Source organism: Dryas octopetala, chromosome 5, assembly GCF_963921425.1.
Source record: "Dryas octopetala chromosome 5, drDryOcto1.1, whole genome shotgun sequence".
Lineage (NCBI taxonomy): Eukaryota > Viridiplantae > Streptophyta > Magnoliopsida > Rosales > Rosaceae > Dryas > Dryas octopetala.
This window is the reverse complement of record NC_141370.1, coordinates 9304390-9365103: the sequence shown is the minus strand read 5'-3', so window position 1 is coordinate 9365103 and position 60714 is coordinate 9304390. Positions and strand designations below refer to the sequence as shown.

The 60714-nt window shown below is 35.2% G+C and overlaps 5 protein-coding genes and 1 pseudogene across 11 annotated transcripts; 3 read left to right on the top strand and 3 right to left on the bottom strand.

Annotated features, from left to right (window-relative positions):
* The first annotated feature begins 1688 nt into the window (after positions 1 to 1688).
* On the top strand, positions 1689 to 9793 carry LOC147284077 (ATP synthase subunit B). Of its 3 annotated transcripts, XM_086243643.1 has the most exons (14): positions 1689 to 1831; positions 2083 to 2148; positions 2236 to 2284; positions 3073 to 3218; positions 4174 to 4275; positions 4720 to 4794; positions 4879 to 4979; positions 5078 to 5159; positions 6862 to 6954; positions 7904 to 7968; positions 8312 to 8324; positions 8420 to 8497; positions 9295 to 9403; positions 9502 to 9793. In XM_086243643.1, exons 1-14 carry the CDS (start codon positions 1706 to 1708, stop codon positions 9597 to 9599), a joined length of 1203 nt encoding a protein of 400 aa, XP_086099769.1. In that variant the 5' UTR covers positions 1689 to 1705; the 3' UTR covers positions 9600 to 9793. The 3 variants fall into 3 exon arrangements, with proteins under 3 accessions (XP_086099769.1, XP_086099772.1, XP_086099770.1); XM_086243646.1 differs by lacking the exon at positions 4174 to 4275; XM_086243644.1 differs by lacking the exon at positions 8312 to 8324 and having other exon boundaries at positions 8467 to 8497.
* Positions 9794 to 11266: 1473 nt separating this feature from the next.
* On the bottom strand, positions 11267 to 14047 carry LOC147284076 (F-box protein FBW2-like). 4 transcript variants are annotated; one of them, XM_086243957.1, is made up of 4 exons: positions 14002 to 14047; positions 13820 to 13919; positions 13132 to 13448; positions 11267 to 12107 (listed from the first exon to the last, which is right to left on the bottom strand). In XM_086243957.1, exons 3-4 carry the CDS (start codon positions 13437 to 13439, stop codon positions 11471 to 11473), a joined length of 945 nt encoding a protein of 314 aa, XP_086100083.1. In that variant the 5' UTR covers positions 13440 to 13448; positions 13820 to 13919; positions 14002 to 14047; the 3' UTR covers positions 11267 to 11470. The 4 variants fall into 4 exon arrangements, with proteins under 4 accessions (XP_086100083.1, XP_086100084.1, XP_086100082.1 ...); XM_086243958.1 differs by having other exon boundaries at positions 13132 to 13451; positions 14002 to 14044; XM_086243956.1 differs by having other exon boundaries at positions 13132 to 13451; positions 13820 to 14044.
* An 11725-nt stretch (positions 14048 to 25772) lies between these two features.
* Positions 25773 to 26508, top strand: LOC147284075 (EPIDERMAL PATTERNING FACTOR-like protein). The gene is made up of 2 exons (XM_086245911.1): positions 25773 to 26011; positions 26115 to 26508. The coding sequence occupies exons 1-2, from the start codon at positions 25844 to 25846 to the stop codon at positions 26376 to 26378; spliced, it is 432 nt and encodes a 143-aa protein (XP_086102037.1). The 5' UTR covers positions 25773 to 25843; the 3' UTR covers positions 26379 to 26508.
* An 8457-nt stretch (positions 26509 to 34965) lies between these two features.
* Positions 34966 to 38096, top strand: LOC147284074 (Haloacid dehalogenase-like hydrolase (HAD) superfamily protein). The gene is made up of 11 exons (XM_086245910.1): positions 34966 to 35422; positions 35545 to 35638; positions 35945 to 35989; positions 36124 to 36174; positions 36452 to 36526; positions 36632 to 36665; positions 37085 to 37140; positions 37251 to 37310; positions 37577 to 37636; positions 37759 to 37805; positions 37894 to 38096. Exons 1-11 carry the CDS (start codon positions 35076 to 35078, stop codon positions 37940 to 37942), a joined length of 918 nt encoding a protein of 305 aa, XP_086102036.1. The 5' UTR covers positions 34966 to 35075; the 3' UTR covers positions 37943 to 38096.
* Positions 38097 to 38176: 80 nt separating this feature from the next.
* Positions 38177 to 40345, bottom strand: LOC147284073 (linamarin synthase 2-like). The gene is made up of 2 exons (XM_086245908.1): positions 39590 to 40345; positions 38177 to 39352 (listed from the first exon to the last, which is right to left on the bottom strand). The coding sequence occupies exons 1-2, from the start codon at positions 40101 to 40103 to the stop codon at positions 38415 to 38417; spliced, it is 1452 nt and encodes a 483-aa protein (XP_086102034.1). The 5' UTR covers positions 40104 to 40345; the 3' UTR covers positions 38177 to 38414.
* Positions 40346 to 40952: 607 nt separating this feature from the next.
* LOC147284072 (linamarin synthase 2-like) lies at positions 40953 to 52853 on the bottom strand (annotated as a pseudogene). Its single transcript, XR_015122278.1, has 2 exons — positions 52224 to 52853; positions 40953 to 42060 (listed from the first exon to the last, which is right to left on the bottom strand). The product of XR_015122278.1 is annotated as a linamarin synthase 2-like (transcript).
* Positions 52854 to 60714: the final 7861 nt, after the last annotated feature.

Sequence of the window (60714 nt, the reverse complement as noted above, 5' to 3'; positions counted from 1 at the left end):
TTTCCTCATGCTCTATTTTGTAATTCTCTGTTGTATGGTCATCCTATTTCTTGTCACGATTTATGTATTGCTGATTTCCAGTAGCACCTTCGTCTCATGTAATCATATGTTATCAAACTTCTCACTGACTCTTCAAAACTAGCCTAGTCTGTTTGGTTTTACCTTTCTTTTTAATAACAAAAACAGATTAATACTTTTTTGTTATCATAATAAATTAATTAATTCAAGACCAGAGAAGTGATCAAAATGGTTTTTAATGGCTTTTAATGGCAAAATAAATCACCCTACATGAATTAACACGCGTCTTGGTCCATACTGCAAAATTGTAATATAGGCTCCAGCCAATTAAATCAATGTAGAATAGTTCATTTAAGCTATAGTGCATTCGGCCTTAACCTAGAGGAGGGATGAGGTGGCATTATTGGGGGCAGCTCAGCTCGGCCGAAATGAATAAGCAGAACTCTAGAACAAAGAAAACGGTAGCGGCAGCGCTGCATGGGGGCAGAATGTACACAACCTAATTATATAGTACAAGAAGTTTGTATATATATTTTTTTCGGTTGAAAAAGTTTGTATATTTTAAAAGTGTGTCTGAGCTTTTGATGAAAACAAAGTGTCTTAGCAAAAAAAAATTATGCGATATCTTTTGTGGGGTTCACTTTATATTGTATTTCGACATTTGATCGAGGTTTATATTATTTAAGTCTCTATTCAAAGATTATTTATGCAAAAAATTAAACAAAACAGAAATCATTAAAATATCTAATTGTGATCAAATAAATAGACGAACAAAATGTTTTCGATAAACACTTAAAATGACTATTTAATCAAATATTTAAATAATTTTTTATTTATCTAATTTTGCGCAAAAATAATCCTTTAATGAAGACCTAAAAAATGGATGATTTTGATCATCAAATACAATATGCTTAATAGGGGATCCCTTAGTGAATCCTCCATGTATATATATATCTGTGTGCAGATAATGTGAGTGAATTAAAATCCATATAACATATTGTGGAATCACCCTTGAATTATTATTTAGGGAAAAAACAATTTTGGTCCCTGTGTTTTACAATTCTGCATTTAGCTTTTGTGCTTTATATTGTTTACAATCTTAGGACATTTTACACCCAACATGAAATTTTTCTTAAGAATGATCAAACATCATGTATGTAACATTGCATTTGATTTTCAAACAAAAATTTAAAGAAATCTCAAACTTAAAGTTCAAATCTTAAATATTTTGTGAACCTCAATCTCTTTAGCAAATAAATATGAAAATTGAAATTAATTTTTGAAAACCCATAAGATGGTTTTTGGATCCCCCAACAAAATTTGTATTGAAAACAAATGGATAATTTTTTCCCAAATTAATTTGATATTTGTTTAAATTGTTCTAAAATTACAAACAACATAAAAACCGAATGCGGAGTTTTAAAGGGTAGAATACAGGACAGTGGCCAAAAAAAAGGGTAGAATACAGGACCAAAACCAATTTTTTTCCCTATTATTTATTAAGAAAATAAAAGATATAAGTAAGGAATATTGGGCTAAGCATCGTTTGGGAGATTCAATACGATGACGTATTGACGCATGTAAAGCGTCCTTCTAATGTAATTACCTTAATATAATTCATGGAGCTTTGCAAATAACAGGGAATGCTAGTCCGCCACTTGGATGTTGAGTGAGAGAGACATCAGACATGGAAGAGTTAAGGAAACTAGAAGAGGTACAGAGAATGCTGACGTTTGTACAATCGCGAGGCATCACAACGACGTCGTCCCGTGACGACTGTAGTTGCTTCTGTGCTAAGCTCATCCTCCTCCTGGTAATCCTCAAATACTTACTTGAAAATTATAATTGAAGTCTTACTCTCAAGAATTTCATTTCACCTTTTTATTTTTAGATGGAAATGTTTCCATTTTTCATTTCCCCCCTATAAATTGGTTCTGTATGTATATATACAATTATTTTAATCTTAATTCATAGAAACAACTGTAAGGTATTTGATGCTTAGTTTATTATTACTATATAATATTTTTAAAATTTTTGAACTTTGGAAATGCTATGATGCCAAAGGTACAACCATGTGGAGAACTTGATTTGGAAAAAAAGTGCAGTTTGGTTTCTGAATATATGCCAAAGGTAAGCATGATATTGTTAGCTGGTAATCTGATTTTGTTCAACTTAATTTCATCTCAAATGGGTGTGCTTATCTCGCTTGTTTCATAGGTCTCTGCTACATTTCTTGAGGAAGCATCTGAATGGGTTTCTCCCCAAGGTAAAACATAAAAAAAAAAAAAAAAAAAAAAGGAAATGGAAAACCCTCAAAATGAGGTTAATTGTTGTTGCACAACATTCGTGATTTTTGTACTTCTTGTAGGCATTTATTTGATACTTAATTTATTTGGCGCGTCACGGGCGCACACTTGCACACACATAGGAAATGCCACATGTACAGAATTTTTGTATATTTTTGGAAACAATCTTGTAAAGCATTGTGTATATATATGTTAATATACTACCTTTTCCGTTGTCCTGATAGATACAATTTTTATACTTTTAATGGTTGTCTTTAGATTCCACAAAGTCGAAAGACAGTCTAAATTATCGAAGAAATTTGATAGGTTTGCGAGGTGTGCATACTAAACTTTATTTGGTGCTGGTTTGGGTATTGGCAAGATCTATTTTACACTTGCAAATGCATTTATGTTTTTGAAGAGGTGTAGTTGGGAAAGGGAAGCGTAGAATTGCTTGAAGAGGATTACCTTTGTGCTTGTGTTTGCATTTTTATGAGTGTTGCATGTGAATTGTGAACTTATTCTTGATTCATGTTCCGCCTAGGTTATGCTCTCTTATGACCTTTCTGTTTTCTTCTTGATGGCATTCTCAAAGAGCTTATTTGCCTCATTTTGTTTGGGCTTCTGTATACATTATGTACTAGGACATCATCCTTTTAATTTGATTTCAATGTAGGTTTTCTTTAAATAGATACATACATACATACAGCTTCACATATTTCTATTCATAAAATTTTAAAATATAGAATTAACTTTTGCTTTTTTACAGGCTACGAAGAAAATTCTTTTGAAAATGCTTTGCAGCTTGACTGTGGCCATAAGCCAGAGTCTGTTTCATTGCAAACTAATTTTGAAGAAATGGCTATGGTTGGACTGGACGCAATGCAACAAGCAAATTCTACCCTTGAGGATTTTGTAAGCATGCTTTGTTCTTGAACATAGATCTCATGTACAGGGCTACGTACTATCTCATGGTTGATTATTCATTAGTGAATACTGAATAGTAGGTTAAATGAATGATTTCTAAGCTGTGGAGAAAGAAATTTGCTTCCTGATATGTATTGCAATGATTTCTTAGCAGTTAAGCTGACATGTAAAAAGCTTACCAATTAGGTGAAATTTGATTTTTCATTTTTCTTATCATATTTTCTGGGGCATTTTGATGGCCCATGGAGAATGCAGATTATATGTATATCTGATAGCATTGAAATGAATCTTTTTCTTTTGTTTTAGTTTCTGAAAGTAAAGTAATCTAGAAATTTGATCAAAAACCTCATTTATAACCTTTTCTTTAAGTAAAAAACAATTATAGTACTCTTATAGTAAGACCAACTTTTGTATGAAGTTCTGTGGAAAATATAGTGGATTTATAAAATCCTCAGGGATGTTTTTTAAATATGTTTTACCATTTTTTTCCTTTACTCCTTTGCATTCATTGCCTCAAGAACAATAAGACCAAATTTCTTCTAAAGTTCATCCAGTAGCATATTTTACTATACTGTTGTTGTAATGTTGATGCTCAAGTGCTTGCAGTGGTTGTTACACTGATTGAAAGAAACCTCCAGTGTTCTGATTAAATAGTTTTTAGGCGCTCCCTTCAAAAAATTCAGCTAAACCAGTTAATCCTCAGTTCAGCATATTGTATTTCTTTCTAATTATGGTGCTATAGTACTGATACAGTAGTCAATTTCTGCAGAAAACTAAACTGGACAATAGATTCACTTTTTTGTGTTTTCGAATACAGTTGTGTGCTTCAGCCCAAAATTAAATATAGTTGTTTATCTGCTAGCAAATATTCTCATCATGAATGTGTGTCAACTATCAAATAACTTGATCAGGTGATATAATAATCATTCACCCATTTTTTCAGTGCAGATCTTATTTTATGTTTCATGGAATGGATATAAACAAACCACAATCAGTATTCCAATATCTGCCTATGCTTTCATTCACAGAAAGTTACATTTATCAGGTAGTGATCTACACAAATGACATTAAGTACAGTTCTTTTCTTTTTTCTTGTTTTTTTTTTTTAAAGGAGAAATGATGAATCATTGCAGTTCTCAGAACAGTTAATTATGGAATTTGTGGGAAGTCCTTGGGGAACTATTTCTATGTAGGAAACAGATACTGGATTACTGACTTTTTTTTGGGAAAAAATGAGCCTTGTGAGCCTGCATTTCTTCCCAATGGTACTTGCTAGTTGAAAACAAAAAAGATGGACCAAGTGGAAATTATCTTTAAGAAGTTGTAGCCATGATTGTGATAGTATAATGGTGTGATGTACAGAGTTGTCACCAATTGATCTCTTCTATGTATTTTTACCCTGTTGTCTGATTCTGTTACTAATCATGGTTCCTTGTTTTTTTTTTTTTTTTTTTTCGGTCAATTACTAATCATGGTTTCATTGTTACAGCTTGACAGGTTGAATGAGAAGACACTGCATGCACCAGGAAACGAAATGACCATTTTAGAAGAAGGAACTGAGGCGGTAATGCTAAGAATTTGGCAGCAATACAAAATTATTGTAACTAGGTTATTAACTTTTACTTAACCAATATCTTTTGCGATGCAGGAAGGTCAGTGGCTAACTGCTAGGTTTTCAAATGTGTTTAAAAGTGACCCATTTAGACCACTGGCATGTCTACTTGAATGTCATGGCCTTTTGACAAAGAGGTACAGTATCTTGCTTTCTGATTTTTATTCTTTTCTTGGGGGAAAATAAAGAACTTTGAAGTGATCTTGTTTGTTTCACTTTTGTTTATTGGATTTAGGATACAAGATGAATTTAAGTCTGGAGAAGAGTATTGGGCTCTGGAAAGAAAGCTTTGTTATGCACTGGTGAACAAAATGGAGGTATGTATATCATCCTGGGTTATTAATTTTCAAATATGGCTACTTTCAACATGTTTCTAGAAATGTTTGTCAGAACTATATATTTCTCGTTAAAAAACATAAATTGTATTTCTGTTGTATCTATTACATGTAGGTTATATAATGCTATGATGGGACAAGGGTTGTTGAACCCCTAATCAAGGGTAGGGGTAATGTAACAGGTCTACTCTTTTTCAAGGTAACAGCAGATAGGCCGCATATTCTAAATTCTAAAATGATTTAGAACAGGTCTCCTCATTTTAAAAACTAACATAGAGCAATTAGATGAAACTAAAAGGGGGAACCAAGTTATTGATCTTCTAGGGAGAATCAAAAAGCCCTTTGGAGACGAGAAATGATTTGATAACTCAGGATTCATTGTAGATACTCCATCGACCCTAAGAATTGTACTGATCTCTTAACAAATATAGAGGCTTTGCAAAGACTCTTAAATTTTGCGTGAACAAACAAGGCTCTATGACACCACTGATTTTTAAATCTATTTATCTTTTTTCCAGCTCTAAAGTACTAAAGCAATAACTTTTCCATTTCTCAGCCCCTACTAAGAAAAACAATATGTGAATCACTAGTTTTATGAGGTTAAATATCTGTTTCTTCTCTTAGCTTATTGCATTAATAAGATAGGCCTGATACATATAAACCTTGGATTGTCCTCTACAAAGAAATGTTCCAGGACTAGTTTTTAGTCTGACTTCATAAATGTATGAATACCGTAGTGGTTTTTGAGCATATCCTTTCGACTAATGGTAAGTTTGAGGGTGTTTATCCAACATTGATGATTTTGCATGTGAACCATAGGAGAAACACCGGGGTGTCTTTGTCAAAGGAATAATAACTGGAAAAAAATGTAGCTGAAAGGATATATTCTTCAATTGAAAATACTCAAAAATTTATTTTCATAATTCCTAGTGGGCTATTGGAAAAGGGAGGTATTCTATTTTCTAGAAATAATAATTGAGCTTTGAAAATAGAAGTATGGCGTAATATATAAACCATTCTTGAACTTTGACCCTTGTGCCTATATGGTCCCCAAACTTTCAATTTGATCGATATTCCCCCTGGGATAAAGGAAAATGAAGAGGAAAATGACTTGAATTTGACATTCAAGGCCAAAATAATTAACTAACAAATAAATTAATAAAATAAAAGCCAAAAACCAATTGAAAAAAGAAACGGAAAAAACTCTTGCCTGGATCCCATACCAACTCTACTCAACCCATCTGAAGATTCCAAACAGTCTCCATCACAGAAACTGCATGAAAACCCAGCCACCACACAGAAGCTTCACCAACTGTTCAAGCACAACCTCTATGATCAAATCACTTGCCCCTTTCTTTGACTCTAAGAGGACCATCAACTCCACCGCAACCCAACCTTCTGCACTCCACAGAATTCATCACATGATTCGTGAGCCTTTCTAAGTCCCAAACTCCTGCATCTTTTTGCCACCTCGTTCTTGCCACTGAAAAAGCCACTAACTTGATATAACTGCTTAACCTTTACCTTCTAATTTTAATGAATTTCAAGTATACTAGCTATTTCTTTTCTACTTGTAGAAACTTTTTTGTAGAGTTTTTCATTCAGTTTGAAGAATATCTAGCAGTGAGGCACTGGCATGCTCAATGTTTCTCTATAAAGATAGTGATAAAAATTTGCTACACAGATCTCTGTTGAAGATGTCATAAAGGCAATTCATCTGAAATCCTTTGATTATCGGGTGCTGAATCTTTTACTGTATCAGTTGAGAGGAGAAAAGGTATAGTAGCGTATGTGTATATATATATATATTTTCTGTATTTCTGTGTGTGTGTCTCGATTACATTGATTACAAATAAATTGTGTATATATATATATATATATATATATATTACAGATTCGATCAGGTGCGCACCAACGAACATGCGCACTTGTCACCGAGCGCTCGACAATGTCTTTTTAACACAGGCGAGCGCTGCAAGCAGCGCCGAGTTTTGAGGGTAAACCCCCATCTTTTCACCTCATCCCCTCCTAGGGTATAGAATGAGCTTGATGGAGGCGTTATATTAGGGTTTAGCTTCATGATTTTCGCCTGTTATAAAAAAACTTCACCGAGCGCTCAATGGTGCATTCACATGTTCGCTCATCCGTACCTAATCGAATTTGTATATATATATATATATTTCATTCTTCTGGTGAATCAAATTGTTGTATGGAAGCTTTTCTCCATATTGAGGTGTAAGATCATAGAACTTGGTTTGTTTTTTGATAAATAGACAAATTGATGTTGTCAAGATATATGATATGGTGGTGTGGCCAATTTAGTAGGATGTTCCTGAGGCTCTGTTTGTTTTGACGGGTTTTGCACAAATGTGTTTTCCATAAGAGAAACTAAATGAAAGTCTGTGTTGGTAAAGCATACTGAAGAGAAAAGACGTATTTTAGTCCCAATCATCACAGTCAATTGACCAAAATAAAAAATAAAAATAAAAATAAAATAAGGAATAAATTGTTGTTATTTCATTTTCAATGGTATAGCTGTTCTCAAAGTGTTATAAAATCTCCCTAAGCACTTCTTGTGCCAATATTTACTGGAATTTTGCCAAATTAATTAATGTTTTCCGTCTAGTTGAATTTGAAGGTGATATAGCTCATTTTTTGTTTCAAGTATATTTACACAAGTATATTTCATTTGGTTAATTGTGTTCTCCTTTGAAGCGGTTATTAAGGTTAATGAGTTGCATATGGAATTTCTATCAGTCTCAGAATTCCTAGTTGAGGTAGCTGATGATCTGTGAGTACTTTTCTTTCTTTCTTTATTTGTTTCTTTTTTTTAGTCAAATGCTCTAATTACATATTATAGTTTTTTAGTGGTCACTATTTCACCTTTTAATTGTAATTAATGCTTGACTTCTTTCGCATTTGTAACTACCAAGTAGGAATATTGTCTTCTTGAGTTTTGGAAACTTGTGGATGATGACATGGTTGCATGTGGTTCTATGTGCTTTGCTATTGTACATCTACCTTTATCTGCTATTATGGCAACAACTAATGCTATTATTTTTTCATTTATAAAATTGTGTTGCAAGGACATCATCAGTATCATTTGCTATTGAGTTGACATGATGATGTTGTAGGTTTGACTATGAGGTGAGTTCTTTAATTGCAAAGTTTATAACTGTCGACTATCTTGCCCCATTTTAATTTGCCCATTTCTTATTAAAAAATATTGGTTCCTCGTGCAGGAGGATGTATTAGAAAATAATTTCAATTTATTGCGCATGTTTGTCAGAATATATGGAGCTTCTGCCCCAACTGTGTTGGTGAGTATGCCAGGCATTTCATATAAGCACAGCATCTTTTCTTCTTACCCCTGTTCATTTCATTCTTTTTTTTTTCTTTGGGGGGCGGGGGGTTGATAATAAACTTAAGAAAACAAGACCGTAGCTGCACTCCACCTGCACTAAGGCCCGGGGTTGGTCATTGATATTCTTGATTGAATTATATACTACTTATGACACTATCTGCTCCTTGGTTTTCCATTACATACAATTTGTTTTATATTCATTCAGGCAATTATGAGTTGAGAATAGATTGGTGGCCCTTGTTGTCCAGCCTACAAATTATTTAATGAAAGATGTAGATGTGATTTTAATACAAGTATGCACCAACATTTTCTTTGGTTTTGAACAGACCTATTGTATGCTTTGCACATTGTACTCATAGGTATCCAAAGTAACAGGTAGTAACTACCAAGAATTTGTGATTTGCAACAAACAGACATAAAACATAAGGGACAGCAGCCTTTAATGAATAAGATTTATTCTAGGAGACTTTGATAACAAATTAACAATAGTTAGGTTTATACAGTAGGCTCCTAGGCACAATGTTCTTGCTGTATTAATGAAACAGGCTTTATAGGTTAGATATATAGAAACATATGACAACTTCCATTTATTTTTTTATTGTTGGTGTTCTCTGGCGTGATGCTAAATGCCTAGACCTGTGGTGTGGAGTTCTATGAACTCAAAAATAGTCTGACTTCAATCCATGTTTTTCATTAAGTTGATTTTAGAGAAATCATTGTATATGCACTCTAACAAGTAACACACAACAACAGGCAAAATACATAACTGAGGCCGAAGAGAAGTACAACAATGTACTGAAAACGTTGGATCCTCAGCTGTCCTTGAATTACCAGAGAAGATGTGTGGAAGCCACTGAAGAGGGTAACTTCGCCACCCTCAAATTTTACAGCATGTGAGACTAGATCCTCTTTTCTTTTCCCCCAGGTTTCATTGATGTTTCTGGAATTTGAAATTTTTAGGAGGGAATATGTCTGGACATCCTCTCGGATCATGGAGTATACCGCCTCTAATACTAGATGAGGAATTTTATCAATCCAGTCTGTTAGATCCGAATTGAGCAGTTGTAGCTTGGATTTAAATAGTTGGAGTTTGGTTTGAACAGGTTTTTCATTGTTCTGTTATACAAAACTTGCTTTCTTGTTTCCGTGCTTTATTTCTCTTTTCCTACCCCTACTATGATGTTGCTACCTACCTGGTTATGTCTCAAACAAATTCTCCCTCACAATTAAATGTTGGTCACATTTTCTTTTATGACCACAATTAAGTGCCTCTTGCTCACATACTTTTTTGTAGATATTGCAACAAAATTTGATTTGGTAGGATAAATCAAATAACTGCATATACTAGCATGCTTAAACACATGCTGGAAATAGGGCTCTTAAATCTTATGACCATTTATGGCCATTTGGTTCAAGTTTTGGAGAAATTATTCTGTATAACCGCTATATTGACATGTGGTATAACCAGTCTATTTATTATAATATGAGTGAGTGTTATGAATATTATACCCTATTAATATAAACACATCGTCCAGTAATACCCTTATACGTTGAATTGGTTATACTACGTGACGGTATATCGGTTATATCCTATAATTTTTTCAAGTTTTAAAGGTCTAGAAATAAAAAATTAATTCTATTCCCACGTTGGTAAATGCATGGATGAGAAATAGTTTCATGTCTCGTGAGAATCACGAGAATCTGATGCACCCAAAAGGAGGGAAAATGAATCCCTCCTAGTGTAGGTTTTGTTTTTCCTTCAGTAAAACATTTATTACATTTTTTTGGACAAATATACCCTCTCTCTAATATCTGAAAATATCAATGATTATACCTTTATTTATAACATACCTTTATATAATCCTTCATTCATTATATATATATATAATAAATGAGGATATAATTGAAAAACTTAACAAATTTTATTTCCTATTCTTTTACAAACCAAACATTGGGAACAAGAAAAAAAAAAAAATTCCTAGTTTACTTTCCCAGTATTATTAAACATAACAATGAAAATCTTACATTTCATTTCCTTTAGAAAATGCATCTCAATTCCGCAAACCAAAGGGGCTCTTATTGTTTGGTAATTTGGTAGACATCTTATATGATACTCATTTTGCAACATAAGTGGCAGTCAGCAGCTATATATTCTTATACATTAAACAAAAATAAAACCCTCTTCCTTTTCCTTTTACAAAAATTCAAAGAAACAGCATTAATGTCCACCAAACAGCCTCGTTGACTTGTTTACCAGCTTGACAAAATTTTTGATGGAATTGTCATACCAAGTCATCAATTCTTATGCTGGTGTGTTGAGTCTAATTATTCAAAAGTACAATGATTTGTCCCTTTTTTTTTAATAAAATAATAAAATATAAGACTTTCAACTAAAAAGCCTATAATCTATACTTTACCCACTAAAAAATCATACGAAAGATTTTCACACTTAAGGACAAAGAAAATGTGCCGAGCGCCTGCATTGAAATAGCACTTTTTTGCATATTGTTAAGTGCAATTACACTTGTATATATATCTCTATAAAAAAACTCAAAATTCTAAATATTAACCTCATGAATTTCTTAAAACATACTAAATCATACCTAAACACACTAAAATAAAACCCACCAAAAAAGTTATAATCTAATCCCATACTTCTAATATGCCATAAAGATGGTTTACCGTGCAATCAATACAAAGAAACGAAGCCTTATAATCTATAATGGATACAAAGCCTCACAATTTTCACTTACATTTGATATACATACAACAGAGTACAACATAGTTATACAGAAACATAAACATACAAAGTTTCACGCGGAATAAATAATACTGGCTGCTAAGTAGTAGGAAAAACAAAATTTCTTACAAAGGGGTGGAACCTCTAACCTCCATAGGGAATTCCATCAAACACTTGCGGAAAAAGAGTTCAAGGAGACAGCGGCCAATCGAACACAGCATTATCAGGATAAAAACCATCATAGAACATCATTTCTAGGTCTTCCATACTTTGGTCTTCCCAAGCCTCATCGAACATCTGTTCGTCATAATCATCATCACTGGCCACAAAGTCCCAAGCTAAGTAGCCACTAGGAGAAAGTGACAAACTGGAACTATCATCCCAGTGTTCATTGGCTGAACCTGGTCCAACCACCTTCAGCCCTGAGAATTTCTTGACAAACTTTTCATCAAGTTTTACACTATAGCACCCTCGCACATCTAATAACTGGAGCTCAGGGCAGTTCAGGAGAATCTGAAGCACACTTTCTGTGCCAATACGCATAAAGAGTATCTCAAGGTGCTTGATTTTTGGCATTGTGGCTGCTATTGCAAGGGCCTCGTCATCTTGCGAGACCTTGTCAAGTAACTCCCATCCACACATATTTCTCTGCAACTTTGTTAGACGCTTACAGTGCTTCCCTATTGCCTCAAGGGCAGGGCCTCCAATAGTTTTGCAGTAGCTTAAATCCAAGAAAGTTATGGTAGTGAGCCTTGCAGCAACCTGTTCCACTATCGAATCACTTATTTTACTTCTTGGCAGCTGCAATGTCTGAAGAGATTTGGCACTAGCAAACAGAATCTTTTTTAAAAAAGAAAATATATATGAAGAGAAATTATAACCAAATAAACACTAAATAAACACTAGCACACATATACACAGGGATACCTCAATATTACATCAGAACTCAAGCACCTTTAGAAAGCCTTCTCATACAGTTTGACACTCAAAAAAAAAAGCATCACTTCTTACACATCACACACTACCTCTCTCATACAGTACACAAGAATGGTGCATCAACTCCTATATATATAATACATACAATTCTCTAGAGTGGACATAAAGTTTGCGGACATCATTGTTGTGGAGACGATTATCGGTTACACACACACACACACAATTCTCTAGAGTGGACATAAAGTCTGCAGACATCATTGTTGAGGTCAATTATCTGTCCACTCTAGAAAATTAACACACACACACACACATATATGAGGAGGTCAATTATCTGTCCACCTTTATCCGAATACAGATAAGTTGGAAATGCTAAACCTACACCCAACTCTTACATAATTTTTTACTCCATCATGTGCCTATTTATGTAGCACGCTATGCATATCACTCACACTCAACACATGCATATGTTACACGTACCATGAAACTGGATACAAAACCATGTGGTATGCCACATCATGAAGTAAATTAAATCAATAAGAGCCCATTTGGATTGAATGACTTCAAAGAAAGGATTTGGATTTGACAATTGGGCTAGACTAGTTAAAAAACTATAAACACATAATATTTGAAATGGATTTGAAATTACTATATATAATGACTCATTTCAAATCCATGTGTTCTCTTTTTCTTTCATACAAATATAAGCATTTATGTATGTAATAGTCTAATCAAGCCTATTTAACCACATAAAATTAACTAATTCCATATATTTGAAATCACTCCTCGCATATGAACCCTGAAAGAATTCTAGGAGAGTGATGATGACCAATTTTTCTAGCACGTGTAATCCCTACCATACTCAACAAGGGGGCTGGGCTAATGCTGGTAATGTAATGTGGTGTTGTTGTACTTACTGATCAGCGATAAAGGAAAGACTCTGGTCATTGGGAAGTTCAGCAACACAGAGCTTGCGGAGCGAACCAGAGCTTCTTATGATGAGCATTTGAAGCATGCGTTTTATGGTCTCAGGTGACTTACAATCGCTCCATTTCACAATGTCTATCTCCTGCCAGCAATAAGGCCCTGTCACTGCTCTTTCCCACGACTTGCAGACAATTGGGATTACAGTGAGTCTCTCTTTGAGTGATAGTTTCCTAAATATCAGCCCAAGTGCATCAGGTATCAGCTCATCCCAAAGCCGGAACTCATGGTCCTCCTCCATTTTAGTTTCCTTCTTGCAAGAAATTAAAGCAGAAAGCTACTTTAAAAGAACTAACAAAACCCAAATCTTTTCATACATCCAAGGAACAAACAAACAAAATTCGTGCACACTGATGAAAGAATTGCTAAGGTTAGACATACCCAACTTCATAAAAACTCAGAAAAATCTGTTGTCATAGCCCACATGGAATAGAAGAGGCAAAATAAGAAAATCCCAAAAAGCAATTACTAGAAAGAAGGTTTGCACAATTCATTCAACAATTACGCCTAAAATGGGTTCGGACAGAAAGTAACAGTATTAGAAAAGTAAAACAAATAAAACAAAAACAAAGAAAATAAAACGGGAAAATAAAAAGAAAAAGGAGAATAGAAGGATTTTACTAGCTATGGGATTTCATTGATCTGTAAAGGCACCAGTTGATCCGCCTGTGAGGACTGAGATGAAGAAGGGTTTATGTGTCTCTGAGAGAGATGCTTACAGCTAGAATGAAGCAGAGGTAGAGAGTTTATTGAGTGTTTGAGAAACACAAAAAGAAAGAAGAAAAAGGAGATCAGATGGTTACCAGAAAAAAGAGGTGACGAAAGAGAAGCGTGAAACACGACTACAGAAGACGGGTAAATAATTGATGTTATTTGATGTACAATAATTAATTTCTAAAAAACCAGGCCTATTTGGAAATGCGAATTTTAGGCCCAAACCGTAGTCACATCTCTAAGTGAGCTAGCCACAATAAAATTGCTCTGACTTTTTTTTTTTCCCTAATAAGGACATCCTTGATCCTTATGTAATAAAAGTATTTATACATATATATGAATTTTATTCAGGTGTTGTGCGAACGTCCGTACTTGACCGAGCCTACATATATATATATATATACATATACATATATAGTAATGATCACTTGCTCACCATAGAGCAAGGAATTTCTCGCTCACCTAACCACCCGATTATCATAGAGCGGGAAATTTAATGATCGAGACTGTCCATTTTTTAGGTCCATCCTTAAGGGCTGTCCATGTAAAAAATCAGTCAAATCGATAATTGTTTGGTCTTCCAAACTTTGTAAACAAATATAGTTCGTCAGATAAGGTTGAAATGATGTTGACAATAATATACTGGCTAAACAGTTTCCAATTTGGCTGGTTTTTTGCAAAGGTGATCTTTGAATGATGTCCTAAATTATGGACAGTTCCGATCATTGAAATTCGTTGCTAGGTAGTTAGGTGAGCGGGGAAATCATCACTCTATGGTGAGCAAGTGATCATTTCTGTATATCTATTTGGCATAAATTCAATATAGACATTTAACTATATAGGTCATTTCAATCGGGTCCATGAACAAAAAAACATTTCAAATATATACCCAAACTAAGATCTAATTTGAAAAATAATTATCTGCTAGTTAAGTGCTTACGTGGCTTTACCGACTAGACTTTTTTAATGACATGGATGTTAAATTTTTTCTACGTGTACACAAAAATAATTAAAAAAAAAAAAAACATGTTAAGAAATTTCCACGTGACTATCTGCAGAGAGAGCATGGGAGTCGGGGAGAGAGAGAGAGAGATGGTGGTTTGGGTGGGTGATGGAAGGAATACTGCGCCACACGCACCAGAGAGGGCTGCAGAGAAGAGAGTTGCAGAGAGAGAGAGAGAGATGGTGATTTGGAGGTTGCACGGGTGGGTGAGGGAAGAAAAATGTGGGAGTATTAATTCATGTGGCGTCCATGTCATTGAAAACGTCTAGTCAGCAAACGCCACGTAGGTACTTAACTGACAAACGTCTATTTTTTGTTTATTCTTTAAGTTAAATTTTAATTTAAGTATATATTTAAAATATTTTTTTGTTTATAGACCCAATTGAAATTAGCTATATAATTAAGTGTCTATATTAAACTTTGTCATGTTATCATCAAACTATGAAAGCTTTTGAATGATATTCCCGAACATGAATAGAGGAGTAATCACTACAAGAAAACAGAGCAACCCCAACCTTTTTTTTCCTAGCTCTATTGCCCACTAAACAACCATTTAGAGTTGCACAATCAATTAGCAACTGTGGAGCAACACTTAAGCCAAACGATGTAGGGGTTGGGGTCGCTAAAGACTTTTTGCACCACCTATTTTGGTAAGGTGGCTGTGTAGTCTGATGTCTAACAGTGAGTTGACAGCCACAATAGAAACTAATGTGTTAGTCAGTGCTATTCTTAGGCTACACTTACAAATTAGTTGGGATATTGGTTTGAATAGGAGAGTTGGCAGCTACTGCAAAATGGAGTTGCTTAACAAATAAGGATTTCCAAATTGAAAATGGTTTTGTTTGTAACATCCATATGCATAGCATAATTAAAATTTGATTGGACCTAATGCAGCTTTGGACATGGTTTCCAAATGTGCTTCTTGCTAACCAATTAAAGAACAAGATAATAATGCAGTAATTCATACACAAGAAAACTCAGAAGTTGATCCAAAAGCAATTACATGTATATGACATAGAGATCATCCATTACAAAACACCTCTGGTGTTCCAAATGTGCTGCTGTACAATACACTTAAGCAGAAAACTACATCCTTATACTGATCTTTGTTCACCAACCTAAATTCACACCCCCCACCACATTCACAAAAACAAAATATCCACTTTACAGCATTATCATCCCCTTCAGTGTCATCCTCTTCTGGATCCCCTACACCAAGCTCAAGATCCTACTAGTAATGTAAAGCTCACATAACTACAAAATGAAATTTGTTGGATTGTACCACAAAAATATGAAAAAAAAAAAAATGAATGTGAGTACTTACAGTGAGCTTAGAAAGTCCTTAAATTCCTTTGAGGGTTTGCAGTTTATTTTGGGCAACCGATAACCATTCTATATTCACACATGACTTCAACCCCTGTTTTTTTAATAAGAACCAACACATATAATTATATAAACATTTTGTATTCAGTATAGTCACAAAATTCACAACACTAAGTCACTAACTTCTCAAATTGATTACCAACATTATATAAACAATTTGCATTCAGTATAATCAAACAATTCACCACACCTATATTCTCCAATTGCTTACACAATAATAAAGTAACTCGTGTAAGAGATAAACTATAACAGCTGAAAATTTATGTAACCAAACCCCAAATTGAACACACATGGCACTATAGAATGTATGGAAGAGACAATTAAATAGACTTGTTGTTGTAAGCATTTCACCATGGCACTAGTATGAACATAAAATGCATAAAGAAATATAAAGATAAAAACAAAATAAAATGAATAAATGTTTTATTAAGAGTGAATGAAAGTGAGTGTGTAAATGAAACCTACTTAGTTCTCGAATTGTTCAAAATTTTCTTCCTCAATTATATGTCATAACTCAATTGACCCAAGAGTCTATCAATGTATTACTATAAACAGTCATAACCATCAATGGTATACAAGGGTCACATCAATAATAAATTCAACAAAGAAAGTGAAATTTACATTTACACTTGCGAAAAAAAACTTACAATTTCTGTACAAGTCTTCGAAGATCCAAGTTAGATGATCCAGAGGATCGGGTTGAGGTAAAAGCTTAAAAGTCATGTTAACCATAAAAAGAAACATAGCAAAGCCAATATAGGTCTGCAATATGGTAATTGAATTAAAAGAGTAAGTCACCCCTACAAAAGAAACTAAAAGGAAGAAACAAAACTTGTCTAATGGTATAGACTTACAAGGAAAGCAACCTGGTTATGTGCCCATGTGAGAGAATTGCCCCTGTGAGATTGTGTATGCATAGGCTAGTAATCAATCACTCAACATCAAAATAAATAAATGAATATTCTATGGATAGAAAAAAAAAATTACAAAACACAGTAGTATGATCATAGAATTTTGTCTTTCAATTACAAGTATTCCATGTTGCATAACTAACCAAGTTCAGCAGGGATGTACCTATTTTACAAGTGAAAATACTTTATGTTATAAAGGAAGTGAAAGTTGTTTTAGCGTATTTGCTGTACACACACGTCTATAGAGAAAAACTGATAAAAGCTCAAATGTCTCTATTTCTAAAAGAGCAATCCACTATTTCCTTCCTTTTTCTCGTAAACAAATAAAGATATGAAGCAACATAAAAAAATAAATAAATAAATAAAAGTAAAAATAAAGCAAGAAAAACATAGAGAGAAATACTGGGCTCGTCTGCAAAGAAGCACAATTAATTAAATTGAAATTAGCAAATTTTCTACTTGAATTCATAAATAAAGAAGCATCATTGCAAATCCATAATGAGAAGGCTAGCAGTACATACATGCATGAAGCTGAAAGAGCTCCTGCAGAAGGACAAATGGTATATCTTGTGGTTTAGCCCTTACCTAATTTCACAAATGTAGGGCTTAATTGAGTGAAAATTCTCCTCATTTGGGCGGCTCAGTATTTGATCCACCAACACTTTCAACACAAATGAACCCGAAGCTGGCAAAATTTGCAGAGTCCTCCGAGTACCTGACAAGTATTATGTTGATACAATTAGAGGGTGTTGGAGACTAGTCCGCGTACACACACCCACACAAACAACAAGAAAGCAACTAAAAATGGATTTCAAAAGGTTGTTGCCATGACTGGACAAGAACTGTACTTGAAGTGAAGAAGTTCAGGATTTTAAACAGAGGAATTTTTGGAATGGGCCATGGCCCATGACTCGACCTCGACAGCGTTTGTTCGATCTCGCTTCCATAGATCTGCACTGCCTTCATAGCTCACCCCGCCTCCAAAGATAAGCCCTAGCCTCCATAGATCTGATCTCGGTTCTATAGGTTTGCCCTAGTCTCCATAGATTTGCCCCATCTCCACCGCCTCCATAGATCTGCAACTTCACAAACCACGTTGGTTTGGCCTCCATAGATCTGGCTTCACAAATCCATGACCGAAATGAGCAGAATGGGGAATATAAAGAGGGAAAGTGAAAATTGAAACCCATGGGTTTCAATTTGATGGAGGTTGGAGGACGTGCGCAGCCATACTGTTTTCGTCGGTGTAGGCTACAACCATTTGGAGATAGGTGACTGCAACAGCGTGGGATTATCAATTTTCTATTACCTTCCCCTTAAGAGATATCTGAATAAGTGAGTGAGCTTGCAACTTTGGGGGTTTTTGTTGCAGAAGATAATTAAAACGAATAAAGCAATACCATTCCAAGTTAGTTACTTAATAAGCAATGGTTTAGGGGTTGCGTTAGGCAGACAAAGTATTAACAGTGAATTTTGACAAAAAAAAACAACAATAGCAATGGTTTCCAGATTAGTTTATAAAAAGGGTGACCTTTGCTAAGATTTTTTGTAGTGAATCTTATCGATCTTATGTATGCAGTATGCATGCATGATTCCTCATGCTTGATCTCTGCCTTATATATTAATTACCATCTTGAAGAACTGGGTACAGGGTACCACGTTGGTGCGCCCCATACCAAATGACATATGATAATATGATATGGCATGCAGCATTCAGAGTTTCTGATTCCCATGTATTACACAGTGCATGCCGTGGTCCAATTCCTTTCAGAGTTTCACACAAAAGTAATTAATGGTGAAGTGGTCTGACCAATTATTTATGATGACAAATATGGAGAAAGAGGTTGGGTTGGGGACTTGGGGGGTCCACTTACCATAACTTGAGTAGGCAGTCATCGGTCATTCATCTCAGTAACCAAACTTAATTATTGAAATTATAACCTATAAATTCGGTCATTCAAATTTATCTGTTTCAGTTTTGATTTCAACACGTCTTGCTAACTTTTTTGAAAGGAAAAATTTTCAAATTAGACACATATTTTGTAGTTAATTTTATTTCAGGATACATATTTAAAGTTGTATTAATAAAAAATACTAATTAATAATTTGTATTATGTGAGACATTTCGTTATTTTTGTTATAGTTTTCTTTTAAAAAAAAATCACGTGAATTTTTTTTTTTGAGTTAAAATTGTCATGTATTATTAAAAAAATAAATTTAAAACTAAAAATAAAAAATCTTAAAACTATTAAAAAAAACAAGAAAAAATAAAATGAAGAGGAGGTGCAGATCTCACCCCCTCCCCGCCCAGCCCCAACATATCTCCAGCAGCAGCCTTACTCACCGGCACTGCCCCACCTTGCCCGTCTTTCTTCATCTCTCCTCTCTTTCTCTTTCTCTTTCTCTCTTCACATCTATGTCTCTTTCTCGCTAGAGCAATCTTCCAAGACATGCGTTTGGGGGCTTAAGGATTTGCTTTTTGTTGTTGGGTTTGATCTGGGAAATCGAACACATGCCAGGAGCTCGTCCATGCCACCGTCTCGTTGGTGGGTCTTTTCCCACATCTTGTTAGAGGTTTTGCCACCTTTACAGTCGACGACGCCACTGGAGGTGGAAGCCATGGATAGGTCTACAACTGGATGGGATGATTGTGATGCTCTCTTCATTTTGCCCCAATTTTTAGGTTGTGAATTTTGTGTGTGGTACTCGGAAACCAAAGGGGTCTATGAATGGGTGAAGAACTGAGCATTGGGGATTGGGATTGCGGAAGGGCTGGGGTGGAGTCCATGGCTACTTGGCCAATGGCTAAGGGATAGAGAGGGAAAGAGGATAGAGATGGGGAGGTGGGGCCGTGTCGGTGGATACAACAGTTGCCAGCGGGTAGAGGCTCCTGAGGGTAGGGTCGGGTGGGGAGGGATCTGTACCTCCCTCTTCTTTTGTTTTTTGTTTTTTGTTTTTTTGGGTTTTTTGTTTTAGACTTTTAGTCTTTTTTCAGTTTTTTTGTTTTAATCTTTTTAAATTTTAATCTTTTTTAGTTTTAGCATTTTTTATTTTAATGTTTCTTAGTTATAATTTTTTTGAGTATTAATCTTTTTATTTTTAATATATGTTAAGTTAGAAATATAATTAAAATTTTATTTAATATGAAAAGACCAATTTGCCCCTCATTTGGATGGAGTTTGTAAAAGAAATGACGCTATGTCCCACATTGATATAAACTATTAATTATAGGGGTGTGCCAAAATATCGAAAAATCAAGTTTCTAACCAAACCAAACCACTCGGATCGGTTTGGTCTGGTCTTTGTTGTTTTTGTTTTGTTTTTGGATATCAAACCAAACCAATCCGAACTTTGTGGTTTGGTTTTGGTTCTCAATATGGAAATTTTCGGTTTAACCGAAACGAACCATTACTTATAATATATATTAATTTTTATATATGATTTTCATACAAACTAATTATAGAGTAAACCAAATTCCTTATTATAGTTTATATATTTTTAAAAAATTTTGTATATGTTTATTTTAGTTTATAACTATATAGTTTAATAGGATTAGAGAATGGTAAGAACTTGTCACTTGTATGACTGTTTATTCTGTTTTTTATGTTGTGTAACTGGTTAGAACTTGTGTTTGGATTTTTGAAAAATGCTAAGATTGTCAAAATGAGTCTTTATATAGACATATGAAGTGTGAAAAATGAGTCTTTAGCTAGCTAAATTAGGCTTGCAAAATGGACCATTATCCAAAAAACTCACAAAGTTGGGCTTAATATTTTGGCTCAGTTGTTATCTGGTTTTCGGATAACTAAACCATACCGAACCAATTTTACGATTAACCAAACCAGTTGGATTGAGCTAGGGTTTGTTTGGTTTTGGTTTTGGTTCTCAAATTGGCCATTTCGAAAATATTGGTTTGGTTACAATTATTGCTTTGTGGTTTGGTTTTTCGAACCATGCACATCCCTAATTAATTAGTGTCTTTTATTAATACACTCCAAAATATGTATCATGAAATAAGATTGATCCCAAATTATGTGTCCAATTTTAAAAAATTTCCCTTTTTGAAAAAATGAATGTAAAACTTGAAATTTTCTAAAGATTTTTAATTTTAAAAGGAAGATCAAAATTGTGCCCCGAGTTAGACTCACATTCCACGGCTTTTACTTCTTATCAAAAAGAAAAAAAATCTATCATTCACACATACAAATATATTTTTAATTCTTAGATATTAAGAAATTAAATTTTCAGCTTTTCTATCACTATATGTTTGTATGACATAAAACAACGATTCATAGATGAGTTTCTTATGGAAAGATATCTTTTTTGTATCTCCTAACTTAAATCCAAGGAGTAAAATTTCACTTTTTTAGGGGTATGAAAATTTTAACACCATAGAAATTTTTCGAAATCTTCAAAATTTCAGCGAAATTTTTAATGTAGAGACCAAAGGGAGAGAGGGGAGGCAAAGGCAGAGCGCTGTTGCCGGAGGGAGAGAAGAGATCGGAGAGGAAGCTGGAGAGGCGCCGTCGTCGGAAGGAATGGAGGAAGATAGGGAGATCGGATGAGGGAGAGGGAGAGGGAGAGGGGAAGGAGGAGAGAGTGAGGGACTATGAGAGATAAACAAAAGCTTTCACAGAGAATCACAAAGGATAAGAAAAACTGGAAGTCACGGTGGAAGAAAAGAAAAAGGAAGAGTGGAAGAGTAGAAGAGTAGAAGACCACTGAAAGTCACAGGGGAAGAAGAGGAAAATGAAAGAAAAAAAAAAGAAGGGAAAAAAAAGTTTTAAGGTCGATTGAGATTTAGAGTCTTTAGGCAATTGAAAAGAAAAAAAAAAGTTTGGGATTTTGTTTGGGGTTTGATTTGACTATTTTAGTGTTTCGTTTAGTTGTTATTAAATCATAATATATTTTTATATAAAAAATGATTAAAAATACCCTAATAACTTATATTATATCCTAAATAATATAAAATTAAAGGTTCATTGACTTTAAGTACCAAATTATAATATTTTTCATTTCAACTACTAAAAATTTATGTCATTTCAGTTTAGGTACTAAATTTCAGTTTAGGTACCAACTTTAAAAAACATGGTTATATCGAACTGTGACTGTCTAACAATCATAACTTTTTTATTGATTTGTTGTTTTTTCAATATTTGCAAGGCTTAAACTTTAATATTTAGTCTTTGGGTTATAGGATTTCATCCCCCAAACCTAAATCAAAAGTATGAAACCCTTAAAAATTTGAATTTTTTATAAATTTTAAATAGTCACAACTGTGACTGTTCGATAATTACAACTGTAACTATTCAACAGTTACAACTGTATAACAAACTGATTTGTGAACTAATCCAAAATGTTTTACTCTAGGTTAGTATCTAAACTAAAAAAAATTAGTGTCTTGCTGCTTTATTAAAAAACTATTGACATTTGATATTTAATCCTAATTTTCTATAAAATTAAAGTATATAAAGATTAATTATTAATTAGTGACTCATTTTTTTAACAATATTTACCTCCAACGTGCATTATATTTACTTTATATCACATGAAACCTACTATATAATTTAGTTTTTTTAATATTTTTTTTCAATATAGTAGATAATATGTTAAATAAATATATGATCAAGTTTCCTTCAAAATTTTTGTATTTTAATAGTAATTTTTGTCTAATTTTATCGAAATAAAAATTTTAATAAAAATTTTCATGAAATTTTTCTGACACCGAAATTGTACTCTGGCTTAAATCTTAACGTAAATTTTCTTTTATTTACTTAATTAATGAACAGTAAGAGAGTTTCGAAAGGTGCAGAAATAGAGAGTAAGCGTCCCTTTTTCTTACACACATAATTATGCTCTGAGTCTGAGAATAGCAACAGAGCTGAATCACTGATTAGAAAACTGAGCAAGAAGAAACCATATTTACTCTTTTTGATGATCAGCTTTAAAGGTTAACCTCAAAAGCCAAAAATACATGGCAGCCTTCACTTTTCTTTCCCACAATATGAACAAAGTTGTTGGGTTTGGTCACTCACATTCACTGCAAGCAATACATTATACATCACCCCTCTCTCTCTCTCTCTCTCTCTCTCTCTCTCTGTAACATCACTGTCAATGATCTGTAAAAGTCACGGCAACAAATCAGGAAAAGTCGAAAGGGATAATAGAAACAGAAAATTTCTGGTGTAGGACATATGCTGTTTGACCTTTGAATTTTGGGGAATTCACTTTTCTGCTACTATGATTTAGTTTTTTAGTCATTAAATATGGTTGTAAATTGTAAGCAATGTAATCAGACTACTAAAAATGAAGAATGACTTCACCTATGTATCAAATAATGTGGCAATGTTTGAATTGTTCATATATGAATTAATTTAAAATGAATTTTATAAGATACTAATATTTTTATTGATACATTATTCAGTGAATAAACGGCGAACTTTTTCCCAAATAAGCAGTTGGGCACTAAATCATTGCTTTCTTAGAAGAAAATATTGAATTTTATCAAGAATTAAGATTAGTTACAGAATACACAAATTGAATATAATTTATAATAGGCGGGGCCTATCTCTAATCAAAAGAACATATTACCTTCCTTCAACACAAAGTGAGCAATTTTATTACGTTCTCTCGACTGATAACAAAAATACAAGAGATTGGTTAGAGCTAACAATAATCTGACGAGTTAATTACATTTACACCCCCTGAGGTTTATCGTCTTTTCACACATCTTCTGAGTTTTAATAATTACACATACATCCTCTGAGGTTTTAAAACTGTTGCATATAACCCCTTACAAAAAAAAAAAATAATAAAAAAGAAAATATTTGTATTCAGGTTGGACTTTACACCTTGAATAATCTTATTAGGCTATTTAATCCCTTAGCATGCTTTTTTGCATAATTTCTCATCATTTTCGTCTCACTATAGAGAGTTATATGTAACAGTTTTAAAACCTCAAGGGGTGTATGTGTAATTATTGAAACCCCAGGGGTGTATGTGAAAAGCTGATAAACCTCAGGTGGTGTAAGTGTAATTAACTCATAATCTGACCTCCTCAGCTAAATGATAAACCATTAAGCATAATTAAAGAGGAGGTGGATCCATGACATCCTATTTTTGACACAAATTTTGACATAGGTTTTCAATAGAACTCACTCCATATAGAATTTCAACTATCCAAACCATCTATTTTTTAGGTCTTCATTAAAGGATTAACCTTGCAAAAAATTAGGTAAATAAAAAACCGTTTACCTCTAAAGATTAAGTGGTCAATAAAATAAATACTTGAAATGTTGACCATTTAATCTTAGTAAGTAAATGATTTCCGATTTATCTAAATTGTTGCAAGGATGATATTTTAATAGAGACTTACAAAATAGATAGTTCGAATTGTTAAACTCCTATATGAAGTGGGCCCTATTGAAATCTTGTGCCAAAAGTATGATACCATGGATCCATCTCCATTAAAGAGTGCCTGCTAAGAAATTCAAAAGGCAAATAACCTACATCTACAGCAAGTTGGCAGGGCATGTTTGACTGCTAAGAAATTCAACACAAAGAACCCCCAAATTCTCAATCAATAACATAGTTTTTCCAATTGAACACAAGACTCAATTGGGAAAACCACAGTAGGATTCTTGTCAATATGCTTCATACCTAAAGCTTAAATTGACCGTGGAAATGACGAATTTGACGGTTTCAAATTATGTGATACGAGATAAACTTATAAGTAATAAAATGAGATAGTGAATTTTAAGGGAATAAAGTGAGACGAAATTATAGTTTCAGAAATAAATGTGTAAATGAACCTTATTTTTGCCAAGAACTTCAAGCATCGATCGGATAGATACATAATGGCAAATCATCTTTGAAACATAATCATATAGAAAAGTTACAAGCTTCTCTTTTTGTTTTTCATTTTGGAAATTAGCTAGTTAAAGCTTCTCTTATGAGGCTCACCGGCCTGCCCAGAATATTAATGCAACCGCAGTCAAACCTGATAACACTGGAAGAAGAGTACGTGATGAGTGATCCATATTCATTAAATGTAAGCAGTAACAATTGCACTGCCTCAGTGCCTCCTTTTATTTTTACTCTTACAGTCTTACCCACCACAAGTCTAGAGTCCTAGACGGCTAGACCTAGCGTTTACCATCACTACTCATTTATAAATATATAATACAACAACTTTGTTACAGTACGTGTACCAGTGACTAGAGAGTAGAGGCAGCAACGCCCTTGATTGATTCTGATGTGGATTCTCCCAATTTGTTTTCCTTTTTCGTATTGTTCCTTTCAGTACTCTTCTGCTGCACTGACACTGCACCTCTCTCTCTCTCTCTCTCTCTCTCTCTCTCTCTCTCTCTCTCTCTCTCTCTCTCTCTCATTGTGGTGTGGTCAGAACCCCCATAACCGACCACCAACACTCCATTTATTCACCTCTTCTTCCTTTTATCCAACCCCATCAGAAATTTATACCAAATCCCCTTCTCTCTCTCTCTCTCTCTCTCTCTCTCTGTTACTTGATTCTTGTATAGCAAGTTTAGCTTCAGAAGACTGGCAAGGGGGTCTCTACTATTCATTTCTTTTTTCTTGCTCATCAAGGCTTCTGTTTCAGCATAGGTGATTTGGATGACTTCATGGGCACATAAATTTATTTCATGCAACATTTTCACCACCATGAATTCACAAATTTACCTTCTTTTCACTGCCACTAGAGTCCTTATGCTTCTCCATTTTCTTCTCTCCCCACCCTCTTGCTTATGTCACCCACACTCTCCTCCTTTCACTTCTCTCCGGGTAAGAAATTCAAATCAAAACTTTATTTGGGTTTCAATGTTTCATATATAATTTCTTAATTTTCTTGGAAAACATTGAAAGAAAGTCATGTTGTGTTGGGCAGGGCTTGTTGTTTGAGCAGAAAACCAGGCTGGGCTCTACACCACCAAGCTGCCACAACAAGTGCAACCAGTGCCACCCATGCATGGCGGTCCAAGTGCCTACCATGCCCACCACCACCACCCACGACCCGGTCCAACCCGACGGCATGACCCGAACCATCCCCATGATGTTCTTTGACCCGTCTCATCCAGGTAACAACAAGTACTCCAATTACAAGCCACTGGGTTGGAAATGCCGCTGTGGTGACCACTTCTTCAACCCTTAGCTAGTTCAAGTGTTCCATTTGGGAGAGATTTCAAGATGGGTTTCATTCTGATTTGTCTAACCTATTAATTAATTAATTAATTAATTAATTAATTGTGATCGATCTTCATCTATATATTTGAGATTTTTTATTTTGTAATTTTGTGTTTGGGGGGGTCCACGGGATTCTTTTGAAATGAGACATATTCTCTGGTGTCACCATTAAATGTACATCTTAGAAATATTATTATTACACATTGTACATAAATTGTTACAAACCTGCTGGTATTTTTATTCCATGTTTTTTGTATTTTTATTTCCCTTTAAGCTTAATTTCTATGTTGGACAGTTGGACTATGTTATTGCCAGCTCTTTTTTCTATTAGCTTTTACCACCAAAATTTGTGTGGAACTATTCTTATCATATGAACAAACATAACATGTGTTTAACTTTTTTAATGATATATATTTTTCTGTTAAACACATGTTATTTTCTTATTGAATTGTTCTATCATTCAACACTGTGATGTAGCATAAACAGTGTTAGTGGAAGCATAACAGTCTTACTGTGAGTGAGACTACTCCACGTGGAAATGATATATAATAAATTAAGACTAAAATGTATTTTTTAGTTTTTCTCAATTTGCAATTCGGTCTATAATTTTTGTTCTCATTTCCATTCTTATAGCTTTATTATCTTACTACTTTTGGTTCAAAGTGTGAAATGAGTTCATTTCCGTCTATTGTGGTTATCATTTGTATCTTATTATTTCACTTTATTATCATTTTTGTCTATGTAGCTTCATTTTATACATTTCTTTCTGGTAATTTCTTCTTGTTACCACAAAAATAGACTAAAATGAACTCAATTAATTAACAATTTTGATCAAAATTGGTAACGAAATAAAAGTACAAGTGAGACGAAAATAACAAAAAAAGAAAACAAAAATCTAAAGTGAAATTCTGAGCAAAATATAGGGACATTAGTATCTTTTGGCCAAAAAATGAAAAGATACCCAGATGCGAAATTTGTTTATAATATTCTCTCTTGGCCTTTTCCTTATCTCTTGGGTGGGATACATGAACCATCGTCATGGCCATAATATACGATACATCACTCTCTGCCTTTGGCCTCTGTCGTATCTTTTGCTTACTGTGACAAAATCCCTATCAAACTGACCAAAACGCCACAGCATTCAAGCAGTGAAAGCGAAGCAGTTGAAGGCCATTTTGGTGATAGTGAATTTAAATTTTTCTGTCAATTTGGCTTTTGCCCAGAACCTACTACGCCTGCATATCCGTACCTTAGCCACGCCTGCATATCCGTACTCAGTGGTTTGTTACCTAAATTCTAGAATTGATAGGCCAATGTAATTGAATAGGTTTCAACAGCGTGTAATGGGAGAATGCATAGAATATTATTTCATTGTAGGTCAGTCAACTAGGGCCAACAGGCCTATAGAGAATCCGATGCTCTAGGTATGATTTTTTTTTTCCTCTTTTTGTTTTCATCTACATGTGTAATAAAGGCAACATTCATGCCTATTACTATACTTCATGTTGCTACTTAAATTCACTAACTTTTACTAAAAATAGTTCAAAAAACTACTTGTAGTGGCTTTAAAGTTTAAAGTATATGATATGAGCCCTATATTTCTCTATTAAATAACTCTTTTATAACCAAATAATTTTTAATTTAGTTGATTTTTTAAAAAGATGATTTTTAAAAAATTATCTAAAAAAATGATAAATTTATACTATAAAAGAACATAATTTTAATTTATTTTAGTACGTATGAAATCAGCACACACGAATTAATAGAGGATTGAACTCCTTTCAAATAAAAAACACTATGTTAAAGTTAAAATGCCATGTCTCATGGGATTCTCGTTGCTCCAACAGACATTGTATTCTTATCATCAAACTTTACCATGCTATCTCATATATGTATATTTGTCATGTCCAAAAGCCAGTGATATTTAGGGTGATCACTCCATTATTTAATTAATGAGGCTCATACTAACTATTATATTTAGGGCCGATATAAGTGTTAAATACATAAAATAATATTTGTTCTATATATTTGCCATATCTATTGGATTTACAAAATGTCATCTAATTTAACAAAGTACACTTTTGATTTCTAAATTTGCTATTGGAGATGCTCTAAATGAATTTTTACATATATACTTGTCAAATAAGGAGTTCTCTAGTTTACAATAATGCAATTGCTCGTTAGACTTTAGACATTGTAGTTATCCTATGCATAGGTTACTAGGTTTTGACAAATGTTTTGGTGAAGGATATAGTACATGCATTAATTGGTTTAAGTAGTCTATGCATGTGAGTGTAAATAAGGAATTGATTACTTTCTGTAAGGAGTATGTCTTATGTGATTTTCTGTCATTTAGTTCAAGGAATCTTTAGCTAGATCCCAATATAACAATGGAATTGAGTTTCTAATTTTATTTAAACGAGTCATATGAGTTAGATCATGCACATAGAATGATATCAGGGCCGGGTTTGATCTAATGAAAAGGAACCTTGTGGTGTTGACCTACAGAAGCTGCTTATAAGCTATTTGCCTAGATCCGATCATATTACCATGAATTTGACCTTTGTTTCCCACAAACTACACTAAACTATTGGATCAAATTTAATTAATTAAGACCTAACAATCAATTTTTATTTTGGTAAATAGAAATGATGGACATAACTATCCAAACTGTTCTTTAATCACCGCCCCAATGTCTTTTGGTTTTTTTGCTAGGAGATGAGGAAGATGGGGATCGATACATCTAAAAGACATCTTCATGCTCAACTTAGTGTTTCGTAGGAAATTTTTAAAGGAATTCAATAGGTGAGGCCACATATTGTCAAGTCTCTACACGTTAGTACGTTTTTGATGGGAGATTTAAACTTGGTCTCTGGAAAAATCATTTGATCGGCTTAGGCAGCTGAAGGGGTTGACATTCTTTCCATTTTTGCCATACTATGGTGCTATATATATGTTCTAGATCGTGCTTAGGATATGCACTCCTAGTGACGTGGAGATAATAAAGAGTATAATCCATCATAATTCGACCAAAAAAAACAAAAAAAGAGTATAATCATGATATAAGGATAATTCTATCTATAACAAGAAAACATTTTATCGATAATTTTTTTCACATCTATATAGTTGCATGGTCTCCGGATGGCTATTGATTCTCACATCTATCAGAGTGGAGAGTGATGCTTCGGGGGTGGTGGTAGAACTTAACCGTATGCATGGAGGATTGTTTTGATTCGGATGGGTATAGTTGGTGGAGGAGATGAGATCACTCATGGTTTCTTTCACTAAAATCTCTTTTGTTTTTGTACCTCGGAATTGTAATTGTGTTGCACACCACTTAGCTAGTTATGGTTTGGGTTGTGATCAACCTCTTTTTTGGATGGAAAATGGACCACTAAGGCTCTCATCCTACCTCTAAGATGATGTAACTCTTTCGTTGAAGTCGATGGAATAAATTTAGGCTTTATGCCGTTGATAGAAAAAAAAAAAAATTGGTTGATCACCATATTTAATTTCTCTATTTTCTCATGTATTCTGTGTTGTTGATAAAAAGCACTATGAAAATCTAATAGTTATTTCTTTTTATTTTTTCTCCATGCTCTTTACACTATAAAATATATATTTATATACCCAGTAGAAAAATCCTCTTAACGGACACGAAGGCTAGTTAAAATAATGAGCAAACCATAAGGATCAAACATACAATTTGTCCTAGGAATTATCATGGCTTTGTTTAGGGGCCTTTTTATGCTCGATTAATATCCCAAGTGTTACGGCTGCTGAGGTTTAGCGGTCATTAAAGCCATTATTATTAGGTTTGCTTGGTTGCATGACTAGCATCATGTGTGGACTGCGCGGTTAGAAACCGACTCCTACTCTTGTTCTACATTTTTTGCGTGCTTCTTATTTGGTCCCTTGGAAACTGCAAGTGGAATTAATGGCAAAATTAGGGAAACCAGCTAATTATCATACTACTATTTCTTTTTTGAAGTGGTGGAACCGGATAAATTTTTTCATTATGTAACGGTCATATATATGTAATTTCTCTCTCACAATATACATATGAATTATATTATATAAAAGTAAGCTCCTCATACAAACATATGAAACTTTAGCTCCTACTTTCTGTTTTGGTGAGAATCAGACTCCTACTTTTAATTATTGCTTTCTAGGATTTGTTGGGTTATATGCCAAATTATCATATATTTCATAGCTTATTTTATTGGAGTTTTCATATTTTTTATTCTTTTAATTAATGTATTCTTCCTTCCGAATAAAATATATATATATATATTCTTCCTAGATCATTTCGTCGAGGTTGTCTTAAAAAGAAAAAAATAACAAAAAAAGTCCATTTATTTTTAACAAGATGTCTTTCTAGGTCCTTGAGATCACAATTTAATTTTTTTTTAATTTAATTCAAATAGATCATAATGTTCATACATATAAAAACTTTATTTTGTATATTTTGAGAAGTGGATACATTCATAAACTTATATTAAGCAAAAACCTATTTATAGCAAGAATGAACTTTTCGAACCATTAGAAGCCCTGAATGATTATGAGATATATAGAACAACATACGCAATACACATTTTCTTGCGTCCAACCTCCCACGTACAAAAGAAGTACGTTTTGGTCCTGAGCTAGCTAGAGTTGTACATGCAATAACAGTTTAAATGAAGTTTAGGGAAGCTTGTTGATATGAACTGCTAATTTTTGTTGTCTCAAGCAGTGCTTCAGGTTGGTGCTAGCTGGTAAAGTAATACATGCCAGATTCATTGAATTGATAGCCATATGGTACCTGAAACACGTGATCTGGATTGGTAACGTTACAATGCTTGAAATCTCTCTCTTGAACTTGAGCCAAGTCGGTCTTTCCATTTTTATTTTTGAACTCTGTGAAAAAAAAAAATCATAAATGAACTAACTAATATGCATTAGGATCCTACAAAGACATCGAAATTATCAAATAATAGTTTGTAGAAGAAAAAATTGAAGATTAAGAAAAGTAAAATGAATATGCAAGTCATACAACTCGTATCTTTGTTTTTTTTTTTTTTTTCCTTTGGTAATTGCAACTAATTTATTTACTTATAACCAAAGAAGTTTAAGGTTTACCAAGTACATCCTTAACAAAAAATTTATGTCGTGACGCCCATTTGTGGTAGATGTCCATGGTCCAGATTTTCGAAGGTACAGTCCAGCCAAATTCGTCTCCTACTACATATAGTTTTTGAGCTTCAAGCGTAGGCAGCAATACTGCTGCTGTTGCCACAACTATAACAAAAATTGCCACTTTCATTATATTTCCCGTGTTGATCGAAAAATTTGTTAGTGAAACTTTGAAATGCGCTTTCATAATATTTATAGGATAATATTTGTAGTTTACATATTAATTATACTATAGAAGGGGACCCTTTAGAATATTTTAGAATTAATATTATTAGAAGAGAAACCTTTCTAATTTCAGTAGGTTATCACTTTTTTTTTTTTTTTAAAAATGACTCTCGTCCTTTAGTTAATTGAAAGATTCCTTTTTAAATTTTTAATGCGTCTCAGATAATCTTGATGACTGAATTCACTGAATATTGCTCCTTATACTTGTAATTTTGTTACACACCAATTAGCTAGTTTTAATTTGGGTCGACCTAAACCCTTGGCGGGCCACTATAACTTTCATTTGACCTCCAAAATTTTGTTATTGTTTGGTTAAAGTTTATTGAATAAAGTGAACACAATACCTTTGATAAAAAAAATGTCCTGAATATTGCTTGGCAACAAATCTGGCATCAACTTGATTGAATTAAATTGATTCATAGCAAGCTCTCTTTTACATTTTCAAGCCTAATACGTTCCCTTGGTCCATTTGATCTAAATGGAGGCACTCTCTATTTTGTAAAACGTGGTTCAAGGCGGGTTAAATCTTTAAGGATAAGACAAAAATTTATTTGTTAGGGGCGTATCAATGAAATCCCTATGCTTTGTGATTTACTGTATTCGAATTTAACCTTTTCATTCGGGAATATTTCTTTTATAGTCGAACTAAATTTTTGGTATTAAATTAAGATTGAATACCAAATGGCAATAATTTTTCATCAAAAAAGCAAGAGACTGATTTGTTTTTAAATTAGGTACTAACATGGATCAAAACCCTTTTTGGATTAAGTCGTAAATATGGTTCGACGTGGTGATTTTTCTTACCACCAATTGATCGGCAGTTTAACCAAGCGATCGGCGGTCTACTAATCGCTTCGTTGTGTTTTTTTTTTGGTTCCGTATATGCCTATGATTGTCCCATGTATAGTCACATACATAGAGTTTGTAGTTTGGGGTTCATACATGTTAAAGGTTTTAGTTTTAGGCCTCATAACCTAAGCTTACAACTTAGAGAATAAACACTAAAAGTTAAGTCTTAATTAAATGGCCAAAGTGCATTTTTGGTCTATGCATGTACTTTAACGAAGGTTCCACTTTGATCCCGTTCTTTTAATTTTAGAAATTTTAGTCTCATACTTTTATTATGTTTATAATTGGGTCCAAATCATTAATTAGGTTTAAATTGTTGGCGGACATATGTCATAGCATACATATTTTGGAAATTTTAAATAACCTATGAGTGGAACTCATTTAACCGAGTAACGTTGTTCAATCACATTTGGACACATGTCTTTTTTTTATAAATTATTTAAGTTTTTGTTTTTTTCTTTCTTTTTTAATTATTTTATTTAACTTTTTAAATTGTTTATTTAGACAGTATTAATCATGAAATGTCTTAAATATTCATTCATATGCGTTGTCACGTCATATTTTTGTTTAAAAAATAAATTGAGTTAACAGTTTGGACTTAATAATTGCAAATATAATGAAAGTACTAGACTGAAATTGCCAAAATTGAAAGAACATGGACCAAAGTAGAAACTTCATTAAAGTACTTGGACCACAAATGTATTTTGGCCTAATTAAATCATAATACAACACTGAAAAAGAAAACAACTAATGAAATAAGTTGTGATTGTAACACAGTAAAACCATTCTCACAGTTGAGTTTGTAAAAGAAAACCTAGTTGAAGAGATCAAGTTTTTTTGACTATGATTAGCCCAACTATTGTAGAGTCCCAAAAGAAACCTAGTTGAAGAGATCACGTTTTTGTTAGTACACAAGGTCTTTCAACAATTCACTTTCAATCCGAAAATTGTATTTATAGTTGCTCACTCCCTAACTCATTTTAGGTTCAATGAGTTCATTATGAGTATGTGGTTAGATAGTAGCCTAGGGTGGCTCATGTCTTATATTAAGAATGATAAGTCTTAATGATTCTCATACTTTGAGTTTTTCTAAAAGTTTTCAAGAACTTTTAAGTATTTACATTTATTTTTTTTATTAAGAAAGGAGAATAGTACAACTATATGCACACCCCTAAAATAAGGAAAGGAAAAGAGAAAGGAAAAGAGAAAGAGAAAGAGAAAGAGAAAGAGAAAGAGGAAGTAGAGAAGAACGTCGGAAACTCACCTGCAGTGGAAACCACCATTGGTTGCAAGGGTGGCGATAGTAAGGCAGGGGCTTGGATCGGGCCTTGGTGGGTCGTCCAAATTTTTTTTTAGTCATATTTGTTCTTTATTGTCTTTCAGTATTAGGTTAAATTTGTAAATTCACAAATTATAAAAAAAGAGTGCTGCTATTTGCACACTTTTTTCTCTATTTTTATGCTAACACACCCCATATCCTCTTCTAAAATTTGGAATTTCTTTTTGCACACCCCTTTCATTATCAAAATATCCCTCTTCTAAAACACACCCACCCTACCTTTCTCTTTCCTTCTCTCTCTTCCCTTCCTTTCTTTCTGGCTTTTCAACCCAGCCACATCCTTACATAAAAAAAAAAAATAAAAATTTAACACCCACAGTAGCCGACCCACCCTACACACAACCGCCTATGTGGTCGGATTCGTCACCAGCGAACCTCCTCCTCCCTTTCCATCTCTCTTTCTCTTTCTCTTCATTTTCTTTGTGTTTTTCTTTCCCTTTCTCTTTTTCTCTTCTCTCTGACTCACCCAGCCCCCTGGCTGGACGAAAAGGGAAGTCGGCGAGGTTGACAGAAGCTTCTGATCTGGAGGCCGGTGGTGGGTTGCGGGGGGAAGGGAAGAAGGAGAAGGTGACGGGGGGAGGAAGGAAGAGGGTACGTGGGTCGGTCTGGCTGGGTTGGTGGGTCTGGGAGGGCGCAGGGGAAGGGGAAGGGGAAGGGGAAGGAGAAGGAGGAAGGAGGAGGAAGGAAGAAAGAGGAAGGGTGGGTCGGGCTAGTTGGTTAAGGAGAAAGAGGTGTGTTTGCAGAGAAAGGCTGAAAAGGAAAGATAAGAGAAGGAATGAGAGAGAAAGGGGGTGTGTATGTCTTTTCACTTTGGTTTTTTTTTTTTTTTTTAAGTGGGGTGTGCAAAAAGAAAAAAATAGTGTAAAAATAACGGCACTCTAAAAAAAAGATGTGAGGTAAGAAAAGTGAGGGTGTGCTTATAAGGAGAATAAGTTGAGGGCATGTTTGTAATTTAACTTTATTCCCTTTTAAAGAGAGTAATTTTGGAGGTTTACAACGGTCGTGCTTCACCCGCTAAAAACGACGAGAGCCCAAAGCCACAGGAACCCAAGCTATCCCAACCCAAACCAGCCAGCCATGGCGTGCTCGATGACTCTCTCTTCCTCTTTTCTACTCCCAACCCAAACCACCCTCGTTCGGTTCCGAAGAAGCCCCAGAAGAAAGCTCTTCACCTCCTCCACACAAAGACCACTCTCAGTCTCACTCTCAGTCTCAGCTTCCTCTTCAACTCTGCAAGCTCTGATTTTTGACTGCGACGGCGTAATCCTCGAGTCCGAGCACTTGCACCGCCAAGCTTACAACGACGCCTTCGCTCACTTCAATGTCCGTTGCTCTCCCTCCGACCCGAATCCCCTCAATTGGGCCCCCGACTTCTACGACCAGCTCCAGAACCAAATCGGCGGTGGCAAGCCCAAAATGCGATGGTCCCTCTCTCTCTCTCTCTCTCTCTCTCTCTCTCCCTCCCTCTCTCTGTTTCTATGTTTTGCTTATTTTTCTAAAAAAAAAAATTTACAGTGTTATTAAATTGGGGTTTTGGATTGTTAAGGTACTTCAAGGAGCACGGGTGGCCGTCGTCCACAATCTTTGAAAAGCCTCCGGAAGACGATGAAGACCGGGCCAAGATCATTGATACACTTCAGGTTTTACTTTAGGTTGTTTGGTTTCTGAGAAAATCAAAGAAAATTTTATCTTCTTGCAAATTGATTATTTGAATGTCAGCTCTTTTTGCCGTTTTGCTCCCCCATCCTACTTTTTTTTTTTTTTTAAAGTTTCTATAATCTCGGCGTAGCTATTTGGCTTAAACTAGTTAGAAATTTTGCAGCTCATTTAGAAACTCCTTAAATCACTGTCACTGCATTGAGATTTTGCAGTTTGCATTTCCAACTTTTGGGCATAGATTTTTTGAATGCGGTGCACTTTATGTTGATCCTTTTGTGATCTTGTAGGATTGGAAAACTGAAAGGTACAAAGAAATTATCAAATCTGGAACTGTAAGCAGACATTTATACTTGCTGCATTTTGATTTTCTTGTTGATTGATTTTTATTTCTTTTTGGTGAAATTTTTATCAGTTATGTTGAATAAATAATTCTTAGCTATTTAGACTGGTTTCTTTTTTGAACCAGGTGGAACCAAGACCCGGAGTTTTAAGATTAATGGACGAGGCCAAGGCTGCTGTAAGATAATATTTACCATTGAATATAAAATTTCTTGTCATGGTAGTTTAAATCCACTTATTTATATGCATTCCCTTCACAATTCAGTTTTAAGAGCGTCTCTTTACATTTGATGAATTGGTTTCCATATAATTACTCTCTTCTCTGTATGATTTACTTCCTCTTCCACTGTTGTTAGCATCTGTTCTGTTGCATAAGGGAGTTTTTATTTTCTCTTATTTTTTTTACTTTTTTTTTTTTAAGCTTGCGAGAGTGATTCTCTCTCTCATCGTTGTAGGGGAAAAAGCTTGCTGTTTGCTCTGCAGCAACTAAAAGTTCAGTTATTCTATGTCTTGAAAGCCTTATTGGAATTGTAAGCCTTTTCTCTAACATTATTATTACTGTTAGAACTAGTTTTTACTTTTTACTACTTTGTTTTGACAATGTGTGTTCATCAATTGTACCTTCCTTATTTCAGGAGTGCTTTCACGGTCTTGATTGCTTCCTTGCTGGTATGTTGACTACTTTTAAACTGCCATATCTTTTTACAATTTGTTTTGGTTAAATCTTTTGTGAGACACATGTTATGACTTATGACACTATCTTTATCTGCTTCTGCCATGTGCATAGGAACAGTCAATTACGCATCCATCACTTGGATTAATTTCAGTCCATCCTATGTATGATAATTTATGTTGCATTGATGTCCAAGAGATTCTTTGAGTCCCGTTTGTTTATGGCTAAGTTTAGCTGCAGATCATTTCTTGGCCTCCAATTCTTAGGGTCATTGTATTGGTCCTTGCATTTGTTTCAGTAATATTAAGTCTTTCTGGTTGATCTAATCAGATTGAGCCGATTTGTTTGAATTGTTTTCTTCTTTTATAAAAAATTAGACCTTTACAGTCAATATTTCCTGTGATTTTGTTTGCAGGTGATGATGTGAAGGAAAAAAAGCCTGACCCTTCAATTTATCGTACAGCTGCCAAGGTAGTTAATCTAACATCCTAAATTTGAAACTTCCAAATGTGAATACCCACAACTTCTTCCTTCAGTGGGAATTTATAATTCTCAAAACTGTAACTTTTTATGTCTTACAGAGACTTGGCATCTCAGAGAAAGATTGTTTGGTCGTGGAGGACAGTGTTATTGGGCTACAGGTATATCTTGTTTTAGAACTAATCTGTTACTTCATTTATATTCTTAAGTGTTGTATTTTAAGAGCAGGATTGAATCACTGGAAAACATGGAACAAGGTTTCATAAATCAACTTGGCATTTTTAAATAACAGTAAGAATTACTAATGCAAAGAATATGGAGAGTTTACCAGAGTTAAAATTGTACGACGATAAGTTCTCTCTTTTTTGTCATCGCCCATTAAATTTCTCTCTTTTTTTATTATGGGAACTAAAATTCGTCCCTGTAGGCGGCAACAAAAGCTGGAATGTCATGTGTGATTACCTACACATCTTCAACAGCTGACCAGGTGAGACCTCTGTAGCCATCTTAGTTGAAGAATTTCATGAAGATGATTTACAATAGCTGGAAAATGGCAGTCAGATAATGCAGTATGAGATATTGAGCTGTTTTTTCCTTCATTTAATTTAGGATTTTAAAGATGCAATAGCAATTTATCCTGACTTGAGTAATATAAGGTATGGTAACCATTTTCTTCTTTTGCGTATACATTCTTTTTTGTTACACCAATTGACATACTTAATATGGTTCGTGCGATCCTTGCAGACTGAAAGACTTGGAATTCTTACTTCAAAATGTTGTCATTTCCAATTAGGAAATTCCATTTCTTGAATTCGATCAATTCGCTGAGCAGACACTGTCTTTTGTTAAATTTTTCATTGGCAAATGGCTCTACATAATGCATTCATTATTTTGTACAGTTGTAAAATAATGAACTTTATTGATTTTATTTCGTGGTTCTCCTTGTATATTATTTAGATAATCCTATGTTTCGTATTTTGTTTGAAAACACAAGTGAACTTTTTCACAAAGGCTTGTGGAACTGGGGAAAAAAAAGTAGGAAATACATTATGATTACACCATAAGCAACACAGGTCGTGCCTATGGATGAACATAATACTAAAACAAGGAAAAGGGTAAAATAAAAAAAACAATGGTTTGTCCAAATCAAAGATAAACATTAAAAGATCAAAATACTAAACATGAAAATAAGATAAGACCTGATCAATAAAAAGCACATTTGATGGTTCTTTATGAGGGACCACAGCTGTTCCTCATTCTAGAAGTCATCGACCATATTGGAGGGCCTCCTTAATCAATCTATCAAAATTATTGTATGATGATCCTCCAATATCAATTGCATCCACTGCTTTTCTCTTCCATTCCTTTGCCTTCTGCCTCATCTTCATCCCTTTCTCCCCTTCCAGCATTTCCTTTACAACTGCTTCAATTTCATTGCGCTTAACATCATTGTTTACCTCCATTCCAATTTCCCAAGTGTTGCATGCATATCGACAATTGGTTTGTTGATCAGCAAAGAAAGGCCAGCAAATTACAGGCACACCCCCAGATATAGTTTCCATTGTTGAATTCCAACCACAGTGTGTTAAGAAAACTCCAACTGATGGATGTGCTAGCACTTGTTCCTGTGGACACCAACTTGCTACATAACCCCTATCCTTAATCTCCTCCAAAAATTCATTAGGTAAAATTGCAGAGTCTCCCTCTACCATATCAGGCCTAACTATCAACAAAAATGGGTGTTTGCTATCTGCCAGCCCCCATGCAAATTCTTTCAATTGGTGGTCTGTCATCATAGTTATGCTGCCATAATTTACATACACAACCGAACTGGGTTTCCTTTTATCAAGCCATTCAAGGCATTTTGTGTCCTCTTTCCAAAAGCTTGAGCTAAGAGACTTGATCAATTTGCTTTCTGCAGGTACCTGCTGGCCAAGCAAATTTAGTGGGCCTATGGTGTAAATGTTGGGGAACATGGCTGAGATTTCTTCTAACACTTCATGTTCAAATTCGTTAAATGTGTTGAAGAGGATTGCAGAGGATTTCAAGCAGTTTTCTGTTTCGGATCCCACGAAATCAAACATTATGTCCTCGACATCAGTAACTCTAATGAAGGTGGGGATGTCCTTGAGCCGAATATTTTTCATGCCTGGGATCCAATCAATTGGCGTATCCAGCGTACCATCATGCATGAAATTTTCGTCTGAAAAAGTGCATGGAAGGTGAATTTTTTTTATTAGATATTGTTATATATAGTACTTAAGAATTAATTCATGATCTTGAGAAACGCACCCTTGGTTAAAGACACTGTTTTATATGATTCTATATGCATGAAGCATAAAAAAGAAACAAAAAGTGGAAATTTAATGTATGCAAACATGCTAGCACAACTTGCTCTTTTAATTTAAACTTTCATAACCCTGTAATATGGAATGTATACCTTTGAATGGAACAATGCCTCGATTGACGAGTTCACTGAACTTCAGGCACCCCATGAAGCTACAAGCAGAGGCAGACCAAAATTGGACCTCTGGAATGTCTAATTCCTTAGCAGCTTGCCTCCCAAACCCCATGAGAGCATCTGAAATTATACAAGTAATTTGTGGCACTTCAGATGAAGAATTCAGTTTAGTCACCAGCTCTTTAAATGGACCTAAACAGGTTTTCCTGGTGGAGTCACATAAAGCTGGAGCATCTTGGGATACAACTTCATCCGAAGGTGGCAACCCATCCGGTATGGTCTTGAAGTGGAAGTCCGATAGGCCCTTAACGGAGTCCGAACCTTTGGACTGGATTAAAAGCCTCTGGTTGAACTCGGTGTTAACAAAGGTTATGTGGAAGCCCCTTGAGTGTAGAAGCTTGGCTAACTGCATCATGGGGTTAACATGGCCTTGTGCTGGTAAAGGGACACAAACTGCATGGAGTTTTTTGGTTCCTCCTACTACTGAATCCATCTTTACCAAACCAGGAGAGAGTGATCAGATGCAATTTTGTAGACTTGTACTCAAAGTTAACTTTTCTTTTGAGTGGATTGTCATACAAACGTTATCGATCTCTTAACACTTCGTAGTGAAAGTTTCTTGCAAAACTCATTGGGAGACTTTTCCCCATTGAACTTTCGTTTGTGCAGACTTTTCACCATTGGATTGTGTAGACTTTCGTTTATGCAGACTTTTCACCATTGTATTGTCTTTGGGTATCTTCTTAATGTGGGGGTAGGTAGTCCCGTATATGTCAGCAAAAAAACAAAATGTGTGTATAATGTGGACAAAACTTTACTTCTAGTCAAATCATTTCGCAAAAAATACTAAAGCAATACACCTGCTCTCTTATTTTCTTACCAAATCTATTAGTCAAGCCAACGAGAGAGAGTTAATTGTGTGGAAAGGTAAACTGATCTGATAAAAGAAAAAATTTGTTGACTGATTGAAAAATAAATTCGGATTATAAGTCTAAGGGTACTAGTTATAATTTATAAATGAAACTATGAGACTAGAGTACGCAATAAGTACCGAAAATTAATTAAGGAAAAATTTTAACTACATTACTTGAACTTTGACCCATTGATTAGTTACATAATCCCATAAATGCCCTCACCTCCACACGTAAAATTCTAAAGTCGATGCTGGTGAGGCCTGATCGTGCCGGTCCTTTCTTATGAAATCTCACAGTGCTATGTTACCATATCGGCCCTTTGGGTTCTATATATTATTTTATATTTATCAAAATTTAGTTCATTCATTTTAACAAGTAAACAAATGACAAAGATGGTGCATGAACTTAATAGATCTTAAACTCAAATATTATCTCAAATAAAATAATATTTTATTAACCAAATGTGGGCCAATTAAATGGCCTAGCCAATGGTGCATATTCGTCCCGGGACGACCCGCGAAATACTTATTTCCGGATAAAAAACATTATTAGTAACAAAGCATTTATTATCAGATTCGGCCTTCTAATTAATGGTCCCATTGAGTCGTTCACCATATTGGAGAGCCTCCTTAATCAATCTGTTAAAATTATTGAATGATGATCCTCCAACATCAGTGGCTTCTATTGCTTTTCTCTTCCATTCCTTTGCCTTCTGCCTCATCTTCATCCCTTGCTCCCCTTCCAGCATTTCCTTAACAAGTGCTTCAATTTCACTGCGCTTAACATCATGATTCACCTCCATCCCAATTTCCCAAGTGGTGCATGCATATCGACAATTGGTTTGTTGCTCAGCAAAGAAAGGCCAGCAAATTACAGGGACACCCTCAGATATTGTTTCCATAGTAGAATTCCAACCACTACGTGTTAAGAAAACCCCAACTGATGGATGAGCAAGAACTTGGTGCTGCGGACACCAACTTGCTATATAACCCCTATCCTTAATCTCCTCCCAAAATTCACGGGGTAAAATTGCATTGTCTCCCTTTACCACATCAGGCCTAACTATCCACAAAAATGGGTGTTTGCTATTTGCAAGCCCCCATGCAAATTCTTTCAGATGTTGGTCAGTCATCGTAGTGACACTTCCATAATTTACATACACAACCGAATTGGGTTTCCTTTTCTCAAGCCATTCGAGGCATTTTGTGTCTTCTTTCCACAAGCTTGAGTTAAGCGACTTGATGAATTTGCTTTCTTCAGGGACATGCTGACCAAGCAAAGTAAGTGGGCCTATGGTGTAAATGTTGGGGAACATGGCTGAAACTGCCTCTAACACTTTATGTTCAAATTCATCAAATGTGTTGAAGATGATTGCAGAAGATTTCAAACAGTTTTGTGCTTCAGATCCCATGAAATCGAACATTATGCCATTGGCATCAGTAATGAAGCTGGGAATGTCTTTGAGCCTAACATTTTCCATTCCTGGGATCCAATCAATTGGTGTATCCAGCGTCCCATCATGGATGAAATTTTCTTCTGAAAAAGGATGCATGGGATGTGAAAATGTGTGATTTGATCTTGTTGATGACTTGATGTTGTATGGCTATAAGAGTGAATTCGAAGATCTCAAATATGTATCATATGCAGTTATAACTCATAGGCTAAAATATCAAATATCACAATCACGGAGGACACAACTAGTTCTATTCAGGGCATATATGAAGTGTGAAAGTTGAACATCTAATCCAAAACAATTGAAAATGGGTGAAGAGACTCAAGAAGCTTTAGAATTCCAAATGTATGATATACGTACTCTCGGCACACCTCCCTATGTGTGGTATGACCCAGACAAACATGTGGTTGAACTATAGTTGAAAACGTGGAGGAAGTATGGTCGTTTTGTTTGATCATATGGGAATTGTCGGCTCTAGTATCATGTGAAAATTTGACCATTCATCTCAAAACCAATTGGTAATAAGTAGAGAAATCCAAATACTATAAACTGTTATGCATGATTTGGAATCAGTGCCGGCTCTGAAGGGGGGCACTGAGTGCGACCACCTAGGGCCCACTTTTAAGGGTGGCCCACAAATTTTTATATTATGTATATATTAATATATATATATTAAAAAAAATAATTGTTGAGTTTATTTATAATGTCTTCACTGTAATTAGGTTCTTCTACTTATTGTATGAGAGCTGTAGCTATATAGTTTCTTTCTTTGGGCTTAGGCCCTCCTTTGTACCAAAAAAAAAATAAAAAATTAGGCCATTCTAAGATATAAAGTTTGCGTTCTGCAACCTATTTTTCTTTGATTATTAGTTGAAAGCCACTTTTTTATTTCTTTTTATTTCCTTAATTTGTGTTTGGCCAACTTGCTTCATTTTTTCTTTGGCTTCTCACGTGAATCACAAGAGAAGCAAGCCAACATCCCCATCTGCATGACAGTGGGTTCTTTTTGCCCTTGGGTTTACACATTTTTTTTTTCTTTTTATCAAAAGTACATGCCTTCTTTCTAAAAAATTGGATTCAAAGAGCATGTTTGCTTTGACTTGGCAAAGACGGATCTTTGCCTCTCCATATAGTCTTATGGAAAACTTGGTTTTTTTTTTTTTTTTTTGCTCTCCACAGGTTCTTTCAATCTGAAAGAAATTAGAAAGGTTCCATTGAGGCAAGAAGGTAATTAATGTTTGAGTGTGTGTTTTTCCCTTTTAATTTTTCTCTTATATTCCTATAAATTTTTTTTTTCAATTATTTCTTGACGTTCAACCAAAAATTTCCTAATTGATTTCTTGATGTGATCGAAAATTTCCTAATTGATTTCTTGTCAATTGTGAATTGTTTTGCAAAAAAATTTAGAATTAATTACCCTAAACTACCTTTTACTTATTGTTTTTACTCTCTAGTGTACCAATTAATTTTATTTAATAACAAAGTAAGATGCATCTAGCTGTTTTTTGTCTTTCTCTTTCTTCTCTAGTCACTTTCATCTTCTCTCTTTCTCCCCCCCACTATGTCTCTCTTCTCTTTCCTCTTCATCAACTTCTTGTTCTTCTTCTTCTTCGCAGAGCAAATAACTTCGGGACGAACACCACCACCACGAGCAGCACTGCTGGTAATGGCCTTGAAAATCTCAGCGCCGACCAAGAAGAAATGGATCTACTCTGAGCTTGATCGAAGCCTCACTACTACAATGAAGTTAATAGACAACGATAAAAAACCGTTGTCTATTTGCCCAAAATTTCGTCGTCTAGGCGAGTGACATCTATAGCATAATTAGACAACGGTAAAAACCTGTTGTCTGAATGGATTAATACAACAGTTATAATTTAAAACTGTTGTCTAGTATCCACCAAAATGCATGATTTTCATCTTAAACGGTTGTGTTGAAACACAATACACAACGTTTACAGATACAAAACTATTGTATTAGTAATGATTTGACAATACTTATTTACTATAAATGTTGTCCAAAGTATTGTTAAACATCAGTTTTAAGAAACACCGTTGCATAATTAAGTATTAAATTGGCATGAATGTTGGTACATAAGAAACTCAACAACAGTTTTAACTAAAACATGTTATTTTAATTACTTATACATATCATTTGATACTCTAAAACCGTTGGGTAATTATAATCTCTACAACTTCTTTTAACTATATGTGATGTTAAGATATGCATATGATAAGTAATTTTTTTTCAAAAATGTTGTATAGATAGATGATACACATCAATTTTTTGGTAAACCCTAAACCCTAAACGTTTTAACTGTTGTTAGTAGGTGTGTTATATAATGGTTATTTAACTAAAACCGTTGTCTAGGATTAATTAACACAATTTTTTTAAATTGAAAACTGTTGTTTGTTTGATTCACATTTTTATATCTCTGCTTGCATCCAATTGAATCCCCATTAATTCCCTGCTTGCATATCCAATTGGAATTAAATCCCACTAAATCCCTGCTTGTTGCATCCAAAGTAATCCACAAATATTGATAACTCAAAAAGATCCATGAATTCATTAAATTGGAATTGGAGTTTACAAAGTCGATCATGATATATAACAAACCCATTCACACATCCCTTGCCAATTAATGTATAGCCCAAAAAATTATAAGTAACTTGATAACTACAAAAAGTACTTGTTGATTACAAAAACTAGAAAGCTAGGGATGGCATGGTCTAACCTAAGTAATCGTGCAAAGTCAGCCATATACATACCAAAATATCTGACTTTGCAAGATTAGCTAGTTAATGAACTGCTCCCATCATAATATTGCATGTCTACACAGCCTAGCTAGTTAGCTATATAAAATATTTACCAAAAAATGCTTGTTAAACCCAGCCGGCGAACTTAGGGAAGTGAGGAGTACGTATTGGATCTACATATAGCGCACCAGAAAGGCCGCCCATTCAGCGCGTACTTCATCAATCTGGTCCTGTGAGTAGGTATTGTCCTTTCTCCTTTCCCATTGAAATTAACCATGGAGTAACAAAGGGATTAACATAAGGAAATACACCAATAAGAAATTCAACATTTTTGTTTAATTAACTTTTTTTTTTTTAAGTAATTGAATGAATCAATCAAGAAAAAAGGAGCAGAGGAAACCCCTGAACCAAAGAACAAACATACAAAGCAAGAACAAACCATCAAAATAAGGGATTACTGTCATTTTGCTCCCCAGACTATTACACATGTATCAGTTTGCTCCCCAGACTTCTAATTTGGAAAATTAAGGACCCTGACTTTTTCAATTTTGCCAATTAAGGTTATTCCGTCAATTTATACATTTTTCATCTAAAATATCGAGATGATCAAGCAAAATTTAGCAAGAAATAAAAGAGGAAAAATGATGCATGAGGAAAAAATGATAAGATCTAATTGGAAGGGACCATTTTGCCCTCAAAGATTTGGATAAAAAATGTGTAAATTGACAAAAGAACCTCAATTGGCAAAATTGAAAAAGTCAGAGTCCTTAATTTTCCAAATTAGAAGTCTGGGGAGCAAACTGATACAAGTGTAATAGTCGGGGGAGCAAAATGGTATTAATCCCTCAAAATAATGATCTAAGTGACTTAAAAAAACAATTAACCTGCCATAACCATTAAGTTAATCATCAACCATCAAATTAATGATCTAATTGACTTAAAAAACAATTAACCTGTCATAACCATCAAGTTAATCCATCATCATCATAATTAACAAGGGTTTTTACACAATTGATCCAAAGCACATTTTAAACAAAATGAAACATGTCCTCAAAGGGGAGGTCCGGTCCTCAATCTTCAAAACCATTTTTTGTCCTACATCAAATTATTAGCTACTAAGACTAGATATTTCCCAAAAATAAATGCAATAAAATTAGTTACTGTCACAACAGAACCTTGTCCTAACCCATGGCAGGAACTTAGACTTCCAAATACAAAGAACAAGAAAAAGCTTCACAAAAAGTAGGATGTTAAGAGAACAATGTTAAGATACATTCCCAAGTTTAAGAAATTCCAATAGAAAGATACGAAATAGTAGGAAGCTAATCTGCAGTGAGTCATATGGCATGCATGTATCAATTCTGTTTAAGAAGACCCATTTAGAGGATTGAAAAGCAGTATGTAATTACCATATCTAATTTGGCATATAATACTCTTTTACATGCACAATCATACTTACAAATGCATGCTTGTTTAAGCAATAATTAATAAATCTCAACATGCTTACAAGAGTCATCAATGGTGGCAAGCAGAACTTAGTCCCTCTCCTGCTCCCACTTTCCTTTTACGATTTCAAGAATGACTTTTTGTAGTGATGCTCACTTCACTGCAACCTGAAATCATACAAAAAGAAAGTTACAAGTTGAAATTTTCAAGGGACACTTGGGAAAAACCTTGTTACATATATTATACTGATAAAAAACAGACACAGCCAACTGTCTATATGTTCATTTAAAATTTATTTTAGGAAACAATACTGTAATTACAAGAGCCTTGTAGCTAAAAATCAGACAGGGCAACCAATATAAACCGTTTAATACTATCTTTTCTCTTCTTAATTTCTTCTTCCTTTGCTTTGACTTTTTCTTGTCATTCCTCTTCCTTTCCCTTTTCAAGAGTGCTTGAAGAAAGATGGGCTGGCAATAAGATAATTTATTAAGATTATAAGAAAATGAGATTTCACTAGAACCTCATTTTAAGATATCACTTACTGCATCAAGTATGTGGCCATACAAAGGTAAGATGCACATTCCAATGCTCTCTTTGAATATGATGTTGCAGTCTGCAGAAAATGTACTCTCATCAGTAAGTATTTAAAATAACCAAAAAAATAGGTGCTAACAACTCATTAAATCATAGTACTTCTATATGGCTATTTAGCAAGGAAACATCATCGTTTAGTACTTGGCTTTGACCAAAATTTAGACTTCTAAGCTGTACTCTATTATTTTAAATTTACTATAAAAAAAATTCAATAGGATTCTTTTTCGTTTCATAATATGAAGTATGAAAATACTTGGGAACCTGATTTAGAACTTTGATGATAGAAGTAGGCTTCCTTGACCTTATGTTTTAATAAACCTGCAAAGAATTAAAAAGAAAAAAAGAAAGCAAAGTAGGTTGATTGAAACTAAAAGATCAAGCTAAAAAAGTTCTAACTAAAAATGCTGAGACAAAAATAAAAAATTCTATGTTCTAGTTTTGCATAAGTCATTTAACCATATTTGCAAGATTTATCAATTTACCTACCGATAAACAAGTTAATTTTGAGTGGTTCTCTTGTATATCGAGTTATAAAATTATACATCTCCAGTCCAATTTATTGCAAATCATCATAAGTGAAAATATTCATTTGTCGTCCCACCCATCCATCAATACCCAAACCATTCAGCTAATGTAAGATACAAAAAATTCACTCAAGTACATATTGGCTATGAAGTTAACCCAAAGACCATTAAAAAAATAAAACCATAGTTAGCGAAAAATTGTTTCATGCACAACTTTTATTCATAAGTATACATTGATAGATGTCCAATTTCCTGTAAAGTTAAAAGAGCACACATGGCCCATCAATTTTATCATTCTTAACCTCCACTAAAGAAATTTCACACCCAGTCCTCTTAGCCAATATCTCCAGCTAGTCATAGGCAGTTGCTCGAAATGTATCCCTTGCTGCCATCAGTACCTGGCACAATTCCGAATCACAAGGCAATTCAAATAACAAAAGCCACTGAGGAATACACATGCTTTTCTTGGATGTATAGATACATATATATATATATATATATGGAGGTCTAACCTTTCACTTTAAATTCCAAAGGAGATATGGCTTGCTTCGGCACCTTTCCTGCAGGAAAATAACACAAGCTAGTCTTGTGATTTGCTAAAAGAAAAAAAATAAAAAAGGGATTGCAGCCATCAAGATAAAAGAGGAGTGACTCATTTTCTTTGTGTCTTAAGTCTTGATTTTGAAGTGGCTTGCTGCAAGATGAAAGAGCAGGTTTTCAACAAAGTCATATGAAAAAAAAAAATAGCAAAACAAAAAATAGGCAGTCGGCACCTGGAGAAATAAATCAAGAACATGGTCTCTTCTCTTCCCTCCCTGCCAAAAAAAAAAAAAAAGCATGTATTAGAGAATGGAAAAAAAGACACCAAGAAAAAAAAATGGATGGAGAAATTATGTCCATTATAAAGAAAAGGAACCTCACTCTTTGAAGTCTCACATGGAGGACTATGGGGGTATTGAATTCATTTTCAGTTAGTTGATACCTGCAAATTAATAAAAAGGGTCAGCTACTGTTGGTATAAGACAAAGGAAAAGTATGGAAATCCAAAGTCAGCAAAAAGAGGACACGTGAAAGGGATTAAACTACCAAAGAAATAAACAAATTATTTCTCTTGCTCCAAGCCCCACGTAGCAATGTTTGCTGCAAGTTTTCTTAGGTGCTGCAAAGTCTACAAATACACATGGCAAACAAGTTCAAGTCAGCCCAAAAGTAGATACAAGATCAAGTTAAACCCAAAAGAAAATAGTCTAGCTTGCACATGAGACAGCTAGTAAGTGGTTGCTTTCACCAAATATTTATTTTCTGAACAAAGAGATAAGAGAGATCAAAAAGATGCAAAAATAGACATGCGTAAAGTGATCTTGCCTACGCCGATTGCTTTGTTATTTTTCTTTGCCTCCAGTCAAAAGGAATTGGCTTGCTTTCAAAATTAGAGGAGAGGGGTTCTTGTTGCTTCCAATTTGCAACCATGTTCTTCTTAACCTTTATTTAACCCATTATTTTATTATAATTTATTTATCACCATCTAGCTAGTCCTCCATATTCCAACCCCTGCTTTCAAATTTCAATCATGAAGTCTCCTTATCTCTTCATCTATTCTCTTTCTCTCCCCCTCTTTTATCTCTCTATCTCTCTTTTTCTCTGCTATATTAGTGTCCAATTTCCCAACCTTTAAACCTCCCCACTCTGCTATATTAGTTGTAACATTAATTCTGCAAAATGCAGGCCATTCAAAATAAGGGCCAAGACAAAACAAACCCAAGTATACAAGTTAAATTTTTACTACAAATTACTAGATCCATCAAATTTGGAAATCAAAAACAATGATTTGGAGCTATGTAGAACTATTGAGGGTCCCTAATCTAAGTAAGTATGCCCAGTTACAACAATGCCTTACTTATGAACTCAATTCTTTGACTTGTTATTTTGTAAAGACTCCCCAAGAAAAAAAAAAATAATTAAAACTCCTCTACTTCCTGTAACATAAGGCTTTTTTCTTCGATCTCCCTTTCTTAGAAGGTATAAAACAAAAAGATTTGCCAAAAGTGACCACAAAAATCAAAATCAAAAACCCAGAAAACTAAATCACAACCTTGCCCAAAAAAATTTAAAAAAATTAACAAGATAACCATCACACCAAAGAAAAAAAAAACCCAGCAAACAAAAATTCAAAACCCCCAAAATTAAAACATCTAAACCGAAATTTAAACAAAAAAGGAGAAGAAAACCCTAACTTTGAAGAAGAACCTAATCAGGAAATAGACAGAAAGATAAGTAAAACCCGATGAAACTTCAACAAGGTGGAAGAACAACTGTAGTAGAGGAAACAACACTGCTGCTCCAGCTTGATTCGCGCAAAAACACACAAACCCAGATGGAATTACCAACAAGCGAAGCTCAAAACTCACCGTCGGGGCCAAGACTAGAACGTTGAAACCTGCCAAAGGATTGACCTTTCACTCCGTGAGCTCTTCGTGTATCCGATTGCAAATCTTACCTTAATCTTGAAGTGGGTATCAAAATCCCTAATTTTTTTGGGGTTTTCTGGAAGTGGGAATGAAATCTGTTTAATTGTAATCATGGTGGCTAAAATGAAGAAGATAAATGAGACTGAGACAGAGACATAGAGAGTTTGGCTGGACTAGGTGGAGGGTGTGCGACAGGACAGAGAGAGTTTAATAGTGGTAGAGAAAGAGAGAGAGCAGATCAAGAGGTTTGAGAAGGAGAGGGATTTCGACTAAGTGGAAGAGGTAATGTGAAAATATAAGGAATGAGACATTACACAACCGGCCTAAGCTACAGTAAATCTTTTTAATGAAATCACTGTACACTGGTTTTTTATAAATCTAGCGCTTACACAATGCTTAAAAATTAAAAACGTTGTTTAGACAAAACATAAACAATCAACGACCCAAAAATCATGAGATTCCATGTATTAATACAACAGTTTTTTAAAAAACCGTTATTCTTTGAAACTAGACAACAGTTTTAACAAAACCGTTATCTATTAAGTGTTGTCTATTTACATTATTGTAGTAGTGCCTTTTAGTTCTACTCCGACCACTCCGGTTTCTCCTCGATTGGGCATGGTCACAGCTCGTGATAGACTCTTACTTTGATTTCTTATCAGTAGTAGGTTCTTGATTTTTTTTGTTTAGTTCAGTTTCTTAAACTGCAAGTGAACTGAAACTGCAGGTTTCTGCAGTTTTTGGAACTGCAAGTGACCTGAAACTGCAGAAACTGTAATTTCTGGAACTGCAAATGAACTGAAACTGCAGTTTCTTTATCAGTAGTAGGTTCTTGATTTTTTTTTTTTTTTGTTCAGTTTCTGAAACTGCAAAAACTGTAATTTCTAGAACTGCAAATGAACTGAAATTGCAGTTTATTTGAGTTGCAGACTTGCAGTTGCAATTATTAACTGCAAGTGAAACTGCAGTTTATTAGAGTTGCAGATTTTCAGTTTCCTTTTTTGGTGATGCGTTGATGCTGATATTTTGGAAGATGTCTGCATGGTATGTTTTTGTTATGTCTATTTTCGGATGGTATTTTGGGATCTAGTGGTGGTGGTGTGGTGTCTACATGGTATTTTGGGATCTAGTGGTGGTGTGGTGTCCGCAAATGAAGAATGAGTTTGTGGTAGTTGGTCCGCAAAGGAAGAATGAGGCTTTAGGTGGTTTTGGTTAATAAAATTAGATGACAGTACCTATATATTAATGGACTCAAGATTTTATTAGGGGTCCAATTTAGATTTCATCCCTGGGCCTTCCAAAAGTCAGGGCCGGCCGTGTTTGGAATCTTAGATTTTTTCCTATACTTGTTTTGTAATCACAGTTATGTATAGAAATCTAATCAAAGGTTTATAGACACTCAAAAACAATTATTTGTGTTATGAATTCATTTTTTGTTTTGCTCACATCCTTAGATTTATAATATATGACTAAATTTAAAATCACGCAAGTAAAAAAAGAGAAAAAATGTAGAGAATCTAAATCCACTACTATACAAAACTTATACTTCCTAATATGAAATAATGAAATATACTCTCAATGAGCCCAAAAGATTACAAAAAAGATCGACATTGTTTTTGTCATTTATGCCCACCTCCCTTCCCCTTTTGTGGGGCAAAAGATTCCCAATAATTTGAAACAATTTTTGTTATATGTGTACTGCTTTAAGTCGTACATTAATTAATACATATAGTAAGTATAATATAACAGTTGGTCCAATATAGTTTTATTGCATCCGATGGATATAATTTTCGTCATCATAATTAAATCTTATTGTACTGTCACCCACATGGAGAAGAAGATCAAGATCGAATCTTGTACGTATATGCGTGATGCTCTGCCCCAAACTCTCTTAAGAGCTGGTACAAGATCTATTGTTTATGAGAGCTACAATATTTGAGGTTTCGAGTTTAGATTTTTCTTCCTCTAATATCGTTTGATAAATATTTAGGAAATATATATATGCATCCGTTTGTTTAGAAGTATGGATTATTATCTTTTTACTTTTGCTCATTAAATTAAAATGCATATGTTAACAATTATTATCAGGAGGGATATATACTTGAGTACTTTCTTCTGGCCATTAATTATATTGACATATATTAATGTATTACACATGATTTATGCTTTTACCAAACTTTTGAAAGGGATTGAGAGACTCACATAAATAACATAATTAAAAATCATTAAAAGAAAGAAGAAAATTAACAAACAACTAGCTAGTTTCTGCTATCAACCTCTGGCCAGCTTCTTAGTTACCCTTAACGTAACTAGAGTGCTAGGAATTGATGAACATGAGAGATGCAGTACTTTTTGTGAAAAACAATTCTTAATTTATACGAATCTATATGCATATATAACCTAAGAAAAGCATGAACAAAAAAAAAAAAAGGGAAAAAAGGATTAATTAAGTACCTATGAATGGAACAATGCCTCGTTTAAGGAGTTCACTGTAGTGCAGGTACCCCATGAAGCCACAAGCAGAAGCAGTCCAAAATTGAACCTCTGGAATGCCTAATTCCTGAGCAGCTTGCCTCCCAAACCCCATCACACCATCTGAAATTATACAAGTAATTTGTGGCACTTGAGATTAGGAATTGAGCTTAACCACCAGCTCTTTAAATGGGCCTAGACAGGTTTTCCTGGTGGAGTCACATAAGGCTGGAACATCTTGGGTTGCATCTTTATCCGACGGTGGCAACCCGTCCGGTATGGTCTCGAACCGGAAGTCCGGCAGTCCCTTAACGGAGTCGGAACCTTTGGCCCGGATTAAACGGCTGTGATTGAACTCAGTGTTGACAAAGGTTATGTGGAAGCCCCTTGAGTGTAGAAGCTTGGCTAATTGCATCATGGGGCTAACATGGCCTTGTGATGGGTAAGGGACACACACTGCATGGACTTTTTTGGTCCTTCCTAGTCCTTGTAGTACTGAATCCATGGTTTCTAAACTAGGCAAGAGACGGATTCTTAATTCTTCGATCTACACCAGACAAACTTGGATCTTGCATGTGCCATTTATAGCAACAGTGTTGCTAGAGAGATAACATTTTTATATATACCATATTAGCGAATCATGACGTCTAAGTGTATGGTTCATCAATTATTATGAATCTATGATATATCCATCAGTGACACGTACATCACTTGCTAAAAGTTCTTGAATAATATCTAATGGCTGAGATTTTGCCACATTTCTAAACTACTTCTTTTCCATTAAATAATACTAAAAACCCATCAGGCCAACCCATCCACCGCACCACCTCCCCAGTACGGCTGACCCACCTCCTCCCCTTTCTTTCTCTCTCTTCCTTTCTCCCTCTCTCTTTGTCCATATCCCAATCCACATATCTTGATGGTGAAGGGCTTTTTCTTGTTGAAATTTTCTTACACATTTCTTTTCTAAAACCCACTTCTTCAGTTTTTCTCCCTTTCTTGAATCTTCAATTTCATGAATGTGATGTATAATAAAATAATAATGATATTAAACACAACTGCTTTGCAGATGTTAAGACGAACTCTTTTTTTTTTTTTTTTTTTTCCAGCCACTGTGCCCACATAAATTCAGAACTTCTCTGGATGTGATTCAAGAGGTTGAGTATAAAAAAAGTGGATTTTAGACTCAGGAGCTCCGCTTACACCAGTGCTGTGTTGGTATAGAGAAAGAAAGGGGGGGAGGAGGGTGGTACAGTGGGCTGGGCTGGGATTATGGTTTTTTGGTTTTCTTAATTTTTAAATTTTTAATATTAATTTATTGAAAAGAGATCATTTGGAAATATGGTAAGATCTCAACCATTAGATATTATTGAAGGGCTGGAATTAAAAGTCAGGCACATTGGCTGGTATAGTTTGCCTGGCAGAGCATCCAGGTCCTCTTTGCATGTCTTCTTTACAAATTTAGCATTACACTGTTTGGAATTATAAAAAGGCTTTTTATTAATCTCTACATAATTTTGACCCGTTTTTTACTTCACTACATAATAAATTTTTTGACTTAGCGTGTCACTTCAATTTAAAAAAAATTTCAATGTCAAATCTCTGTTACCTTTCGTCCAATTTTCCATCCAAAAATAGTTATATGCCATGCATGAAACTTATTTTTGTCTTTTTGCATCTCCATGAAATATTTTTAGGGATATTTTATGTTCATATCCCAAATTATTCTCTCAATACCCATAAATTTCTAATTTACCCAAAAATCAAATTTTTTCAGATAAACAAATAACATAGCAGCAACCCCACCGCCGGTGGTCCCTCGCTCCGACCACCTCGTTCTTCCTCCCCTCTTCTCTTGCATAATTTATAAATCTGGATAACTAAAGTTTTGGGTTTGGATTATAGGAGAATTGGGTTTTGGTATTTGGGAATGTGAGGGCTTTATTTTTTGTGAATTGGAGTTTATAAATCTTGGTAGATTCATTCACTCCAATGGATAACCAGCTGCCACAATGCTTGGGTGGGTAGCTTGGCTTTGGGGGCTGAATCGGTGAGTGGGTGGGTTGAGCTTGGGTTGTGGTGGTATGGGGGGAGAGGTGTTGGTGTTGCGTGATGGGTTGGGGATTGAACTGGGGAGTGGGTAGGAGAGTGATTGGGTGGGTGGGTGGGCTGTGGTGGTGGTTGGGGAGAGAGTGAGAGAGGGTGCTGAGAGTTGCCTTCGTTAAAAGGGGAAAAAATTTGGGTGGTTGAATTTCTCCATAAAAAGGAACCAAGAGAGCAAAAGTTGGAAGAGTCATACGCATAAAGAAATAGAAAAATTAATGGTATCAAAAAAATGCTCTCTTTCTTCGCCAAATTGAAACTGAAACCAAGTGTGGGAGTGAAAAGTACAACTTACCCATGAAAGATGATCATAGTGTACAGAGAAGGTTTAGGTTTAGGGTTTCAATATGATTTCTGCTCAATTGATTATTGATTAAGACCACAAAGTGTGGTTTATATACATGGGCCTATAACTAAAATACAGGAATTAATAAACCACCTAATTAATTCTAATAATTACACAATAATCACACGTGTTGACTCACACCAACACTCCCCCTCAAGTTGGTGCATATATATCGCACATGCCCAACTTGTCTAGTGAGTCCAAAAACACCCGATTTGCCACAGCCTTGGTCAACACATCTGCAAGCTGATCTTCGGACTTCACAAATGGAAAGTTAATAATCTTCGCTTCAAATTTCTCTTTGATGAAGTGTCGATCAATCTCAATGTGCTTTGTTCTGTCATGCTGAACAGGATTATGTGCTATATCAATAGCAGATTTGTTATCACAAAACAAGTCCATAGGTTTGGTAGGTGGACACCCTAAATCGGTCAATAGATGTCTCAACCATAAAAGTTCGACTACTCCGAGTGCCATACCTCTGTATTCAGCCTCTGCACTTGATCTAGATACAACTGATTGCTTCTTACTCCTCCAGGTCACCAAATTCCCCCCTACAAAGGTAAAATAGCCTGAGGTAGACCTTCTATCATCTGCTGAACCACCCCAGTCTGCATCAGAAAACCCTTCAACATTCACATGACCATGATTAGCAAACAACAATCCTTTACCAGGTGCAGATTTTAAATACTGCAAAATTCGCTCCACAGCATCCATATGGGGTTTACACGGGGCATGCATAAACTGGCTTACTACACTAACTGCATAAGCAATGTCAGGTCTAGTGTGAGACAGATATATCAATCTTCCAACAAGTCTCTGATATCGCCCCTTATCTGCAGGCAAGGCACCCAAACACTCGAAAAGTTTATGATTTTGTTCCATAGGAGTGACAGCTGGCTTACACCCAAGCATACCAGTTTCAGACAACAAGTCTAAAACATACTTCCTTTGAGATAGGAATATGCCATGTTTAGACCGAGCCACTTCTATTCCAAGAAAGAACTTCAAGTCCCCCAGCTGCTTCATTTCAAACTCTTGAGACAAGTACCTCTGCAAATTAGAGATTTCCTCATAATCATCTCCGGTCAGAACCATATCATCAACGTAAATGATAAGAGCAGTAATCTTCTTCCCCCTTTTCTTTAGGAACAAAGTATGATCAAAATTACTCTGCCGATAACCATAGTTCTTCATCGCACGAGTGAATCTCCCAAACCAGGCTCTTGGAGATTGTTTAAGACCATATAACGACTTTTTCAGTTTACAGACCAATCTCGTATTCTCAAACTCTGGTATACCTGGAGGAGGATCCATGTATACTTCTTCAGTCAAATCACCATGGAGAAAGGCATTTTTTACGTCAAACTGAAGGAGTGGCCAATCTTTGTTAGCAGCCAAAGACAACAGAACCCGTACTGTGTTTAACTTGGCCACTGGAGCAAACGTCTCCAAGTAGTCTATGCCATAGGATTGTGTATAACCCTTTGCTACCAACCTTGCCTTATACCTTTCAACTGACCCATCAGCTTTGTGTTTGACTGCAAACACCCATCTGCACCCAACTGTCTTCTTCCCCTTAGGTAGAGAAACCAACTCCCAGGTTGAATTCTTCTGTAATGCCGCCATTTCTTCAACCATAGCTTTGGTCCATCTAGAATCTGTAAGAGCATCCTGCAATCTACTAGGAATAGAAACAGAAGATAATTGCAGAACATACGATTCATATGACTTTGAAAGCCTAACAGACGACACATGATTATTAATTGAGTACCTAACTTTGGCATTTGGATCTGGCTCATATTTAGCTGGTGGTTGTCCTCGGTTAGACCGAGGAGGAAGCGTAAATTTAGAAGCATTAGAAATAAGATCTGAACCAGAATGTGACTCAAGAGTATTGTCGGTTACCTCAATAGACGAAGAAGATTGATTCAATGGAGTAGGAGAGATGGCGGTACTATCATGGAGTGGTGACTCCTCAGGCTCAGAATTTGTAGGTTCTTGTTCTACCATATCCTCAGTATCATCTTCAGTAATTTCTGCATCCTCAGTATCATCCTCAGACACTGGGTGATCAGCAGTCTGTTCTAACCCTTCCTCACTACTACTCCCATCACCAAACTTATCAAAAAACAACACATCATCTCGATTCTGCACTTCACTAGAAACCTCCCCCTGAAGGGTAGAATCCAGTGAACGTGGAGAATAAAAAAGTTGATGTTCATGAAAAGTGACATCCATAGAGACATAGAAGCGCTGAGTAGAGGGATGATAGCACCGATACCCCTTCTGGGATGGACCATAACCAACAAATACACACTCCAAGGCCCGAGATGCGAGCTTAGATCGCTGATGAGAATGTAAATGGACAAAAGCAACACACCCAAAAACCCTGGGTTCCAAATGAAGGATACCTGGTAAAGAGACAAAATCCGAGAGAACATCCAACGGTCGCCGAAAGTCAAGAACACTAGACGGGGTCCGATTAATCAGATAGACAGCCGAACTCAAAGCATCACCCCAGAGTAAAGATGGCACGTGACCACCCAGAAGAAGGGACCGAGTGACTTCCAATAAATGCCGATTTTTGCGTTCAGCAACCCCATTCTGTTGTGGAGAATGAGCACAAGAAGTCTGATGAAGAATCCCCGTAGAAGCAAAATACTGAGTCAACTCAGTATTAACGAACTCACCGCCATTATCAGAGCGCAAAACTTTAATAGGACAGGCAAACTGGGTGAGAACCATTTTATGGAAAAGGCGAAAAACAGCACACACATCACTTTTATGTTTCAGAAGATAAACCCAAGTCATTCGAGTACAATCATCAATAAAAGTCACAAACCATTTCATTCCTTTATGTGTAACACACGGGGCAGGACCCCAAACATCCGAGTGTACCAAAGCAAAAGGAACATCCATACGTTTATCACAAGAAGGAAACACGGAACGATGGCTTTTGGCCAACACACAAACTTCACAATTAAAATCGGAAATGTTTAAACCAAGAAATAACGAGGGAAATAAACGTCGAAGATAACTAAAGGAAGGATGACCAAGTCGGCGATGCCACAACCAGATCTTCTTCTTATTTTCTGAGGAACCATCACGAACTAAACGCACAATGCCACTACTGTCTGAAGCGGAAACCCCACTATCCAGATAGTACAAACCACCACTCTTTCTACCACTGCCAATCTTCTCCTTGGTATGAATGTCCTGGAAAACACAATGAGTAGGAAAGAATGTGGCCACACAATTATGAGTTTTGGTTAGTTGACTAACAGAAATAAGGTTACAATTTAGGGAAGGAACAAACAGCACATTATGCAAAGATAAATCAGAGGAGAAGGAGACCGTGCCGCCCCCTAGAACAGGAGATGACACACCATTAGCATTAACAATAAATGGTTTAGGACAGACAGATGAAAAATGACGAAAAACATAACGATCAGAAGTCATATGATCCGTAGCACCTGTATCAATTATCCATGCACCATTACTAGTACAAGCAGAAGTACTCAAAACAGAGTTAGAGATACCTGACTTGGCAACAAAGCTGGAGGAACTAACAGAGTTCACCCTGGAACCGGAGTTATCAACCTTCGGAGTCGAAGAAGAAGCCTTCACACCCTTCGGATGCCACTCTGGATAGCCATGAAGCTTAAAACATTTTTCTACCACATGAGTTGTACCCCCACAGTGGGTACACTTCCGCTCAAATTTCTTGGCATCTTTATGGGAGAATTTGCGGGCTGCCATAGCGACTGCCCCATCAGCACCCCCCATCATAGCTTCCTGCCGATTAGCCTCAGAGCACACAATCGCATAGGCCGCCTGTATTTTAGGCAGTGGAGACATGGCAAGAATACGGCCTCTAACTCCATCTAGATGAGAATCCAAACCAGCTAAAAACATGTATAATCTCTGAGAGTTAATCATAGTGGCATATTTTTCAACATCATTCGCATAATCCATAATGCAAGGTTCAATTGCATCAATATCCTGCCAAAGTTTTTGTAACTTGCCAAAATAGGAAATAATAGACCCACCATTTTGACGGACAGAGATTACCTCACAGTGGAGTTGATATGCCTTGGAAGCATCTTGGCTCACTGTATAAGTTTGTTTGGCTGCGTCCCAGATATCCTTTGCCGTCGGTAATCGAATAAAGAGAGAGCGGACTTCTTTAGTCATAGCATCAAGAAGCCAAGACTTGACCATGCAATTCTCATCCTCCCATGTTTCAAACTCATCAGAATTAACATCTTCTGGAGCGGCTCTTGTTCCTGTGATAAAACCCCACCGTTTTCGACCTCTAATTTTATTCTGCACGATGAGGGCCCAATCAATATAATTGGAGCCATCAAGCTTCTCAGGTGAGATTAGTGACGACACATCTTGGGAACTTAACGGAGGAAGAGCAGGCATCGGTGGTTTTGGGTTAACCACATCCTTGTTCTGATTCTTGTTCGAGCCTCCAGGACTAGAGGGAGGTGTCTGAGACATGATGATTGACAACAAAAAAAAGACAGAGGGAACACACACAGACCAGCAAGTAGCCAATCAATCACGAAGAGCAGGATATTAAAATCAAAAATAGAGCAGCAAACTATTCGGCAACACAGACCAGCAAACTGTGTGGCTTCACTGCTACAGTAAATGGCAAAGTAAAGAATGAGCCACGGCACAAGCTGGTGAAGGTGCACCCAGGCAGACGAGTCAATGCGCACAGTCAGTCGCACATGCAGGCGGAGGTACAGACGGTGCAGTGCTGGTCGGCGTCGGCTTTGGAGTCGGCGTCGCTGTGATGATGCAGCGACAATGGGGGTCGACGGGAAACGGCGTCGGTGCAGCGTCGAGCAGACTGGGCCTGCCACCGTCGATCACTGCGCCACCGTCGATCACTGCGCCCACCCCCTCTGCTGCTCCAAGTCGACCAGCAGCGACGCCGACGCCTGCCACCGTCGCTCGCTGCGCATCCCCTCCCATACCATGTACAGAGAAGGTTTAGGTTTAGGGTTTCAATATGATTTCTGCTCAATTGATTAAGACCACAAAGTGTGGTTTATATACATGGGCCTATAACTAAAATACAGGAATTAATAAACCACCTAATTAATTCTAATAATTACACAATAATCACACGTGTTGACTCACACCAACACATAGTCTGTGGGTTATGTTTTTGGAGGGAGGGTTATGGTGGAGTGAGGAGGAGGAGGACGATGGTACGAGTAATTTTTTTTATCTTTCAAAAATAATATTGGATATATACAAGGAATAAAATTTCGGGTTTCGAGGAAATTTCGATGGAAATTTCGACGGAAATTTCGAAAATTTTTAAATTTCGACAAAAATTCGACGGAAACGATGGAAATTATTATCAAAATATGGAAATTTTGAATGAAACTTCACAATATGTTTATTTAACATATTATCTACTACATCGATAAAAAACATTGAAAAAAATCAAATTATATAGTAGGTTTCATGTGATATGTGATGAATATAATGCGCGCTGGAGGCAATACTATGAAATAAAATTAGTATAATGAATAAATAAATTAATATATTATTTATACTCTATAATATATACACTAAATTCTATATACTTTATAATCTATACTCTATATTATTTAAGATATCGTATAGAATATTAGGGTTTAGGTCCTTTAGGATATTTTTAATTATTTTTTATATAAAAAGGTATTAGAGTTTATTGGTTTAGGGTTTAAAAACAATTAAACGAAACTCCAACACGGCCAAACGAAATCTCAAATCATTTTTTTTTTCAATTGCCCAAAAACCTCAAACTAGGATATGGTATATGATATTAGGGTTTAGGTTCTTTAGAGTATTTTAAATTATTTTTTATATTGAAATATATTAGAGTTTACAAATTTAGGGTTTAAAAACAACTACATAAAACTCCAAAAAAGCCAAATAAAAACCCAAACTATTTTATTTTCTTTACAATTGACCAAAGGCCCCAAACTCCAATCTACCCTAAACCTTTTAATT

What these genes read in the sequence shown, in the direction of transcription:
- LOC147284077 (XM_086243643.1), top strand. Translation starts at nt 1,706, where the DNA reads ATGGAAGAGTTAAGGAAACTAGAAGAGGTACAGAGAATGCTGACGTTT. An exon ending in ATCAGTTGAGAGGAGAAAAG is followed by an intron (nt 6,955 to 7,903) that starts GTATAGTAGCGT and finishes GCGGTTATTAAG; the next exon opens with GTTAATGAGTTGCATATGGA. An exon ending in TGTGGAAGCCACTGAAGAGG is followed by an intron (nt 9,404 to 9,501) that starts GTAACTTCGCCA and finishes TGAAATTTTTAG; the next exon opens with GAGGGAATATGTCTGGACAT.
- LOC147284076 (XM_086243957.1), bottom strand. Translation starts at nt 13,439, where the DNA reads ATGGAGGAGGACCATGAGTTCCGGCTTTGGGATGAGCTGATACCTGAT. An exon ending in CTTTCCTTTATCGCTGATCA is followed by an intron (nt 12,108 to 13,131) that starts GTAAGTACAACA and finishes TCTGTTTGCTAG; the next exon opens with TGCCAAATCTCTTCAGACAT.
- LOC147284075 (XM_086245911.1), top strand. Translation starts at nt 25,844, where the DNA reads ATGACTTCATGGGCACATAAATTTATTTCATGCAACATTTTCACCACC. An exon ending in CTCCTTTCACTTCTCTCCGG is followed by an intron (nt 26,012 to 26,114) that starts GTAAGAAATTCA and finishes TGTGTTGGGCAG; the next exon opens with GGCTTGTTGTTTGAGCAGAA.
- LOC147284074 (XM_086245910.1), top strand. Translation starts at nt 35,076, where the DNA reads ATGGCGTGCTCGATGACTCTCTCTTCCTCTTTTCTACTCCCAACCCAA. An exon ending in AAATTATCAAATCTGGAACT is followed by an intron (nt 35,990 to 36,123) that starts GTAAGCAGACAT and finishes TTTTTGAACCAG; the next exon opens with GTGGAACCAAGACCCGGAGT. An exon ending in CATCTTCAACAGCTGACCAG is followed by an intron (nt 37,637 to 37,758) that starts GTGAGACCTCTG and finishes CATTTAATTTAG; the next exon opens with GATTTTAAAGATGCAATAGC.
- LOC147284073 (XM_086245908.1), bottom strand. Translation starts at nt 40,103, where the DNA reads ATGGATTCAGTAGTAGGAGGAACCAAAAAACTCCATGCAGTTTGTGTC. An exon ending in AGGCATTGTTCCATTCAAAG is followed by an intron (nt 39,353 to 39,589) that starts GTATACATTCCA and finishes GCACTTTTTCAG; the next exon opens with ACGAAAATTTCATGCATGAT.